Here is a 72,089-nt window from a genome sequence, read left to right as displayed (position 1 = left end):
ATGAAACAATGCCTTGGTTACTGATTGTCAGCTTCTTTAGTTCTTCTTGAACACCTGCATCATCATCTTCACCACAACTTTTGGAAATGTCACCATTAGATTCATCGAAAGTGATATGTATAGCTTCCTCTATAATCAGAGTCCTACGATTATAGACTCTAAAGTCTCTCTTATTTTCACAGTATCCCAAACAGATCCCCTCATCAGATTTTTTATCAAACTTACCAAGATGCTCCTTGATGTTTAGAATGAAGCATTTGCAACCAAAGACTTTAAAATAACCAACAACAGGTTTTTTATCAAACAACAGTTCATATAAAGTTTTGTTCAAGATTGGTTTTAAAAGGACTCTGTTCATGGTATAGCAGGCAGTGTTTATAGCTTCAGTCCAAAAATACTTTGGTAAATTGCATCCATTAAGTATGGTTCTAGCAGCCTCTTGAAGGGTTCTATTTTTCCTTTCAACCACTCCATTTTGCTGGGGAACTCTAGCAATAGAAAACTCATGTGTGATCCCATTGTTGTCACAAAATTCTGGAAAGCCACAAAAATGAAATTCTGTTCCGTTGTCACTTCGGATTTTTATGATTTTCAAACCAATCAGATTTTGAACCTTAGCAAACAGAGAAACAAAGTTTTTGAAAGCATCATCTTTATGTGCAAGAAATATCACCCAAGTGTATCTAGAAAAGTCATCAACAACAACAAAACAGAATCTTTTGCCACCAAGGCTTGTGGTTTGAGTAGGACCAAAAAGATCAAGATGTCAGAGTTCTAAGGACTTTGAAGTAGAAACACATATCTTGGGTTTAAAAGATACCTTGACTTGTTTTTCAAATTGGCAAGCATCACAAATACTGTCTTTACAAAAGTTGAGTTTTGGAAGCCCTCTAACCAGATCCTTTTTGGAAATTTCTTTTAGAAAATTCATATTGAAATGACAAGGCCTTATGTGCCGCAACCAGGGATCTTTATCTACTACCTTGAGACAACTGAGTCTGGAAGAATCAACTTTCTCAAGAGTAACTACATAAATGTCATTAACTCTTTTTCTTTTGAAAATAATGTTGAACTTTGAGTCAAGAACAAGGCATTCATGTTTTTTGAATAACACAAACAAATTCCTATCACATAATTGACTGACACTTAGCAAGTTATAACTCAGGTTGTCAACTAAAAGGACATTGTGAACAAAAGTTTGACCATTCTTACCCACATCACTAATTCCAACAGTTTTGCCTTTATTATCATCTCTAAATGTAACCTTTCCACTTGCTTTTGGCTTGAGTTTGATGAACTGTGATGCATCACCGGTCATATGTCTTGAGCATCCACTATCTATGAACCACTTTGATTCTTTAATAATATTTACCAAGTTCACCTACACAAAAATTCACAAGATAATATTTGGTACCCATTATTCTTTGGGTTCGTGAGAGTTAGCATTATGTCTAACTATCCACATGCATCTCATACCATTTCTCATGTTTTTCTTAACATAACAGTTGCAATTCATGTGACCGAATTGACAACAAAAGCTGAACATAGTTGATGGATCATTCAAATGAACAGATTTAATAAAACTGACTTGACATCTCCTATGAATGGTAAAATCATTTGCATGATAATTTAACTTGTTCTGATGAGTACTAAAATGAGATTTTTTATCATTCCTTTGAAGGTAATTCTGTTTCTGATGTTGAAGCCACTGGCCAAGATCATTCATTCTATTTTTCAAACTATTTTGTTCATTTTTGAGTATGTCACAGAAATTTGTTTTTCTTTCGAGTTTAGCATGCAAATCTAATTCAATCCTTTTCAGATTATCATTTTCATTTTTCAGGTGTTTGTTTTGTCGATAAAGATTTGCTTTGTCTTGAATTAGAAAGCTGATCTTCTGTTTTAGTTCTTTGTTTCTGACATAAGATTCTATCAAACTGTTGTGCATTTTTTCTAAAAATGAATTAACATCATCATCAGATTCACTGTCACTATCAGTTAGAGAGTTACACGTAGTTACCTCTTCATCACCAATGGCCATGAAGGCCACTTCGGCAGATTCCTCTTCTTCTTCGACTTCACCTTCTGAATTGCAGTCATTCCAGGAGATCTGAAAATTGTTGAACCTTGGTTTTTGTTCAACTTTGCTCTCCTTCTTCCTTTTTGTTGGACACTCATTTGCATAATGTCCAAGTTGGCGGCATTCAAAACACTTATCAGTTTATTTTTTGTTAAACTCTAGTTTCCCTTTATTTCTCAAGTTGTTGGACTGATTGTGGAAGGGATTGCTCAAGCCACCTTTTTTGAATCTCCTCTTATTGAGTATTCTTTTGAAGGCTCTTGTGATGAGTGCAATGTCACTATCACACCTTCTATGTCTTCTCCATCCAGGGAGGCAGTATCCTCTTCATCTTGTGAAGCTTTCAAAGCAATACTCCTCCTCATCTTTGTGTCTTCTTCTCCCTGCACCTTGAATTTTAGTTTTAGCTCATAAGAGGTTAGAGAGTTGATAAGAGATTCAATAGATAGGATATTCAGATCTTTAGCTTCCTCTATGGCGGTCACCTTGCTCTCCCAATCCTTTGATAGGGCATTCAGAATTTTTCTATTTTTCTCACCTAGAGAGTAGTTTTTCTCAAGCACTTCTAGATCCTTGATAAGATCATTGAATCTGCAGTACATCTTGTCAATATTTTCATGAGATTCCATCATAAAGGATTCATACTTTGTGACCAGGATGGACTTCTTTTGCTCTCTCACATTCTCGCTTCCTTCATGAATTTCTCTAAATTTATCCCAAATTTCCTTCGCAGATCTGCAGCCATTGACTCTAATGGACTCATTTGAATCTAGAGCACTATATAATACATTCATAGCCTTGACATTTAGAGTAAGATGTGTTCTATCTTCAGCAGTCAACTCACTTCTTGTTTTCGGTCTCGGCCTATGGGTATCATCATCAATATAGAGGCATCAAATGGACCCTCATTAACAATAAACCATAACTCAATATCGATAGATTGTAAGAAAATGATCATCCTCTCCTTCCAACTCACATAATTTGACCCATTGAACATTGGAGGTCTGGTGACAGATTGTCCCTCAAAGAACACGGCATTGTTGGTTGTCATATTTACTCCCAAGTCGATTGAGTTTAATCTCTATGAGACCAAACTCTGATACCAATTGTAAGGATCGAAAACAACCTAAGAGGGGGGGTGAATTAGGTTCTATAAAAACTAGCTGAGATATGAGACACTATTTCTGAAGCCTGCTACCCTTTTTTCTCAAGGTCCTCACAAAGAAATAGTTAAAGGACTAACACAAGCGAGTTGTAAGTAGAAGAAATAAGCAATGTATATTGCGAAACAGTAAGTAAAGGGATAGAGAGGCAAACCAAGTTTCAAACTTGACTTAAGTTTGAATATCACTTTATATACCAAGCTACTTCAAGTTGATCAATTTACAACCAATCTCTTATGTACAAATGAAGGATCACTTCCTCCTTGCCTCAAGTCTTACTTGATCAGGCAAGGAAGTTTTACAATCACTCGGATAACCCTCACAAGGCTACACTATTGAAGAAACTGAATCACACTTGAAAAGCTAAAAGAAGATTACACAACTAAGAGTACAAATCTTCTTTTTGGAGTATTCTTGTACTTGAATCACTCAAGATTTGATGTAAACTTAAAGTGTAAAAAACTTGTTTTGAAGTAGTTGACTATTTTTCATTTATAGGGGACAAAAAAAATTTTCAATAAATGCTGTCAACGGATAGAGGGCAGCTGAAGAGTCAACTAGCCGTTGGTGGTGTCGGACGTCCGGTATTCTGATTTTCTGCGTCCGAACAAGGCAATGAGTTCAGGACATTTTCTTGAGATTCTTAGGACGTCCGGTCCTTCCACAATATACGTCCGAAGATAAGATGTAAACTTTGTTGATCCTTCTTTATTTCTTTCGAACGTCCGATACTCCCAGTACATTGCATCCGAAATACCGCAACGTTTATCGGATGTCCGGTACTTGGGTATTGAGTGTCCGATCGAGGTCATTGATCATAGAAGACTTGGCTTATTGTCTTCGGACGTCCGAGTGTGAGTTCTTCATACGTCCGAAGTTACTCAATGATTGTCGGCCATCCGATATGGTCCTTTTATGCGTCCGATAGCTATTTCAGTAGTTTGCCAATCTTTTGATCCTGTTTTGGCTTCAAATCTTTGACCTTGTTTTTGTTCTAATATCCTGAAACAATCTCTTCAAAGAATATTAGTAACATCCAGTTGTTTTGTAATCATCAAAAGTTATGGACTGAGATCTACAATTCTAACCCGAAAAATGTTATTATTTTGCAGGGATGGAAAACGGAAATGGAGCCCCGGCAACTAACGGGAATGGCCATGCGAATGGTCATGTAGTACCTCCTAAGCCTATCTACTACCGAGTGCTAGGTGAGGGAGTTCGAGTACGCTATTCCCCATCTGACAGATATCCCCGATATTCGTGTAGGTTGACATTTGCCTACCCGAACCACCTCGTGCTTGTTTTGGAGAACGAGTGTCGTCAGTTAGTGGATCTTAACCAGGATTTACAGGCAAAGGTGGACGTGCTTAGACAGATGGTTAGCATTCAGGGAGAGAGGATTGTGGAGCTCGAGGAGGTCCTAGAGGGCGAGATAGCTACAGCTGCAGTTGTTCGTGAGGAGCTCCAGAGTACTAGGGCTCGACTCACTAGGTTGGGAGAGGAGGTCCGTGGTCGGGCTTCCGACATCTTGACTGTTGCTATTAGATTGGTGGAGGAGGCGATGGATGTAGTCCAGAGTCCTGATCAGGAGGAGAAGGACCCAGAGAAGGATCCTGAGGAGGAGATTCCCCCTGGTAGTCCTACTGTGGACTAGGTCTTTAGTGATTGACCTTTTGACTCTTTTGACCCTTTTGACTGGTACAGTTAGGATTAACTGGGGTGACGCTAAGTGTTGAGACCATTGTATTTTGCATGACTGTATGGCCAACTTTTGAGGCACTTGCTTTTACTTTAGCCTTCTGTGACTAAAAGTACTCTTGTGGCACCTGTGTGCGATATTTTTGTGATTTCCCCCATGACTTGCTAATTGTATGAACTTGAAATGTTAATGAATGTAAATTATTATTATTTTAATATTTTCCTGTTTGGTTCTTGTTTTCGACATTTTTTCCCGCGTAATTGATTAATTCCTGGCACTAGGCACATCTAGCATAATGGAAGGACGAAGGAGTGGTCAAGGCCGTGGGCGTAGGACTAGGCAGGCCCAACCTCATGAGGATGACCAGGGATCGGTAACTGGACCGACCTAAGGACAGGAAAATGTAGAGAAAAATCAAGTGGCTACTGCCATTAATAGGATGACTGATATCCTAGAACGTTTAACTGATAGACAAGGTCCTGGACCACTTAATCAACCTGGGGGACAGGATAGAGGAGAGGCTAGAGCCTTAGAAAGATTCTTAAAGTTCAACCAACCTAAGTTTCTTGGTGAATCCAATCCTGAAATAGCGGAGAATTGGTTAGAGAGGATGACTAACATATTCGCCGCTCTAGACTACATTGATGATAGGTGAGTGAATTTTGTTGCTTTCCAATTCGAGAGAGTAGCCCGTGTTTGGTGGGATGTGATAAAAGGAAAATGGGAGAGAGCTCAAACCCCTTGGACCTGGGAGAACTTCACGAGAGAATTTAATGAAAAGTTCCTTCCACCCTTGATCCAAAAAAAGAGAGAGGATGAATTTATTACGTTGAAACAAGGAACCCTTACTGTAGCGGAGTATGAAGGAAAATTCACTAAACTTTCTAAATATGCCCCTGAGCTGGTGGTTAATGAACATATGAGAATAAGATGATTTGTACAGGGGTTGAATGTGAAAATTCAGGAGGGCCTAGCCGCTGCCCAAATTTCTACATTTACTGAGACTTTAAAGAAGGCACAGAGGGTTGAGAGTACAAGACTACAAGTGAGGGACTTTCACAATAGAAAAAGAAATTTTTCTAGCCATACTTCTGGGCAGGCTAGTAAGAATACGCAACCTTCCAAAATGGGAAGAGGAGCGGGAGGAACAAGGACTGTTGGGGTCTCGAGGGGAGCTTTAGTTAGAGGAGGTCGTAGTGGACCGACCCAAGCTAGGGGAGCGCCATCTACTGGTTCGGCGGTGACTCCTCAAGTTACTTGTGGGTACTGTGGTAAATTCAACCACTCCGAGAATGATTGCTGGAGAAAGTCGGGGAAGTGTTTGTTTTGTGGTAGTGCCAAACATCAGGTCGCGAATTGTCCGAAAGCGCCAAAAGTGGGAGGTAATACCCAGAGGCCAGAAAAGTCAATCTCCAAGCAGACCAGTGCTGGGGGAAGTCGACCGAAAGTGCCAGCTAGGATCTATGCATTGGACTACCAACAGGTACCTGAGGCGACTGAAGTAGTTGAAGGTACAATTCCAATCTTTCACCGTTTAGTTAGAGTTTTAATTGATCCGGGTGCAACACATTCTTTTGTAAATCCTAACTTCATGAGTGGAATAGATTTGAAACCAATTAAGTTACCATATGATTTGGAAGTTAAAACATCTACTGGGGATCAAAATTTAATTGCTAACTTGGTGTATAGAAATTGTGAAATCTGTGTTGGGGAACGAAAATTGTTGACCGATTTGATAGGCTTAGCAATTAAGGGGTATGATGTGATTTTAGGGATGGATTGGCTAGCCCGTTATAATGCCCAGTTGAATTGTAGGACAAAGATTGTAGAATTGGACATTCCAGGGCAGGCAACCCTAAAATTGGATGTAAGGGGTAAATTGGCTTCGTCTGCACTTATATCAGGGATTCGGGCTAGAAAATTATTAAGTAAAGGAGCTCAAGACTACTTGGCCTTTCTAATCAACACTCCTAGTGATAAGGTGAATTTGGAAGACATGCCTGTAGTAAAAGACTTTCCAGATGTATTTCTTGAAGAGTTAGAGAATTTCTCCCGGAACGGGATATAGTTTTTAAGATTGATGTGACTCCAGAAGTAGCACCTATCTCTAAGACACCATATTGGATGGCACCAACTGAATTGAAAGAGTTGAAAATGCAACTGCAAGACTTGTTAGAACGGGATTTTATACGGGAAAGTGATTCTCCGTAGGGAGCCCCGGTTTTGTTTGTTAAGAAAAATGACGGGAGTTTGAGATTGTGTATAGAGTATAGAGACTTGAATGATGTTACGATCAAGAATAAGTACCCATTGCCCCACATTGATGAGTTATTTGACCAATTGCAAGGACCAGTAGTATTCTCGAAGTTGGATTTGAGACAGGGTTATTATCAATTGAGGATTTTGGAGAAGGATATACCCAAGACTGCCTTTAACTCGAGATACGGATACTTTGAATTTGTCGTGATGCCATTTGGGTTAACGAATGCACCTGCTGCTTTCATGGATTTAATGCATAGGATTTTTAAGCCTTATCTAGATCAATTTGTGGTGGTCTTCATTGATGACATTTTAGTGTATTCTAAGAATGTGAAAGACCGCGAGAAGCATTTGAGAATTGTCTTACAGATTTTGAGGGAACACCAATTATTTGCTAAGTTCAGTAAATGTGAATTCTGGTTGAGTGAAGTGATTTTCTTGGGACACATAATTTCTAAGGATGGGATTAAAGTGGATCCAGCTAAAGTTGAAGCTATTTCGAAATGGAAACGACCGGAAAATCCTATGAGGTTCGGAGTTTTATTGGATTAGCAGGGTATTACCGGAGATTTATCCAAAATTTTTCTAGAATTGCTGGACCCATGACTGAGTTGACCAAGAAAAGTGAAAAGTTTATTTGGAGTTCTAAGTGCGAAGAGAGTTTCCAGGAATTGAAAAGACGCTTGACCAGAGCCCCCGTATTAGCTCTACCCAATGGAAAGGATAGTTTTGTGGTTTACACCAATGTCTCTAAGGAAGGATTGGGATGTGTTTTGATGCAAAATGACAAAGTGATAGCGTATGTCTCTAGGAAATTGAAACCACATGAAGGGAATTATCCGACTCATGACTTGGAGTTGGCAGCAGTGGTATTTGCTTTAAAGAAATAGAGACACCATCTATATGGAGTGACATTTGAGGTTTTTACTGATCATAAAAGCCTTAAATATTTATTCTCACAAAAGGAGCTAAATTTGAGACAACGTAGATGGATGAAATTTCTGGAGGACTATGATTGTACGATTAAGTACCATTCCGGGAAGGCCAATGTAGTGGCCGATGCTTTGAGCCGTCAAGTACAAATGGCTGGATTGATGATTAAGGAACTACATTTGTTGGAAGAGGTCAGTTATTGGAATCCTCAACTGGAATCGAGGAAGGTCATTTTGGGAAATATTGTAGTGAATTCCACTTTGTTGGAACGTATCAAGAGATCTCAAGAAAAGAACACTGAAGTGCGAAAATGGTTGAAAAAAGTTAAAAAGGGGAGATAAGTCAGATTTTAACTTGGGATCAAATGGTGTATTGAGATTTCGGAATCGGATAGTAGTGCCAAAGGATGAAGGACTTAAGAAGGAAATTTTAGAAGAGACACACCGATCAAAGTTTACGGTACACTCTGGAGGGAATAAGATGTACCAAGACTTGAAGAATCTCTATTGGTGGGAAAGTATGAAGAAGGAAATTGCTCATTTTGTCCAGACCTGTTTGGTTTGTCAACAGGTTAAGGCCGAACATCAGAAACCGTCGGGACTCTTACAACCGTTGGAGATACCTTAATGAAAATGGGAGAACATCACTATGGACTTTGTATTGGGATTACCAAGGACACAGAGAGGCCATGATGCTATTTGGGTAATAGTGGATAGATTGACCAAATCGGCTCACTTTCTGCCGATTAATATGAAATATCATTTAGAGAAGTTAGCTAAGATGTACATGGATGAAATCATCAGATTACATGGAATTCCCGTGAGTATTGTGTCTAACAGAGACCCAAGATTTGTTTCGAGATTCTGGCAAAAGATGCAAGAGGTGTTAGGGACAAAACTGAACTTTAGTACTACTTATCATCCTCAGACCGACGGACAATCTAAGAGGACAATTCAGACTCTTGAGGACATGTTGAGGACCTGTGTTCTAGATTTTGGAGAAAGTTGGAGTAAATATTTAATCTTGGTGGAATTTGCTTATAACAATAGTTTCCATTCTTCTATACAAATGGCTCCGTATGAAGCCCTTTATGGTCGGAAGTGTAGGTCTCCAATTTGTTGGGATGAAGTAGGTGAAAGAAAGATCTTAGACCCGACTACAGTATTTTGGATTGAGGAAACTAATGAAAAGGTAAAGTTGGTACGCCAGAGGATCCAAACCGCCCAGAGCCGTCAAAAGAGTTATGCCGATAATCGGAGAAAGGATCTAGAATTTACTGTTTGAGATCTAGTGTTTCTCAAGATTACGCCTTTGAAAGTGAGTTTGATGTCTGGAAGGGGAAAGAAACTACAACCGAGGTTTGTAGGGCCTTATAAGATTATCCAGCGTGTGGGGAATGTGGCATACAAGTTGGAGTTGCCACCGAGTTTATCTCGAATCCATAATGTATTCCATGTGTCCATGCTTAAGAAGTATCATCCAGATCCCTCTCACATTTTGCAACCGGAGAGTATTAAAATTGATGAAACCTTGACCTATGAGGAGAAACTAGTGAAACTTCTGGATAGGAAAGTGAAGGAGTTGAGAAATAAACAGATACCGTTAGTGAAAGTTCTTTGGAGGAACCATGGGTTAGAGGAAGCGACTTGGGAAGTCGAAGAAGCAATCCGAGAAAAGTTTCCAGACCTGTTCACCAATCAAGGTAAATTTCGAGGACGAAATTTTCTTAAGGGGGAGAGGATGTGAGGACTCGCAAATTTATTGTTTTAAATTCCATTTCGAGCTTATTTGAATATTTAATTGCCCATTTACTCCGATTAATATTTTCTAGTCTCTTAAGACCCAATTACATGGATCTATGGTTTAATTATATTTTTATAGTGACTTGTTTCAAAATTTAATTTTTGAAAACTCGTTAAGTGAGAATAGTGAATACGCGATTGGGGATTTTAGCTGATTTGGAAATACCATAAGTTTGGGAAAATTAGAGACTTCCACATAAGTTTTGAAATAAGTATTTTTATATTTAAGTACTCAAGTGATAGTTATTAGTACTATCGTTATAAGAATTTCTTGAAGGTTTCGCTTTATCGCGCTTAAATTGAAAATACGCGTTTTCACACACGCAATTTAATTAAGGGACTTTAGACCCTTATTTTGAGACAATTAAGAGTGGATAATATTTATATGAAAATAAGTGTATTAGAGGTTTAGTGCACTAGTGAAATAAACTCGAGAGAAATCGAGTACAAAACGCGCGCGTATACGCGCGAGGAAGAGTTGACTTTGGACAATTGTGGACCACATATTTAAAGCTTCTCAAGGAAGCTTCATTTGATCACACACACTCTCTCTCTTCTCCCTCATTTGGCTGGCCACCCCAAGAGCAAAGAACCAAACTTGCTTCATCAATTTCTACTCCATTTCTTGCACCAAATCTAAACCATTTCACACCAAAATTGAACACCACTTAGCTTAATACTTGGAGAGTTCATCTAGCTAAGAAAAGGAGCTGCATTCCATGGATTTCTTGGACCAAGAAAGGACCGAAAATTCTGCTTTGGAACATCAAAACAAGTAAGTGATGATCAAGCCTTGGAAACTTGATTTATGGAAGTTCTAGTGCACATCTAAGCTCTTGCATGCACGTGAGTAGCTTGTTTATGTTGGAAAAATGGTTGTGTAGGCTCTATGAACTCCCACATTTGATGGATGGACTGATTTGGTGAATGATGATATTATTAATGTTAGTTTGCTACTTAAATTAGTGAAATAATGTTGGGTTGTTGATAGAAACTTAAGGATGGTGCAATGACCAAAAGTGACCATTTTGCCCCTGCTATGTTCATGCACTTTGATGCAAAATTTTGAGGTTCTAATGGCTTGTTTATGATGTATACATGTTATATTGAGTGTGTGAAAAGTTTCATTGAAAAATAACATGATTTGGTAACCCAAATGTGTTGATTTCGAAAGCTTAGAAAACTGGAAAATGGTTCCCGTAACTGCCAAGGCAGTCATCTTGTTTCGGCCATAACTTCTTGCTCCGATGTCGAAATCGAGTGCCATTTATGGCACTGGAAACTAGACATTCCCATATTACCATTGATATAAAATGCACAACCTGGTTCCACTAGAGTGAGCCATACCATTCGTTTGAAAATCGCTATCCTGTTTCGTTGTTCACTTGAAGACAGAACAGGAACTACAACTTGATGCTCAAATGTGAGCTAGTTGTGGACAGATTTTGAAAATGGTTTCTTCTGAGAAATTGTAGATTAATGAATTTTTTTTCCAAGGCCACCAACCACGCTCAATTCCAAGTTGAATTGAGTGAGTTGTGGCCAATGTTTGAAACTGACTTGGTGAACTAAAACCCTCTTTTGGCTAGTAAATGCTTAGATCATTTTTGGGACTTGTTATTTTGAAATTCTTTGTGTTAATCACCTACCAAACACATTTTGGATGTTTATTAGACATTATATACACCAATGAACCATGTTTGGGAAAATATCCTTGGCCAAATGCTTGAAAACGGAAAAACGGAAGTCCAAGGCAGATTTGCCTTGGAACTTCTTACAACTTCATTGATTTTTTTAGCTGACTTCCCGTGATTATTTTCCTATGAAATTTGGTAGAGGAATGGCCCTTATATGGTTGTGTAATACTGCCAAATTTGGTGCCATTCCAAATCCGTTTAGATACTTAACCAAAGCTCCAAAACCTGAGATTCAAATCTGGAAAAACGGCAAAACAGGTTCAAAATTCCAGCAACTTTGAGCTATCATATCTTGGTGCTCAAAACTCCGATTGTTGACCCGCTTGTTGTGTTTTAAACCTTGTATGCAACTCTAATGGAGTTCCAAATTTCAGAGGCTGGTTTACATTGTGTGAATTTTACCGAATTTACAAACTTTGCTGAAGACCAACCTCGAAAACTGCCTTGGTGTCCAAAACAGTGACTTTGGGCCAAATTTTGAATACCTTCCATATGGAATCATGGAAAAATATCTTCTAAGAACTTTTAGTACTTTCTAAGAGGTTTCCAATGGTACCAAGTTTTCCAATTTTGGACTTGTAAAGAGTGAGATACGATTTTTCAAAAATCCCGTATCAAAACTGAAAATTTCCAAACCTTAAGGAAATGGAGTTTTTCAAATTCTCCTTATTCCTTCGATGTTACTTGAACATATTATACTTGATTTCCAAGATGAAAACTCAATTGCTTTTGTGCTTTAAAACCCCATCTTTGAACATCGATTTACGAGTGATTAGGGTTCGTTTTAATGAGATTTTCTTAGATTGTGCACTAAGTGCAATCTTCTCAATAATTGGGGGTTTATGAGTGATAAATCCTTATTAATTGCTCAGGCACACAAGAGGAACTTCAAGAGGATCCCACGGTGGACACTTGAACTTCGAGTATCATTTTTTTTTGTTTACTTGGTGAGTGTCAAGTGGGTGTTATTTGAACTCCTATGAACTCGATACATGTTTACTTGTTATTGATACTTGAGATTTTGAAGTTTGAGACGAGCGTGTACTTTATCGCACTTGTTCTCGCTTGAAATGAACAACTTGTACTTGAATACTTGTGTATCTCGATTGCTTGAATATACCACATGCTTGAATGACTTGAAATAGTATGCTATGGCTGCATACGTCGTTGGAGTGAATCTCCACGACACTCAAATATACATGGGGGATGCCCAAAACCCCATTGATCATCCTTGGACTCGAGCCGACTTGGGTTTGGTCGGGCTCCTTGGTAAACCATAGGTAAAACATGAAAGCTTGATCTGGTGAGAGATCTCGCTTGGCATACTCGAGTAGTATCGCCTTAAACAAATAACAGGCGGGCCCGATACAGGGGTATATAAGGTGAAAGGGGACATGTTAAGTGGAAATTCTACGGACTAGACCTACCCGATTGACGGAGTGTCAATTCGCGGAGGTTCTTGATCGTGCAAGTGGAATATAGCTCCTGAGAGCTCTAATATCCTTGAATTGTTTCTGTTTCCTTTTCCAGTGAATTATTAATTATTGAAATATTATTGCTCGACTTGTAAATTGGGTTTGTTACTTGAACAATGTGCTTGCATGTGTGTTCTTGGCCTCACGAGCGTTTTGCTGACCCTGTAGATTTGTTTTCCTTAACAGGATTGGGCTTAGAATGAGACTAGGAGGAAATTCCCTTTTGTACTTTTGTAATAGGGTTCCAATGATATTGACTAGACATTATGACTATTGTGTATTTTGGGCTGTACAATGGAAACCCGATGTAAGGATTGGGTGATTGTTAAATATTGTTAAACTTGTACGCTTCCGCACTGATTATATTTATTTTATCAGGTTGTGATGTCTAGTTTTGCATTAAGCTCGAACAGAAATTGCTTGAGTCCTGGCGAGAGTTGGGCGGACGTCCCGCGGATACGCTTTGGTTCGCCTTGGGGAGAAGTGGGGGCGTCACAGTTCCTCTCCCAAACTTGGGAGGTATACTCTTATCCCCTTGCCCCAAGCTACTTCCACGGATACTTTGTTTCTTCGGTTGAAAGGTTCTAACTTGTAGCCTCGCACAACTCGCAGGGCTTTCTCCATAACATCACTAAAAGTATTGATTTGGGCTACCGCTAGATCCTTTTGAATCTCAACATTTAATCCCTGAACAAATCGCTGTATCCTCCTTTGCTCAGTCACAATTAGTTCGGGAGTTAACTTAGACAATCTAGTAAATTGGCTTTCATATTCAGCTACAGTTTGAGCTCCTTGGCGAAATCTAATGAATTCATCCTCCTTTTTCTCCTGAATTAGAGGCGGAAAGTACTTTGCATTAAATTCCCTCATGAAGTTTACCCAAGACCTCGGGGTTTGTTCTCTTTACCACTTTAATCTTATCACATTCCACCAAGAACGGGTTGCTCCCTCCAACTGGAAGACAGCAAAGGTAACCTGTCTCTCCTCAGTATAATGCAAAGCAGCAAAAATATCAATCATCTTCTCTAACCACCTCTCGGTCACATTAGGGTCTGGTCCTTCAAGGAACTTTGATGGGGAGAACTTTTGGAATCGTTCGAGAGCTCTATCCTCACCCTCTACATGATTACCAGGTTAAGTAATAGGGTTTTGCCTTGACGTTCCACGACATGGGCCAAAAGATCAGTCATGCGCTAGATAGCAGCGGCTACCTGAGCATTAGGATCGACGCCCGGTTCAAGATTTGGTTCAGGCACTGGTTCACGAGTACCCTATTCATTCAAAGGTTGTCTAGATTTGCGCCCACGACCGCGTCCACTACGTTTACCCTCCTTTTGTTTTACCAATTTAGGGTCGAAGTACGGATACAATATTAAAGATAGATATATGAACAAGTTACAAGAAGTATACACAAATCAAAAGTCAAATATATATAACACAATTTTATCATACAAATCACACAGTAGCCGTCAGATACAAACAAAAGGCATCCCATGAAAGTAGCGGGGTCATATCCAAATACAATGTACAAAACTATGTGCAAAAGTACAAAACAGCTAACTAAGAACTTTCCTAACTACCCTTCACACGGGATCAAAACATGGCTCATAGGAGCTCTAACCTAGTTCCCAACGGAGCTAACAGACTCTCTATCATGGTTAGAACTAGATGCGTCTCCCTCTCCGGGGGCTCCGTCTCCCTGAACCTCCACTTGTGCGTTAGTGCCAATCACTCCCTGGATTAGCGCCTGATACTGGTCTATGATACCTCTGGACCGATCTCTAACCTCCCTGATTACCCTAGTTAGGCGGTCATTAACTACCTGTAGCTGCTCTCTATGTGCATTAGTCCTTTCTAGCTGCTTTCTTGCATCGTCTAGTCCGACTAACAGTACTCCAACGCCGGATTGGTCCTCCAGGCCTCTCCTCCTAATCGATGACGCGAAAGCGCCTCCGAGACGGCTCACCTCCACTCCCACTAGCTCCGTCCATAACCTACAAGGATAACCACAGTTTATAATTTAGACAGGATTAATCATACTAAAGGACACCCTAACACATCACCCAAAGTTCCTAAAAATCAAATTTTTAGTTCGCCCAAGTCATTTCTAACATAGGCTCTGATACCAACTGGGATAGCTCCACCTTCTCTTAGGGCTTCTTCCTCCAAAATCACTCCATCAAAACCTTTAATCCTCCTTAGTGAGCAACTTTTATGGAGAGTTTGCATAAACTATGGTTGGAACTCAAGATTCAAGCAAGATAGTAAGGTGCAAGATGAAGTTTTCTCTCTTTTTCCTCCTCTCCAATTTCGGCCAAGCTAGGAAGAAAAATGAAGACATCTTGATCAAATTTGGTTGTTAGTAAAGGTAAGAAAGGTTAGTCAAAGTCCAACTTTCAATAGTGTCGCGACAAATGGCATCTTAGGGTTTAATCTCATCCTCTTGTCTTCCAATGGTTAATCTTTCTAACTAACATCTAATTATCCCTTAATACCTTATAAACTAACATCTCTTTATGCAAAATTAACCTAGTCGTAAAAAATTTATCGCACTAGTGGGTCCCACGTCCATAATGCACTTCAAAATTAACATGAACTAACTTATACTAGGAAAATGATTCAAAAACTATACTCACTTATAAAAATATCTAGAAAATTAAGGTAACAAAATAAAGTAGAGAAAATGTATGCAAGGAATTAAAATAAATCATATAAAATATCAAAATTTTTCGGGTCCTCACAGTGACCCCGCGGAATAAGGAAGATCCTGGCAGGTAACAAATTAGGAAGTTGACTCGGCTTGGGAGACTGTCAAATATCAATCTCGACTTTTCGGCTTTGAGTAGTGAGTTTAGGCACGCCCACGTGTAACCATTAGATATTTTTCACTAGAAAATCTCCATTTAAGCACTTTTCATTCCTGTTTCTGAAATAAGTACAAAATATCAAATATAAGTAGAATCCGGTAATTAAAACAATATTTGGCTAAAATCAATGGAGAATAATTATAAATTTAGCAACAAATTATGACCTATCGATTTTTTTCACACCTAAACCATACTTATCCTCAAGCATGAGAACATAAATCAAGCAATCACATTCAAACAGTGGCTATTATTCGAATTTTCTATTGCCAAGATACAATTAAAACATATGTCAAGTATTAGTGGCAATTTTCAAGAAATATCTCTTCAGTTAGCTTTCAAGATCAAGGACTCTTTCAATTTATGACTAACTAATCTAACAGTATAAAATATTCAACCAGCATCCATAAGCAAATGGTTTGACTATTAAGCAAAATCTTAATATTAAAATTCATGGATTAGCGGGCAAACAATTCACTCAAACACTTCCACATTTTTCATTATTAACACTTTTTTTTTCTAAAATATCCCCACACTTGATTGATTTTTTTTTCAGGAGGAATGCTTAGTCTTTAGCCATTTAACCCTTTTGATGCGAACTCCGACATTGACCAAATGAAGGACCCCGATTACTCAGCCATCATCGCTTAAAAATCACATACTCATAATTATCGTCGCTTTTTGACGCGAAAATCGACACTTGTGGTGAAAACTTCCGATTACTAAGCAACGATACTAGTGGAGTATAGCCGAATACTATTCATAAATAAGCACCAAATTAAAATTAAAAATTACACAAACTGTGAGGACCCGTAAAATTCTTTATATTTTTCTTAAAAATGCCCTTTTATTTGGACATTATTACTTTATAATGGCCCTACTACCCAATCACCCCACAATAAGTGTAAATGAATATAGAAGTAAGGGTTTCCGTTGTCCGTTTTCAAGTTAAAGCGAATTAGGGTTTTCACGTTTTTTTGTAGTGTGATTATTTGGTACGGAGTGAGGATCAAATTTGGTAGGTAAGAGTGACTTTTGGATGAGGAAATATTATATGATTAGAAGTGATAATAATAAGTTAGTTATTATAAGTTAAAAACCCTAGTATACGCGATTTAAGAAAAATCGGCTCAAACCGACGGATATCGATCACTACCGATTGAACACACCACTTGACTACCACTTCCCTACCACCACATATCCTTGATATTGTTGCAAAATATCTCCCTCATCCTCAGCCCTTATAGCCGAAATATTTGACCCAAAATGCAAGGAAAAGAAAACAAAATTTTAGTTGGTTTTGGTGGTGACAAGTGTTGGCCACCTATGGTTCCTTGACCAAGCCAATGTCTTACCTTCTTATCTTTCATTTGAGTTCATTCTTCGCCATTTTTTTTCTGTTTTGGCCGAGAGCAAGGAGAGGCAAAAGAGTGAAGAGAGTTTTCAATTTTCAATCTTGAATCCAACCTTTTGAGTGCAAACAAGAAAAACTAAATCGATTAATCACTAGTTTGGAAGCTTGGGAAGTTTGAGGAACCAAAAAATTTCAAGGAGAAGTGGAGGATCCTTTTTACAAGCTCTTGTCTTGAGGTATAATGGCTGATCAACCTTTCTTTCTCCATTAATCATGATTAAGTTGGGTATTAATGTTAGAATTGTGCTTGTGATGCTTGTTTCAAATGGTTTTGATGACTGGTGTGATGAATTTTGAGTTAGGGTTTTGATTGATTCACTTATATTTCTTGTGGGTTAGGTGTTATACGATTTATATATATGGTATATAATCTTGTAAAGGAGAAAGTAGTGGTAGTTTTAAGGTAAAAATGTGAATTATAGCTTGAATATAACAAAATTCCAGATTTCTGGAAATTGTAGCTTCAGTTCTGACCGGTTCCAGTGCATTATGTTAGAGGCCGAATTAGGATTAGAATAAAACATAAAAGTTATAGAGAATGATTTTTTATAGTTTCCTACAAAATTTCAGCTCAATCGGAGCAATGTAACCTGTGAAAAGATAAAAATACCCCTGACTCTCATAGGTTTAGTCTAATGGACAATTTTGATATTTGACAACACTAACAGTATCTGTTCACCCTGATGTGTACTGAATTAGCATTTAGTCAAAACATGAAAGTTGTAGTACTATGTCTTAGCTTTCTAACGCCCTTGGAATCACCTTGTTTGGACTTTGGTAGCCTGAGTTATTGTTGTTTAAACATAGTGCGGTTAACTGACCTGTTTGTGCGCTTCTGGTTTAGTAATTCACAATTTTGACCTAGATACACTACGAACTGGACTAGGTGATCTTCATCAAAGTTGTAGCTCTCTGGCTTAGCTTCAAAACAGTATAAATTGTACCCCAATCCGATAAGCATAGTTTCGATTGTGTCGTTATGGAAAACAACGTCAAATCTGTTTTTTGCTAAACTTCATTTCCGCACATGTCGTTAGCTTGATTTTGTACTTACATGACCTTGAGCCTATTGAACGGCTATTGAAATGAGATTATTTTGTGTGTAACTTTGGGATTGATTGAGGAAAAGAATGAAGCCATAAATGGCTAGAAAATAGGTAAATTCAAAGGGCGTGCTGCCCAAATTACGCTAGAGGATTAGGTAGATACTTGCGATTTGCGTAAGGCTTGAGAGTGATTATCACTTGACCCATCTAGGATATTCGCGTTTTCGTTATCAAGTTATATAAGTTAGCACTTGGCCGAACGTGTATCCTTGGGAAATGAAATCATGACTACTAGGAATACGTTTTCCTCGTACTTTCGACTCAAATGATATTTCCAAATATAAATGTTACAAACTTTCATAGTTTGAAAAGCGAGCAAGTGTTTCACAAATATTCTCCAAACGAATGTCAATTACTTGATTCTTATTGAACGAAACGTTTACGTTTCGAACCTTAGGCATTTTTCAAAGTTCTTAAACAAGAGTTTTATCGCAGATTTGGACCCCAAACCCGGAGTATAACCCAGACGTGATCACTAGGGACACTTCATTTTGGTGAGTGCTTCCAAATACCTGATTGAACTGGATACTTGTTTTCAATACTTGACCAATGTGATTTAATGATATGTCATTTGTTTGTTCGGACAAGAGTGTACTTTATCGCACTTGCCCTAATATGAGATACACTTGTTTATTGTTGCAATGGATGTGATATATTTGTGTATATGGTGCGCACTTCCTGGAATTCCAGAAACCCTGTGGCGAGTTACTCGAGTCGAGCCGGCAAGGGCTTGGTCGATTGGGTAACGAACCCTGGGTCTTTTATTTTGTCGAGTGGAGTGATATCTCCTCGACTAATCGGTATACTCGAGTATTACCACCAGTGTTTATTGAGGATTTTGGGCCCAGTAGGGGGTTTGAATGGTGGACGGAGAGTAGTGTAAGTAGTGCGCTACTGGATTGGTTTCTTTACTTGAAAGTTGACGGAGTGTCAACTATTACGTGATCAAGCTCCTGATGATGCAATGGGAATTTGGCTCCTGAGAGCCATCTGTATCCTTATACTTTGATGGTTATTCGAAGTGTTATTGTTCTTTTGGAAAACAAACTCATTTTGACATTTGCTATTTGACGTGTTATTGCTCACTTTCATAAACTTGGTATGCTCGCTATTTCACTATCATGCTATTTTTATTTTATTTGATGACCAAATTGCTATTTGGAACCTCACTGGGCTTTTAACTCATTGCACGCCATTTGTTTTCCGTACAGGGCGTACGAGCGAGGCTTGTGACTTGCACAGACTAGCGTAGTCTAATTATTTTGAATTTTGTAATTGTACTCACGCTAGTACCCGACTAGGGTTGATTGTACTCGAAATGTAAACACTTTGAATTTTTTTTTTGGTGTGTAGAAACTTTGTGTCTAGATTTGAGAATCAATGTATATATTACGTTGAAGTGGATGTGTTATTCATTTTCTATGCATATACGTTATTTGGCTTGAGCTATGAGTGAGTGAGTAAGTCCTGGCGAGAGTTGGGCAGGCGGTCCACCGAACCCTTTGGTTCGCCTTAGGGGAAGGTGGGGCCGTCCCACAAACCCACTTTATTTCTTAAATATGGAGAACTAAGATTAATAGTTGAACCAATTTGCATAAAAAATGCTAGATAAATATTTACAATATTTAGAGAAGTTAACCAAAAAGTACAAAAGTCACAAAATCTCAAATATTCACCAAAAAGATACCCTTAAATTTAACCATGTCATACTTAACACCTTAGAGTGTAAAGTCTTAGTAATAGAAAATTTTGAAACATCTAACCATCGTTTATTAGGAACAATCACAAATATGCATAAAGATAGGTAAAAATTGGATAAAATTCGACAAAGTCAAACAAAAAATTACAACAAAAATGCCTATTCTTGCACTTTTCTAATATATTATCAATACACCACTTCCCTCACACCTAAAATCTTACATTGTCTCCAATGTAAGAGATAAAGAATAGAATACGAAACAAAAGGGACAACAAAACTTCCCTGAGCACATAATGGAGGGTCTCTAGCAACTATGGCATAGGTGAGAATGGTGGTGTGAAGCCAATATGGTGGACCTCCACTACCCCCAAATCAAAATCAGAGATGCCAACAGATAGTGGGAATGGAGATGGGCATGGGTGGTGGTTAGCGGCGGCAGCATGGTGTGGTAGTGACGGTGACGAGCAGAAACGGCGTAAGCGGCGGTGATTGACAGTCGCGTACATCGTTGATTTTTTTTTTGAACCGCTGCATTATACGTGGGCACGTCTAACTGTCCTCGAGTCTTCTAACCAACTCTCAGAAATTAAGTTCATTAAGCATGATCACATGAAGTGGTAATGCCTAACTAATGCTGAGTCTTCTGCCGAAACAATGAAAATTTCATGCCTTAGGTGTGACCACCTGGCGTGGACACGTCTAACGATTGAAGAGTCTTCTGCCCGCAGATGAAAATTGCCTTCCTTAGACAGGCCTAATTGGTGTGGGCACACCTAACTGGTAGGAAACCTGGTAATTATCAATAACAAAAATTTAAGCCATCAAATATGAAAAGTCTAAGAGAAACATATTGAAACACGTAATAAATGATAAAAAAATTAACAAACAACTAAAAAAAATGAATTGGGTTGCCTTCCAATAAGCATCTTTCTTTAATATCTTTGGCTAAACATTGCCATGTTTCTTCACGGAGGATAAAATCGTGTAACTCGTTTTAGTGCTTCATCTTCTATGTAGTCCTGATATCCCTCGTAAATAGAGTAATCATTGAGCTCATAAGGTACGGTTTCCATGGACTAGTAGATGGCGCCAAACAAATCAATAATAATCTGAATTCTTCACTCACTCCTCCATCACGCGCACTTATTGGTTCAAGATATTTTGCTATCGCCACTCTTAACTTATTCCTGTCATGAAATTCAAAATTTTCTAATATAATAAAGTCAATCTTGCTAACAGAAATTAAAGAATAAGAGTCATGAGAATATTGATTAAGGAATGGAGGAGATGTCATCTCATTTGGAGATTGTTCACTGGATTCATTTACTTGAATAATCTGATATTGGGGTCCCATTTCTTGCACTTCAATTCCCTTTTTAACTGCATCTTTAGATCTTTTTCTTGAGACTCTTGCAGTTCCATGACACTTGTCAAGATAATTATACTCTCATCTTCTTTAAAATCGATGTTGGTCTGTGAGGGCAATTCTTCATAAATTGGAGAAATCAATTTGCTCATTGTAGATGCCAATTCACGCCTTCCATCTTCCATCCTTTTAATCATCCTTTGTGTGTGCTATTGAAAATAATATGTGTTAGTAGCTAGTAATTCAATTATTTTTTCAAGAAACATACTTGACATGGATGATGGTTGTTGAGATTCTTACTGTTGAAAATTTATTGGCCTTTGTTCATAATTAAGATTGAAATTATCCCACCATCCTTGATCATACCCATTTGAATAAGGGTCATACCACATTTGATATTGAGGTGAAAAATCTCCAAAAATATGGATTGGAGCACTTAGGCTATCTTGAAATATGGGGTATATGTCAGTTGAATGATCCGAGGTAAAATAATTTTCACAATTTGTAACAGCCAATTGATCATTAGAAAAAGCATGAGTCTCATAACCCCTTCTAGAAATAAAATCTAGTCTATCACCAAAATACGGAATGTTAGCAGCTATAAACTATATAAAAAATAATAAAAAATAAAAAAAATGAAAATAAGATGAACTCAAAAAGAAATAAATTAATCAGACACCAGCCCCCGACAACAGTGTCAAAAATTGACAGGTCTCGAGACTGTGTAATAATAAATATACTCAAGAAAAATATAAATTTTGTATATAGTGATGAGCAGGGTCAAATCCACAGGGACTGGGGATAATTCGTTTCTTCTAGAGTCCGAAATAGGGAAATTTTTGGAGAATATAAAATAACTAATTAATTAACTAATGAAACAACTAATAAAAATAAACAGGAATTAATCAATAACCAATATGACTCTAATCAGATGTGTAACTTTTCAGACACGGTCCATTCAACTGATCATCGATGCAAAGATAATTCAATTACTCATTAATAGATTAGTTATAGTTGTCATATACGCGATAAACAACCAATCTTTCCTTACTTTTTCTATAATCAAGGTACGACTATTAATTAATTCTCTAACCAAAAAATAACCCTAAGTACAACCATAGGATTTAATTTCTCAATTGCAATAAGAATTAGAAAAGCCCAATCCTAACCAACAAACACGCTACGAGGGTTCGTTTAAGTTAGATCATATGTTTCCCTAACATGAAACTAATCACGCTAGTCGCCACTGGTATTAATCAATTGAACAATTACGGATTCAATCAATTAATCTGCCAGTAAATTATTAGGTTAATTCAAATATTAGCCCCTTGACATTCAAATAACATAACAATCATAAGAAGTTAAATTAGAAAACGTACAAATACCAATGAATAAAAGAAATAAGTAAAATAATTCGATCTCACAGATGTTTGGAACCAAGTCCTCCAATTGACCTTCGACTAGAAAACGGAGATTTAGCTACACATCCTCAAGGGAAATTCACGAAATTCCCTTGAAGCCATTCGTACGAGTATTCCACCGAAAGGAAGAAAAAATGCAGAGATCAGTCAAGCGGCTGTCTCCTCTTTTCTTGTTCCCTAGCCAAGGTAGAAATCACGTGGGATTCCGACCTTTTCTTCCTCTTTTTACTTCTTAATTGATTGATTTTCTAATACCAATCAAATTCCTAAAGGAAAGTCCTATTACAAATCAATTTCTTCAAACTTTCCTTTTTCTTGAGAGCGACCCCGCGGAATAAGGAAGGTCCTGGCAGCTAACAAATGAGGAAGTTGACTCAGCTTGGGAGACTGCCAAATATCAATACCAACTTTCCGACTTTGAGCAGTGAATTTAGGTGCGCTCACGTGCAACTGTTAGATGTTTTTCACTAGAAAATCTCCATTTAAGCACTTTTCATTCCCATTCCTGAAATAAGCACAAAATACCAAATATAAGTAGAATTCGATAATTAAAACAATATTTGGCTAAAATCAAGGGAAGAATTATTATAAGTTTAGTAACAAATTATGACCTATCATAGACCTATTTGTTCACCATGAGAATAGGAAAAATTAGTCTATTTTAGGCCATTTCATCATGAGAATGAGATTTGGTAATATTAAAAATGAATCTCTAGTTAAACAAGAGTTGTAACAAGAGGTAAATCTATTTATTTGCATCTTTTATGTCATAAGTGGAATTTATATCTCTAGACTCTAAGTGTTTAGTAAATTTTCTCCATTTTTACCTTGCAAATATCTAGTTATGACTAGTTAGGTAGTAGTAATTATAACTTCTTCTGCTCAAATTGATCATTAGTCTAAATAATAGAGTAAGTAAAGATCTAACACTTGCAAAGTCACTCTCTGTGGGATCGACCCAATATTTGCCCTAAAACTACTAATCTGACCTGTATACTTGCAGTCAAAACGGGTATATTTCAGAATTAAATTTGTACTTATAACAAAAATTCATCAAGTTTTTGGTGTCGTTGCCGGAGAGCGGCGATATTAGGACATCAATACCTATATTAATTTATCATTATTTGTATTTATTAGTTAAGTTAGAATTTTCATTAGTTTTTGTGATGTAATTACTACATAATCTCTTTTATTTTTGCTTGTAGTGTATGCACCGGATTTTGCGGGTAGTCGCACTTTTTGATCCGAAAATTGAAGGACACTATTTAGATAAAGAAGGCATACACCACAACAACGAGAAAAAGAGATTCATCAAATAGAGGGAATCGTGATAGAGCTACATTTCGAAGAAGAAATGATGGAAAATGAAGCAAATAGGGCTCTAAGGGATTTTGTGTGAGCACTCGCAAATTTCTTATATTTTTCTCAAAAATACCCTTTTATTTGGAAATTATTATTTATTAAAGCCCTACCACCCAATCTTTCCACAATAAGTGCAAATAAACCTAGAAAGTAGGGTTTTACTTTTGGTTTCAAGATCGGAGCAAAATTAGGATTTTCGCGATTTTTCGCCGGATGAATTTTCGATACAGAGTAAGGATTAAATTTGGAGATTAAAAGTGACTTTTAAGTGAGAAATAATATGTGATTAGTAGCAATGATATAAGGTTAGTGATTGGGAAGTAAAAACCCTAATACGTGAGTTTTTAAGAAAAACGGCGCGAACCGGCGGGTCCCGCGCACTACCGATTGAACGCACCACTTGACCACCATTTTTCTTACCAAACAAGCTTATTGACTTTTGAGCAAAATATCTTCTTACTTGGCAGCTGCTTTGACCGAAAATTGAGGCTTAAAATAGCAAGGGAAAGAAAGAGAAAATTGAAAGGTGGTGGTGGCGACAAGTGTCGCCACCCTAGAGTTTCTTGACCAAGACAAGGACTTTCTGTTTAACCCCAAAATTCAGCACTTTCCTCTTCATTTCTGCACCCTTTGGCCGAGAGAGAGGAAGGAAGAACACCAAGGGAAGATTTCTTCATTTCTTCTTGAATCCAACCACAAAGTGAGAAATCAAAGGAAGTAAACCGATTAAACTCAACTTTGAGTGTTTAGTTAGTGAAGTATTGGTGAGATTTTGGAAAGGGAAAGCTAGGGATACACTTGGTTGACACTAATCAAGGTAAGGAAGATGATCTCTCTAATTCTTACTTTCAATCTTGTTTAAATTAAGCTTAGTAACTCAATTTGTGGTGGAATCATGGATGCTATCATGCTTTGGAGGTTTTTCCCTTTTGATATTATGAACTAGGGTTTGAGGACTTGCTGCCAATTTGATGTATGATGCATATATGTTGTAATTAAGGTTATATAAGGGGTTTTGGTAGTGTTAGAAGTAAGAAATTGAGGAAGGTTGCATTGAAAACTGAAAATTTCAGATTTCTGGAAAATTTTTCTTCCTTTCTGTCCGGTTTTGTAGCCCTATGTTAGAGGCTGATTTGGCCTTAGGTCAAAACATGATAGTTGTTTAGAATGGTATTGTATAGGTGCCTACAAAATTTCAGCTCAATCGGAGCAACGTAGGTCATGAAAAGAACAAAATACCCTTACTGTTTTAAGTTTTTCCCCAGCAGTCCGTTTGGTCAGTTTATCCAGTTTATCACGTTTTATCACTAGGATCCGTACTGATTTAGCTTTTTTCCAAAACATGAAAGTTGTATTATTCTGACTTAGCTTTTAAACGCTTCTAAGAACACCTGAATCGGACCTTTGTAGCCTGAGATATGACCATTCCAGTTCAGTGTGGTTAAATAGCCGACAAGGTGGATTTTGGTTCTGTAATTTGAGGATTTGACTAAGTTGCATTAGAAACTAGACTATGTGATCTTCATGAACATTGTAGCCCTGTGTCTTAGCTTCGAAACAACATAACGTGCGCCTCAATCCGATAAGTGTAGCCTCGGATGTGTTATTTCCGCAACCACACGTCGAATCTGTCTTTTGCTAGATTGTATTTCAGCACTTGTTATTACTTTGATTCTTATTCTTATGATATTATGAGCCTATGGAATGGCTTTTGACTTGAATTTCTGATATGTGTGACTTTGGGATTTGGCTGAGGAAAAATAATGAAGCCTAAATGGCTGGAAAATTAGGTAAACACAAAGGGCATGCTGCCCGAATTTATATTCGAGGACTAGAAAACTATATTTGCAACTTGAGTAAAGGTTAAGTGATTATCACTTGAACTAGTGAGAACCTTTGCTACTTTGTTTATCGAGGGTTATACGTTAGGACTTGGCCGAACTTGTACCCTTGAGGAAAAAACATAATGGCCAATGTAAACTTGTATTTCCTTGTACTTTCAACTCAAGTGTTATTTCCAAGTATCTATGCTATTAAAACCTTACGATTTGAAAAGCGAGCAAGTGTTTCACGAGTGTCTTTCAAATGAATTTCAATTGGTCGATTCTTAATGAACGGAACGTTTAAGTTTCGAATCCTACTCGTGTTTCAAAGTTCTTAAACTGAATTTTTATCGCAGATCTGGACTCCAAGCCTGGAGTATAATTGAACGTGAATACTTGAAGCACTATATTTTGGTGAGTGCTTCCAAATATCCGATTGTACTTGATACATGTGTTCCTTACTTGACTTGTATGATTACATGAAAATGAATGATAGGGCAAGAGTGTACTTTACCGCACTTGCCCTAATATGACTTGTTCTTACTAGTAATTATACTTGACTTGCTCTACATGTACTTGAGATATGTCTTGCCTGGAATTCCAGAAACCCTGTGGCTAGTTAATCGAGTCGAGCCGGCAAGGGCCTGGTCGATTAGATAACAAACCCTGGGTCATTAGTAAGGTCGAGTGGAGTGTTATCTCCTCGGCAATCCAGTATACTCGAGTATTACCACCCGTGTTTCGTGTGGCGTGCGGGCCCGGAAAAGGGGGTTGATCGGTGGATGGGGATTGGCATGTAGTGGAGTTTTATTTTGGACTTGTTATTACTTGAAAGTTGACGGAGTGTCAACTACCCATTGATCAAGCTGGAATGGAGCCGACATATGATTACCGTATCCTTATATATGACTGCAAACCTGATATTACTTGGCTAGTTGAAGTACTATTTCTCTGATTTGACTTGTTTGCTCGCTATTTCACTATTACTATGTTATTCCTTGCTTTGTTGGCCAATTTGATATTTGAAACTTCACTGAGCTTTGGCTCACCCTATTAGTTTGTTTTCCTTACAGGGGTACGAGCGAAGCGTGAGAAGTGTAAAGGCTAGCGTTGACTAGTTACTTTAGACTTTGTTTTTGAATTTTGACTTGTACTCGCACTATTCCTCGAATAGATTGTTTTGTACTTGGACTGTATACGTTTTGAACTAGTTTAAGTATATCGAGACTTTGTACCCAGATTCCTATCCATATATATTATAAGCTTGAATTGGGAATGTTATTTATGGTTCATGGTGGATGTGTATGTTCGTGATTCGCGTGAGTTAGTGAGTGAGTCCTGGCGAGAGCTGGGCAGGCGGTCCGCCAAACCCTTTGGTACGCCTTAGGGAGAGGTGGGGTCGTCACAGGTGGTATCAGAGCCTAGGTTATGAATTGATCTAGGTAGAATGAGTGCTTGATACGATAGGCTAGGGTTTTATGCTTGAGCTTAGCCTTTAGCCTTGTTTTCTACGTGTTGCGTACTTACTTTTGCAATGTTATTTGCAAACTTAGGTGATGGCAGACGCTGACGCTTCTGGGGGTGCGGGGCCGTCTCAGCCCATACCTACTGATATACCTTCTGACGCTCCTGCTGGCGAGCCCTATCTGGAGGGGCCCGTCTCTCGCGTGATTACATACCAGGATATTCCCGGTGGGCCGGTGCAGCGGTGGTCCCCAGCGCGCAAGATCCGACGCTGCGATTGCTGGAAGACCTACTCCTATCCTGACCGAGTGGTGCTCGCAGTGGATGACGAGCGGAGACGATTGGGTAGCACCAATCGTAGGTGCTATACAGAGATAGAGCGTCTTCGAGCTACACTCCGAGACCAGGGAGCCCGGATCCGAGAGTTGGAGGCCTCGGTTCTGGAGGAGCAGCAGCGGACCGATGCTTTTCGCGAACAGGCCCAGGCGATTTCTGGACGTCTTGTGCGAGAAGTTGGAGATATACGAGATCGAACTGGCCATATTCTGACCGAGTGCGAGGCGTTAGTGGACGATGTGCTCCAGGACTTGGCCGGAGAGGGCCAAGTGCCTGTAGCTCCTGGCGTTCCCGGTGCTCCTGAGGAGGATCCTGAGGAGGAGCTGAGTGCATCCTCGGAGTCAGTTGGGTCGGCGTCTAGCCAAACCACTTGTTAGGATCAGGGTTTGAGGAGTTTTTGTGGGATAGTAGGAACATAGTGGGACGACATGTCTCCTTTTGTTTTTGATTTAGACGTGTCTTGGTAGATGTAAAAACCTTTTGTTCTATGTTCCTTGGCTGTGATAGCCTCTGACTATGTGACTTGTTGGCCTGTATATACGACTTGTTTGTTATGTAAATAAAGTGCTTGTTTCTTACGTGTTTGTTTGCCTCTAATTATCTTGTGGCAACGCGATATATGAGTCGTACCTTACCCTGTTTATATGTTTCTAGTTGGTTAACTCTCAACATGGAAGATAAGAGAAGTCGGACCAAGAAAGCTAATCGAGAACGCGGTTCTAGGCGAGGCCGTGAGGGTGAACAAGTACAGGAACCGGTGCCAGAACCGAGAGAGGAGAGGGAGGCAGCGGTTGAGCAGCAACCTGAACCCCAGACTGCCGGAGGGGATCAGGTGGCCACTGCCATCCAACAGATGACTAATATTTTAGCCCGGTTGGTGGAACAACAGGGTCAAGGCCCTGTAAAACAACCTAGGGACCCCGATTTGGGGCAGGATAGAGCCTTGGAGAGATTCCAGAAGTTCTCTCCACCCAAATTCTTAGGAGGGCCAGACCCGGATGGGGCTGAGAAATGGCTGGAGGCCATGATAAATATTTTTACTGCCCTGAACTATACAGAGGAGAGGCAGGTTCAATTTGCTGTATTCCAGTTCGAGGGGCCAGCTAGGGCCTGGTGGAATGTAGTGAGGGCCAAATGGGAGAGAGGGGGAACTGCATGGACTTGGCTAAACTTTGTACGAGATTTTAACGAGAAATATCTTCCTCCTATTGTCCAGGAAAAGTGAGAGGACGATTTCATTAAACTCCGTCAGGGAATGATGAGTGTAACTGAGTATGAGACCCAGTTTACGAAATTGTCAAAATTTGCCCCTGAACTGATTGCTACGGAACCAAGGAAAGTACGGAGGTTTGTGCAAGGGCTAAATGTGGAATTACAAGAAGCCTTAGCGGTAGCTCAGATTAATACATTTACGGAGGTCCTGGAGAAGGCCCAAAGGATAGAAACTGCTAGGGCACACGTGAGGAATTTCCACGCCAAACGAAAAGGGGGATCTAGTAGAGCCCAAGGGTCTGTGCGGAGTGATCAAAACGCACCACCTGCCAAGTCTAGTCGTGGGGCTGGAGGTGGACGGTTTTCGAGTGCGTCTAGGGGAGGTGCTCCGAGAGGAGGTACTCAGAGAGGAGGCGCCCAGAGGGGAGGCCAAAGTGGTAGAGGACAAGGTAGAGGAATTCCGCAGGGAGGTCAGACCTCTACTCCCCGAGTAACATGCGGATACTGTGGAAAACCGAACCATACTGAGGATGAATGTTGGAGAAAGGCTCGGAAGTGCCTAAGGTGTGGAAGTACGGAGCACCAAATAGTCAACTGCCCGTTGATCAGTGATACCCAGTCGACTGCCAGGTCAAACCCAAAGCCGACCAATGCTGGAGGGGCTAGGTCGAGGGTTCCGGCTAGAGTATATTCACTGGACCAACAATCCGTGCCTGAACCAACGGAGGTGGTAGATGGTACGATCCCTGTTTTTCACCGGTTAGCCAAAATTTTGATAGACCCCGGTGCTACTCACTCTTTTGTTAATCCTGCATTTATGCTTGGAATTGATTTGAAAGTTGAAAAGTTACCTTATGAATTAGAGGTAAGAACACCTACGGGTAATCAAATCTTGCTGGCGAATGAGGTGTATAGGAATTGTGATATTTGGGTTGGTGAACGAAAATTGGTAGTGGACCTTATTGGTCTAGCCATTAAGGGGTACGATGTTATCCTAGGTATGGATTGGCTAGCTCATTATCATGATCGGGTAGATTGTAGGATGAAAGTGGTCGAATTTTGTATATCGGGGGAGGCAACTCTAAAGCTTGATGTGAGGGGTATGATAGCCTCTTCTGCACTTATTTCGGGTATAAGGGCTAGGAAATTGCTTAGTTGTGAGGCTCGTGGTTACCTAGCTTTTCTAATTAATACTCCGGGAGAAAAGACTAAGTTGGAAGACATGCCAGTAATCAGTGAATTTCCGGACGTATTTCCGGAGGAGTTGGAGTCTCTGCCGCCCGAAAGGGAGATTGAATTTAAGATTGACTTAGTACCCGGAACCACTCCTATTTCGAAAACTCCTTATCGTATGGCACCTGCTGAGCTTAAGGAGTTGAAGGTACAATTGCAGGACTTGCTAGAACGAGGGTTTATTCATGAGAGCGAGTCTCCGTGTGGAGCTCCAGTGCTATTTGTTAAGAAGAAGGACAGGAGTTTAAGGTTGTGCATTGACTATCGAGGATTGAATGCAGTAACCATTAAGAATAAATATCCTTTGCCCCACATCGATGAGTTGTTTGATCAGTTACAAGGGGCTGTTGTGTTTTCTAAGTTGGATCTGCGACAAGGGTACTATCAGTTGAGAATTAGAAAGGACGATGTGCCAAAAACGGCATTCAACACTCGATATGGGCATTTTGAGTTCGCAGTGATGCCTTTTGGTTTAACCAATGCCCCAGCGGCATTCATGGATCTGATGCATCGAGTGTTCAAACCTTACTTGGATAGGTTTGTAGTGGTGTTCATTGATGATATCTTAGTGTATTCGAGGTCAAGGGAGGAGCATGAACAACATTTGCGGATAGTACTACAAACCCTAAGAGAGCACCAACTGTTCGCTAAGTTCAGTAAGTGTGAATTTTGGTTGGAAAGTGTGGCGTTTAGGTCACATAATTTCAAAAGATGGCCTTGCTGTAGACCCGGCGAAAGTGGAAGCTATGGCTAAATGGAAGCGGCCAGAAAATCCTACAGAGGTGCGAAGTTTTCTAGGCTTAGCAGGGTACTACCGCAGATTTATAAAAAATTTCTCGAGAATTGCAGGACCCTTGACTAACTTGACTAAGAAACAGGGAAAGTATATTTGGGATGTTAAGTGTGAAAGTAGTTTCCAAGAGCTTAAGAAACAATTAACTATGGCTCCAGTTTTAGCTTTGCCCAGTGGGAGTGATAGTTATACGGTTTATACCGATACTTCAAAAGAAGGGCTAGGGTGTGTGTTGATGCAGAATAGGAATGTGATTGCCTATGCGTCTCGGAAATTAAAACCTCATGAACAGAATTATCCGACCCATGATTTGGAGCTTGCAGCTGTAGTATTCGCTTTGAAGAAATGGCGGCATTATCTTTATGGTGTAACTTTTGAGGTTTATACGGATCATAAGAGCCTTAAGTATCTGTTTTCTCAGAAGGAGTTAAATCTAAGACAACGTCAGTGGGTAGAGTTCTTAGAGGATTATGACTGTACAATTAACTACCATCCTGGAAAGGCCAACGTGGTAGCAGATGCTTTAAGCCGGAAAACTCAACTAGCAAGTTCCTTAGTGAGAGAGTGGAGCTTGTTGAAGGATGTCTGTGAGTGGAAACCTCGTTTGGAACCGAAGAGGGTGATTTTTGGAAATATTGAGGTGAAGTCGGCACTGATGGAGCGAATCAAAGAGGGCCAAGTAAAGGACCCAATAGTACAAAAGTGGGTAGAAAAGGTGGAAAAAGGGGAGTTACCTAATTTCAATCTAAGCCCTGATGGAATCTTAAAGTTTCGAAATCGTGTCGTGGTACCTAGGGATGAGGAATTGGAGAGGGAGATTTTGGAGGAATCATATTGCTCTAGGTATACGGTGCACCCAGGGAATAATAAGATGTACCGAGATCTTAGAAGTCTATATTGGTGGGAAAATATGAAGGCGGAGATTGCCCAGTTTGTGCAAAAATGTCTTACATGCCAACAAGTAAAAGCTGAGCATCAAAAGCCATCAGGTTTGTTACAGCCTTTAGAGATCCCTGAATGGAAATGGGAGCACATAACGATGGATTTTGTGTCAAGATTGCCACGAACACAAAAGGGGCATGATGCAATTTGGGTGATAGTGGACAGATTAACTAAGACTGCACATTTTCTGCCAGTGAACATGAAATATCCTTTGGAGAAACTTGTTAAACTCTATATGGATGAGGTAGTAAGACTACACGGGGTACCAGTGAGTATTGTATCGGATAGAGACCCCAGGTTTGTATCCCGATTTTGGCAGAAAGTACAAGAGGCTCTAGGGACTAAGTTGAGCTATAGTACAACATATCATCCGCAAACTGATGGACAATCTGAGAGAACTATCCAAACTCTTGAGGATATGCTGAGAGCCTGTATTGTGGATTTTAGAGGAAGTTGGAGCCAATATTTAACCTTGGTTGAGTTCGCGTATAACAGTAGTTATCATTCCTCTATTCAAATGGCTCTATATGAAGCATTGTATGGACGAAGATGTCGATCTCCAATCCATTGGGAGGAAGTAGGAGAGAGAAAAATTATAGATCCGACCACAATACCATGGGTTGAGGAAGCGTATGAGAAAGTAAAAATGATCCGCCAGAGGCTTCAAACAGCCCAAAGCCGTCAGAAAAGCTATGCCGATCATAGGAGGAAGGACTTGGAGTTTGAAATAGGGGATAAGGTGTTTCTTCGGATTACACCATTAAAAGGAAAGATCAGAGCAGGAAAAGGGAAAAAGTTGCAACCACGATATATAGGATCTTTCAATGTACTTCAGCGAATAGAAAAGGTGGCTTATCGACTTGAGCTACCAGCTAGTTTGTCTAGGATCCATGACGTTTTCCATGTTTCTTTGCTTAAGAAATACCATCCGGATCCAACTCACATTTTGCCACCTGAAAATGTTGAACTTGACGAGTCCTTAACTTATGAAGAACAACCTATTCAAATACTGGATCGAAAGGTGAAGGACCTGAGAACCAAGCAGATTCCTTTAGTAAAGGTTCTATGGAAGCATCATGAAGTGGAAGAAGCAACTTGGGAGCTAGAAAAGGACATGCAAGAGAAATATCCCGACCTGTTCACGACAAAAGGTATGAATTTCGAGGTCGAAATTCTTTTAAGGGGGAGAGAGTGTGAGGACTCACAAATTTCTTATATTTTTCTCAAAAATACCCTTTTATTTGGAAATTATTATGTATTAAAGCCCTACCACCCAATCTTTCCACAATAAGTGCAAATAAACCTAGAAAGTAGGGTTTTACTTTTGGTTTCAAGATCGGAGCAAAATTAGAGTTTTCGCGATTTTTCCCCGGATGAATTTTCGGTACAGAGTAAGGATTAAATTTGGAGATTAAAAGTGACTTTTAAGTGAGAAATAATATGTGATTAGTAGCAATGATATAAGGTTAGTGATTGGGAAGTAAAAACCCTAATACGTGAGTTTTTAAGAAAAACGGCGCGAACCGGCGGGTCCCGCGCACTACCGATTGAACGCACCACTTGACCACCATTTTTCTTACCAAACAAGCTTATTGACTTTTGACCAAAATATCTTCTTACTTTCTATTTAACTCCAAAATTCAGCACTTTCCTCTTCATTTCTGCACCCTTTGGCTGAGAGAGTGGAATGAAGAACACCAAGGGAAGATTTCTTCATTTCTTCTTGAATCCAACCACAAAGTGAGAAATCAAAGGAAGTAAACCGATTAAACTCAACTTTGAGTGTTTAGTTAGTGAAGTATTGGTGAGATTTTGGAAAGGGAAAGCTAGGGATACACTTGGTGGACACTAATCAAGGTAAGGAAGATGATCTCTCTAATTCTTACTTTCAATCTTGTTTAAATTAAGCTTAGTAACTCAATTTGTGGTGGAATCATGGATGCTATCATGTTTTGGAGGTTTTCCCCTTTTGATATTATGAACTAGGGTTTGAGGACTTGCTGCCAATTTGATGTATGATGCATATATGTTGTAATTAAGGTTATATAAGGGGTTTTGGTAGTGTTAGAAGTAAGAAATTGAGGAAGGTTTCATTGAAAACTGAAAATTCCAGATTTCTGGAAAATTTTTCTTCCTTTCTGTCCGGTTTTGTAGCCCTATGTTAGAGGCTAATTTGGCCTTAGGTCAAAACATGAAAGTTGTAGAGAATGGTATTGTATAGGTGCCTTCAAAATTTTAGCTCAATCAGAGCAACGTAGGTCGTGAAAAGACCAAAAAACCCTTACTGTTTTAAGTTTTTCCCCAGCAGTCCGTTTGGTCAGTTTATCCAGTTTATCACGTTTTTTCACTAGGATCCGTACTGATTTAGCTTTTTTACAAAACATTAAAGTTGTTGTATTCTGACTTAGATTTCAAACGCCTCTAAGAACACCTGAATCGGACCTTTGTAGCCTGAGATATGACCATTCCAGTGCAGTATGGTTAAATAGCCGACAAGGTGGATTTTGGTTCTGTAATTTGAGGATTTGACTATGTTGCATTAGAAACTGGACTAAGTCATCTTCATGAACATTGTAGCCCTGTGCCCTAGCTTCGAAATGGCATAACTTGTGCCTCAATCCGATAAGCGTAGCCTCGGATGTGTTATTTCCGCAACCACACGTCGAATCTGTCTTTTGCTAGATTGTATTTCAGCACTTGTTATTACTTTGATTCTTATTCTTATGATATTATGAGCCTATGGAACGGCTTTTGACTTGAATTTCTGATATGTGTGACTTTGGAATTTGGCTGAGGAAAAATAATGAAGCCTAAATGGTTGGAAAATTAGGTAAACACAAAGGGCATGCTGCCCGAATTTATATTCCAGGACTAGAAAACTATATTTACAACTTGAGTAAAGGTTAAGTGATTATCACTTGAACTAGCGAGAACCTTTGCTACTTTGTTTATCGAGGGTTATACGTTAGGACTTGGCCGAACTTGTACCCTTGAGCAAAAAACATAATGGCCAATGTAAACTTGTATTTCCTTGTACTTTCAACTCAAGTGTTATTTCCAAGTATCTATGCTATAAAAACCTTACGATTTGAAAAGCGAGCAAGTGTTTCACGAGTGTCTTTCAAATGAATTTCAATTGATCGATTCTTAATGAACGGAACGTTTAAGTTTCGAATCCTACTCGTGTTTCAAAGTTCTTAAACTGAATTTTTATCGCAGATCTGGACTCCAAGCCTGGAGTATAATTGAACGTGAATACTTGAATCACTATATTTTGGTGAGTGCTTCCAAATACCCGATTGTACTTGATACATGTGTTCCTTACTTGACTTGTATGATTACATGAAAATGAATGATAGGGCAAGAGTGTACTTTACCGCACTTGCCCTAATATGACTTGTTCTTGCTAGTAATTATACTTGACTTGCTCTACATGTACTTGATATATGTCTTGCCTGGAATTCCAGAAACCCTGTGGCTAGTTAATCGAGTCGAGCCGGCAAGGGCCTGGTCGATTAGATAACAAACCCTGGGTCATTAGTAAGGTCGAGTGGAGTGTTATCTCCTCGGCAATCCAGTATACTCGAGTATTACCACCCGTGTTTCGTGTGGCGTGCGGGCCCGGAAAAGGGGGTTGATCGGTGGATGGGGATTGGCGTGTAGTGGAGTTTTATTTTGGACTTGTTATTACTTGAAAGTTGACGGAGTGTCAACTACCCATTGATCAAGCTGGAATGGAGCCGAGATATGATTACCGTATCCTTATATATGACTGCTGTCGCGCCCCACTTTTTGATTCGTATTGAATTGTGTGGTGTGTGAAGTGTGGTGTGAACGTGTGCAAAATGAAAAGTAAAAGGCCATGGGACTTTGGAAAGCGACGATTTGGCCAAATGAAATTTAAAAAGGGTTTTTTAAATATGAAAACGGAGTCGCCACTTGGTATAGATTTGGGGTGTACCAAGTCACCCAAAAAGTGTTTTTTAAAGACAAAGTAGTAAAACCCTTTTTAAAACGACTCCTAGTCCACGTAAGTCAAAGAAAAAGGTTCGGGGGTCACGTTTGACAAAGGGGAAGGCAAGGATAGAATCCAAGGCACCCCTTTGACCTAGCCAAGGCTAGTTGCGCGACTTAACCTTACCTTTCCTAATTTTCTACCCAATATATGTTCGCACGTTGGATATGACTATATGAATGCAAAACGGGAAGAAAAATGCAATCCTAAATTCTACGATGTCTCTCGTGAGGCTTTTGGTCCCAAACCACATGAATTGTGGCGGCCAACAAAGGAAAACCCCATAGAGGTCGATTAATGCAAATGAGACCCAAGTGTGCAAGTGTGAAAGTGTATGAAAGAAATTAAAAATCCAAGTGTTTGTGTGCAAGTGTATGAAAAGGTGCACGTGTGCAATTGTATGAAAATTCCAAGTGTTTGTGTGTAAGTGTATGAAATATAGTGATAAGTGCATATAGGTGTAATTAAATGCAATTTTGTGAAGTAGAAATCAAAATGAACAATAAGGAAAGGAAAATGTGAATTGAAAAGAATGAGTGAGTGATAAATGAGAATGAATGAACCTAAGGGAATGCATCAGGTCGGGTATGGGAATGACTCCTAACTTGTCGACTTCAATTTTCCCTTTGATTAGAAGGTAAAACTAGCGTGCTAAGGCTATCGAGTAGCCACACTCGCTCGTTTCCCTTATCAGAAGGGGACACTCAAGCAAAATGAACCCTATAACTATCATGACATGCAAAAATCCTAAAATGAAGGGAAAGGGGGTTCGAGGAGCATGCCAAGTGATAAAACTAAGAAAAATGCATGATATGTGGTGAACAAGCAAATGATGTGCTAACGAGGGGAAATCCCTAAGGGTCTAGCGTTGGACTAGCCCATTCTATGAATTCCGACTAGCGTTGGACTAGCGGAAACGTACATTCATCCATTCCATTCATTCATGGCTATGAAAGCAAGTAGACATGCCAAAATACTCGTAAACACATAGCACATAGCATTTAGCATGCTCGACTAGATGCAAGAGCCTAATAAAGCAATTAAACATGTAGCAACAAAAACAAGCAAGGGGAAGGGGAAGTGGACCAGATGCTCTCCGAGCCCTATCTATTACAAGCCAAGAGGTGTACACATACCCCATAAAAGCATAAAGGGGAAGGGAAAATGGACCAAATGCTCTTCGAGCCCTATCTATTACAAGCCAAGAGGTGTACACATACCCCATAAAAGCATAAAGGGGAAGGGAAAATGGACCAAATGCTCTTCGAGCACTATCTATTACAAGCCAAGAGGTGTACGCATACCCCATAAAACTTAAATAAAAGTAAAAGCAAGTAAATGCACGCAAGGAGGTAAGGAAAGCGGAGTAGGCATGCATATTCACATAACACGTAGGAGCACGTAGGGTCAAATGAAATGCAAATGAAGGATAGAGTGTACCTCCCTTGAAGTGACGCCCTAACGTAGTGAAATTACTAACTTACCCTCCAAAATAATAAAAAGGTCAAGGTACCACTTAAATTATCAAATAATCACATGAAACAAAAAAATAAATATGAAAAATGAAAGTTAAACACTAAAATGAGTCAATTAAAGTATTTACATAGACAAACCAACCATGTACAAAGCAATTAATGCAAGAGGGACTTAATTAGAGGGACTGAAAATTTCTGAAAGAGAGTAAAATAAAGTACCAAAATTGATGACTTAAGATGAGACCCATAAAAATCAAATGCAAAAAATGTGATTAGAACACAAATCCAAGCTAAAAAAAATCTATTAAAACTTATTGAATCTCAAAATGTATCCTAAAACTCGCTAAACGTCTTACCCAAAATCATGTCAAAGCAAACAAAAGCAATTAAGATTCTAGAACGGCAAGGTTAATCAAATAATTCAAGTAATTGAGCCATGGTAGAACTAAGGTAGTCATGGAAGTTACGTTGCCGTTGTTTTAGGACCTAATTGCAAGCACATGAAGTCATTCAAGTCCAAATGAAACGCTCAAGAGTCTCAAAGATTTCCAAACGATAGAATGCCAAACAACTGTTCAAATTGTAATAAACTTAGGACTCAATCGCGAACCAAGGACCCAAATGCAACCACTAATCTAATCAAACAAAGTCAATTGAGACATTTTAGGAATTTTGAAAGTCCAAGAGCCAAGGAAAGTCAAGCAAAAGTTAAAATTCAGCTATTTCATGATCCAATTGCCAGAATTTAGAGTATTGGTGGGCTTTTGTAGCATTACTGCAAAATCACAGGGATCCAATTGAAGAAATTATTCTATTTGTCGGGTCATAGTGGAACAGGGGGAGACTTGGGGATCAAAGTGCAATTTTTAGAATTTACTTCATGCATGCATACGAGACAAATCTCTGCAATACGAATTTCTATTGAAGCTTTCTACAACGTTGCTCATGCTCTTAAATTTCAGCAAACTTTACCCAACAAATTCACACAAACATCTCACTAGAACTCAAACTCCAACTTCTACCAAGCTTATCATGTATGCAAGAGCCATAAATGAAGAAAATTTTCATGCACACTTCATACAAATGAAATGGGAAAACATACAAGTGAATTTTCTGCAAAAGATTCAGCAATTCTTTAGATTTTCTATACCATTCTAGCCGAGCCTTTCTTTGAATTTATTATGCAAACATTATCCCCCAAATGCCAGGATTTGAACTATCACTCCTTGACTAGACATACGACTTTATTGCAAGATAGAAACCAGAATTGAAGTTTGACCAACAAGAGCAGAATTAAACGGCAGAACAGCAACAAAAAGAAAGAAAGAAGGCCGCAAGTTTCTTCACTATACAAACACCAGATTTTTTATTCAAAAGTGTGGCTTAGACTAAGTATCTTTGATCCCACAACACAACTTTTGACCAAGCTACCAACTATACCACCAACATGATCCAAACAAACAAGAAATTTAAAGCAATATCATAAGCAAATCTAAGAGAACAAAAAAAACAACATGCGTGCAGCTTTTGTTCATTGAATCTTGCATCGGCCAAACAGAAACTTTGTCCATGACTTGCTTTCAAAAACAAACGCAAAAACCAAAACAGATTTTTAAACACCAATGGACTTGAGCACATCATCTCTAACCAAATCTCCCAAGTAAAAAAAAACATTTCTCAAATACATTAAGCAATTCAAACACTCAAAAGGTCTCAAGTGTGCCGAACATAAGGCATGCTGCTTTTTAGTTTCCTAACTCAATTTTTCCAGTTTTTGACACACGATTTTGATTGAATACTCCCAACTCCAGGCTCCCATCTTTACACTAAGCAATTAATTAACCAACCAAGCCAATCAAGATCAACAAAAATTAGATGGAAAACCACGCCCAAAAAAATCTAGGACATATGTGCGCAAGACTGGTTCAATGGTTAATTTCAGCAAACACTTGGTCCTAATTTAAAACTTTCAAAACTCCCCCCAAGCACGCACGTATATTGCATCTTCAACTCCAACCAAACATATAACTCACATACATTAAACCAAAGAGGAAAATCAAATCATTTCAGAAGGCTTAGCTACCCAGAAATTATCAATCAAAGATGAAAATCTGTTTGCCGTTCAATCCGTGAGACAAATTTCAGATTCAAAGTACTTCAGAAATAATTCATGTTCATGCCAAAATTTGACTCAAACAAACCAGAAAGACAAAGTCAATGAGCCAGGGTTTTAAATGAGGTAGGTTCCGGCCAACCTTCATATGAAATTAGTTTTTTTAAAAAAACGTTCCTGTTTTGCCAAGAAGTTTCCATAGATTGCCGCACGATTCTTCATCATTTTTCATGTAATCTTCAAACCCAAATCACCAATCTTTATCATTATTGAACCACCTCTCAACAATCAACATCATGAGTTTTAGGCTTCTAAACAAAAAAACAAATATGCAACACTTCCACATGTAAACTCTATTCCAGAAATTCCCACTCTTCGGTCCCTTTACCGTTAGAACAAAATGAAGAACTAGCCCAAGACAAAACAAGCATGATCGATAACTACCCAAACAAAACTGATTCTTACGAAAACAAACCCCAAAACAAACCTAGAATATCAATATAAACTCATCATATCAAAACAATGTCCAAACCTGCAACTCTCTACCGTGAAACTAGCGGACCAAAAATGAAAATTTATGAAGTCTAATGGAAAAGGAAAAACATACAAACTACTGAGCTTGTTGGGAGATATGAAGCCAGAAAAGGATTACCTTTGTAGCCTATGAAGTTGAGATGTAGGAATCCAAATTTTGGGAGCTCAGAGTCTTCTGTCGTTCGCTGGAAAAATGCAGGCTGGAAGGTCGAATTTTTTTGCTGCTCTTCACCTCCTTGCCCGTCGATTTCTCTCTTCAGGTTTTCCGAAACCTCTCTATCCCCCTCGACTCTCCCCTCTTGCTTTCAGTTTTTCTCTCGCTGTCCCCACTCTCAATCTCTCAGCTCTCAGTTTTTTGCTTTTCCGTTAGCTCTCTTCTCCGAAAAAACCTTCCCCTTGCTCACCGAAAACTCCCCAGCCGCCACCTTTCTCTTGCTGTTTTTGTTCTATCGCCCTTCACTCCTCCCTTTTGCGGCTGCCTTCCTTTGTCCTTTTATATCATCTCCCAATCCCCTAAAACCCTTCCTTGAATGGCGAGGATGAAGGCTAGCCTCTGCCTTCATCCTGCCCCTTCATGGCACGCATGAAAGTGCCCTTTGCAAGCTGCCAAAAATGCAGCTTGCAAACCGCGATCCCTTTTTTTTTTTTTTTTTTTTTTTAACTTAACAAATACAGAAATGATAAAATATAAAAAATAATTATAATAACAAATTGACAAAAACCGAGTAATAATAATAATAACAATAATGAAAATAATTTAAAAAACTAAACAACTAAAAACAACAAAAATAACCATTTTTCCATCTTTTTTTGTTTCATTTTTCTTTTTCATAGTTTTTTTTCATTTTTCACCTTTTCTCTTTTTTCTAAATGAATCAAACAACAATAAAAGATAAATTAAGTAGAAATGGCTAAAATAAAGCTAAATAAAACAAAATTGCTATTTTTCTTTTCTTTTTCCCTTTTTTCCTTTTTTATGATTTTTCCTTTTTCTTCTTTTTTTTTTTTCAAGAAATTCTATGCTAAAAACTTACAAATAAAAATAAAACTATAAACTAAAAACTAAAAATCGAATAAAACTAACACGACAAATAAAAAACTAAAAATAAACAGTAAATGAAATTACACCAAAAATTTGGTGTCTACAACTGCAAACCTGATATTACTTGGCTAGTTGAAGTACTATTTCTCTGATTTGACTTGTTTGCTCGCTATTTCACTATTACTATGTTATTCCTTGCTTTGTTGGCCAATTTGATATTTGGAACTTCACTGAGTTTTGGCTCACCCTATTAGTTTGTTTTCCTTACATGGGTACGAGCGAAGCGTGAGAAGTGTAAAGGCTAGCGTAGACTAGTTACTTTAGACTTTGTTTTTGAATTTTGACTTGTACTCGCGCTATTCCTCGAATAGATTGTTTTGTACTTGGACTGTATACGTTTTGAACTAGTTTAAGTATATCGAGACTTTGTACCCAGATTCCTATCCATGTATATTATAAGCTTGAATTGGGAATGTTATTTATGGTTCATGGTGGATGTGTATGTTCGTGATTCGCATGAGTTAGTGAGTGAGTCCTGGCAAGAGCTGGGCAGGCGATCCGCCAAACCCTTTGGTACGCCTTAGGGAGAGGTGGGGTCGTCACATTTTGCTCTACCGGGAACTCAAGAATCTCAAATGAGTATAGCACGGTCGATGGTAAATGCTAATAATTTTGAGATTAAACCATCATTACTCCAAATGGTGCAACAATCTCAATTTGGAGGTAATGCCGTAGAGGATTCTGATGCACATTTAACTACATTTTTGGAGATATGTGATACTATTAAAATGAATAGAGTTAGTGAAGATGCAATTAGGCTAATATTCTTCCCATTTTCATTAAGAGATAAGGCTAAAATTTGGTTACATTCTCATGCTCCTAATACTTTCACCACTTGGGATGATTTGTCTCAAGCATTTTTAAACAAATACTTTCCACTGAGAAAAACGGCTAAATTTAGAATATATATTACTAGTTTTAGTCAATTGGATGGTGAATCGTTATATGAAACATGGGAATGGCTAAGCTTAGAAGGTTTAAAGATTTGCTTCGGAAATATTCACACCATAGACTTTTCGATTGGCTTATTGTACAAATCTTCCATAATAGTTTATCCTTGTCTACTAAAACTATTATTGATGCAGTCGCAGGTGGAGCTTTGATGGTTAAATCACCTCAAGAAGCTCAAAGTTTGATCGAAAAAATAGCGGCCAATAATTATCAATGGGCTAATGAAAGTGTCACAGCCCCACCTCCCCCTAAGGCGAACCAGAGGGTTCGGCGGGCCGCCTGCCCAGCTCTCACCGGGACTCAGTCGTTCACTACAATCCTCCAACAAATACAAGATAAAATCTCAAATATAAATCAAATATTCCAACATTTACATATCAAAAGCGAAGCGTCCACTCTTCCACTGCGCCACTCTGATCCTTGATACCAACTATTGTACAGGAGGAAGTCCAAAACTAGCCTATTACACATCCAATCAATTCTAAACATTCAATACAATCCCAATATGAATGATTACACAAAAGGAAATCCAAATTCAGTCCATACATGAGATAATCCATGAATAAACACTACAAGCCCTTCCTTCGCCTTGAGCCCTGTGGAGGGGAATAAAACATTTTGGGGTGAGCTAGAAGCTCAGCGAGTAACCAGTAAAATCAGTAATCAAATCTGTTTAACAATAGTTCATTTCAATGATGTCATTTCAATATGGAGTATCAATAATTCAAGAAACATTTACAATGGAAAGCGATAGTAACATTCATGAAAAGGATACGTTCGTTCTCCTGTCATTTCATTGCATTTGGTTTCATTCGTGCATTCATTCACCCCGTCCCTGGCTTTTGGCCAGGCTCCACCAACCTACAAGGTAATACTCGAGTATACCGAAACGTTCACCCAAGTTCCTAGTCGCCCGACCGAGTCCGCTTCTGGCTCGAGACGACCGGTTACAAGGGGCAATGGCCAGTTCAGCCCAAAAGGCTTACATTCATGCGCAAGTAGCATTTAATCATTAATCATTGAAAATTTCATATTTATTTAGGTCGAGTGCGATAAAGTACACACTCGCCTAGAAAACTCGTTTTAACAATCATTGAAAGCAAAATCAATAATAACAAGACACTCATATGCAAGCACGCATGATATGCAAGAAAACAGTTCAAAAGTAACTTTGGAAACAATTCAAAAGTAAATAATGCAGGAAACGATTCATAAATAACTTTAGAAATAGTTTGAGGTCACTCACCTCCACGGCTTAGAAACCATCCATCATGTATCATTGCCTTGCTCAAATCCAAGTCCTAGATCGCAAACTCAATGCAAACAAATCCTTTCAAAGTTCGGACAGCACTTCCCCTGAATTTGCTTACTTTTCCAGCCATCATGGCTTCATTATATCCTCAGCCAGTCCCAAAGGTACACACACAACAAAAAGTTCATCCAATAGCCATTCAGCAAGCTCCAAGTAGTACTAGTACAAGTCAAGCTAGGGAAAAGTCCGGAAATGAAAGTTTAGCTCAAACCAGAAAAATAGTTTTGACGTCATTTTGCGGTAATGGTATCAAAGGCGCTACGATTGTCGGATGGAGGTCCAAGACCCACCGTTTCGAAGCTAAGAACCAGGGCTACAATAATGTAGAAGGCCACTCAGTCCAAATCCTAGCACAACTAGGTCAAATATACCAAATAACAAACCAGAACCGTAATTGCAGGTTTACAAATTACACTATGCTGTAATCAGTACAACTCAGTCTATACAGGTCCAAATGCAGAAATTCCAAAGGCATATGATAGCTAGGCCATCAAGCTACATTTCATCAGAAGACCTCAACACCCAAATCCAAAACAATTCCAGTCAGAACAACCCATTTCAGACGCAGTTCTAACATCCTGAAACCCAGAACAGCAACAGTAAATTCGGCTTATCTCATTCTACACTACTCCAATTGCCCTGAAATTTTACAGGCACCTCTAAAACATCAATATCTACAACTTTCATGTTTTAATCCAAGGCCAATTCGGCCTCTATCTAGGACCTAAAAATTCGGACAGAATGTTCATCACAAAACCCTCACTTTTCAATTTTTGGTCCAAAACAGAAATTGGTTGCAATTAATCACTTTTTCCACCTCATAGAGTCCTTAAACATCATTTCCAATCATCATACATGACCCCATAATCATATCCATATGAAAACAGAAAAATCCCCAATAATTATAAAACTCACCAATTCAACCAAAATCAAGATTTAATCCATAAATTTGCATCTTATACAACCACCAATCATGAATTACACATCATTAGAGGGAGGAGAGGGGTCCTTCTCAACTCACCTTAGTAACCAAAGAGATGGAGCAACCTTGCACTTAAATCTTCCAAATCACTTCACCAAGAACCTTAATCCTACCAAGAGAAGAGTTTTTATGGAGTAAAACTAAAATTAAACGGTTAAAAGTGAAGATTAAGCAAGCTTGGAGCAAAGAAATTGGAGAGCTTTTCTTCCCTTATTGCTTGAAGGTGGCCGGCCATATGAAGCTTAGAAATGAAGATATTTTGGTCAATTTTTGAAGTTATTATGGTAAATGGTAAAAGGTTGAATAGTAAGTCAAAGTCCAAGACTTAATCTTATGGTGACACTTGTCACCTTTTGGTTTAAAACTTATCTTTTTTTGTCTCTCCAATACAAATATCTTAACACCTTGTAAAATAATATCACTTAATACAAAATTCCAACAAGTTGTAAAAAAAATATAATGCATTTACCACACTAGCGGGTCCCACGTCCAAAATACTCTTTTAATTTCTCAAAAACTAACCGATACTAGAAAAATCATTTTAAAACTATCTTTGCTCATAAACTTTATCTGAGGAATTTTTCTAATAAAGAAAATGTAGAAAAGGCCGGCGATTAAATAAAATAAACCCTAGAAAATTAGAAAATTTTCCGGGTTCTCAAACTCATTTTTTTTCGGGGCGTCACAGAAAGAGGTAATCCAAGGCGTTAGGCAGGTATGAGCGAAACAAATGCTATCAATATGCTTAGTGCTCAAATGAATAATATGATGCACATGTTACGTCGTCAAGCTAGATGTGGCCCAACTTTTTCTTCCAATGCACATGTTGCTTGTTCTTCCATATGTGGAGGAGAACTTGATACTAATGAGTGTGTTGCTATTGAGCAGGTTCAATTTGTTAATAATTACAATAGGAATGCTCAAAATAATCCATACTCAAATACATACAATCCGCGGTGGAGGAATCATTCCAATTTTGGGTGGAAAGAGTAAGGCAATCCTCAAAGGCCAAATAATCCGTGGGGATTCCAACCAAGGCTACAATAGACAAATATCAAACCGAATTGCGGTGGAGAAATTGGCAAAGGGTACTTCGGGGAGATTCGAATGAATAGAGGAGTGATTGGACCAATTGATCTGAATGTATAGAAATGTGGATGTCCAGATTGGTCAAATCGCCAATTCTATTAATAATCAAAATTAAAGGGAGTTGCTTAGTAAAACGGAAGTGAACCCTAGGGAATTCGTCAAGGCCATTACTTTGCGTAGTGGCAAACAACTAGAGAATCCTCTGGTGGTAGAAAATGAAAGGAACAAGAAAAGTGAGAGATGAGGAGATAAGCAAATGAAGCAAGAGGTAAGTGTGGAGAAAGGTAGTAAAGGAAAATTGGAAGAAGAATAACCTATATCTTCCACTACCATTCTGATACCTTCGGCAGTTCCATTTTCTTAACGACTCAAGCCAAATAAGCTTGACAAAGATTTTGAAAAGTTTGTCAAAATTTTCAAATAATTGCATATCGATATTCCTTTCATTGATATTATTTTGCAGATTCCTTCATATGCCAAGTTCCTTAAGGAGATCATGACACGAAAGAGAAGATTGGAGGATCGCAAAACGATAGTATTAATGGAGGAGTATAGTGCCATTATACAAAACAAGTTGCCACTAAAATTAAAGGATCCGAGGAGCTTTTCTATACCCTGTACCATTGGTAATATTAAATTTTATAAGGCATTGTGCGACCTTGGTGCAAGTGTATCATTAATTCTTTTAATGGTAGCTAGACAATTAGGCTTGCATGAGTTAAAACGCACTAATATTCGTTTGCAGTTAACAGATCTGTCAATTGCATACCCATTAGGAGTTTTGGAAAATGTACTAATTAAATTTCAAAAGTTCATCATTCCTATGGATTTTGTGGTATTAGATATGGAGGAAGATATGTCTATACCAATTATTTTAGGTAGACTATTTTCAGCAACTACAGGTACTATTATTGATGTTAAAAATGGCAAACTCAAAATTCGAGTAGGTGAAGAAGAGGTAGTATTTAACTTGAATGAAATGGAAAAGTACCCTTTTTTTACTGATCATACTTGTTCAATTGGCACAATTGAAATGCTAACCCAAGAGTTGAATTGAGTCAACCTTGATGTCGATCCTCTTGAGCTTTGTTTAATGAATATAAGGATACATGAGGAAAATGAGGAAGAAATTGAAGCATTGGCCCAATATTTATATGCACAACCTCCCTATAGGAAAGGGCATGCATTCGAGAAACTTGGACAAGGAAAGAGATTTCCAACACCTTGAGAGATAGAAACTCCAAGACTTGAATTCAAGCCACTTTCTAGTCATTTGAAGTATGAGTTTTTTGGTGAAAATGAAACTCTGTCAGTCATTGTTAAGAGTTTTAAGAAAGCACAAGAAGGCTATTAGATGGACCATTTCCAACATTCAAGGAATTAGCCCTTCTATATGCATGAATCGTATTTTTTTGGAGGAGAATTGCAAACCAGTGGTCGAACTACAAAGAAGGCTTAATCCAAATATGAAAGAGGTAGTAAGATTAGAAATTATCGAGTGGTTGGATGTAAGTATAATCTTTCTTATCTTGGATAGTGTATAGATAAGTCTAATTCATGTTGTCCCAAAGAAAGGTGGAACTGCTATAATGAAGGAAAAAATGATGAATTTATTCCCTCTAAACTTATGGTAGGATGGAGAGTGTGTATAGATTATAGGAAGCTAAATACAGTCACAAGAAAAGATCACTTTTCCCTACCCTTTTTTGATCAATTATTGGAACGTATTGCTGGTTATGAATTTTATTGCTTTCTTGATGAATTTTCAGGTTATAACCAAATAGCAATAGTGTGACGGCCCCACCTCCCCCTGGGCATACCCTAGGGTTTAGCGGACCGCCTGCCCAACTCTCGCCAGAACTCACTCACTCGTATCACGTGCATACAACCGTCGACAATAAATAACTTCTCAATTCAATCTTATAATTTACATTGACGCACAATCAAGATACAAAACCTCAATATACCCAAACTGGTTCAAAGTGTATACAATCCAGGTACAAATCATCCTAATCAAGTGATAGCGCGAGTACAAGTCAAAAGTCAAAAACAACTAGGCTACGCTAGTCTTTACACATCTCACGCCTCGCTCGTACCCCTGTAAGGAAAACAAATGGAGTGGAATGAGCTAAAAGCCCAGTGAGGTTCCAAATAGCAAATTGACCATTATTTATAAGTACAAGTTTTTGATATAGCAAAGTAACGAGCATGAAGAGTCCATAAACGTGAGCAATAACACGTCAAGTAGCAATCTCAAAATGAGCGAGTGTAAAAGTTTTTCAAAATAAACAATAATGCAATAAGCAATAATCATTCCAAAGCATAAGGATACGGATGGCTCTCAGGAGCCAACTTCCATTCATCATCAGGAGCTTGATCACGTAGTAGTTGACACTCCGTCAACTTTCAAGTAAAGGAACCAATCCAGTAGAGCACCACTTAACTACTCTCCGTCCACCATTCAAACCCCCTACTGGGCCCAAAATCCTCAAGAAACATGGGTGGTAATACTCGAGTATACCGATTAGTCGAGGAGATATCACTCCACTCGACAAAACAAGAGACCCAAGGTTCGTTACCCAATCGACCAAGCCCTTGCCGGCTCGACTCGAGTAACTTGCCGTAGGGTTTTTGGAATTCCAGGAAGTGCGCACAACATGAACAAGTATATCAATTCAATTTCAACAATAAACAAGTATATATCAAATAAGGGCAAGTGCGATAAAGTACACTCTTGCCCGATCAAGCCAATCATATATCATTTAATCATTTAATCATATTGATCAAGTATTGGAAACAAGTGTCCAGTTCAATCAGGTATTTGGAAGCACTCACCAAAATGAAGTGCCCCTAGTAATCACGTCTGGGTTATACTCCGGGTTCGGAGTCCAAATCTGCGATAAAACTTTGTTTCAGAACTTTAAAAATCAACTAAGGTTTGAAACGTAGACGTTTCGTTCAATAAGAATCAAGACATGGAAATTCACTTGGAGAATATTCGTGAAACACTCGCTCGCTTTTCAAACTATATAACTTTGTAACATTTATACTTGGAAATGCCATTTGAGTCGAAAGTACAAGGAAAACGTATTCCTAGTAGCCATAGTTGTATTTCTCAAGGGTACAAGTTCGGTTAGATTCTAACGTATAACCCTCGATAACCAAAGTAGCAAAAGTCCTAGATGGTTCAAGTGATATTCACTTATCAACTTCACCCAAGTCGCGAGGGTATTTCTCTAGTCCTCGAGCGAAAATTTGGGCAGCATGCCCTTTGTGTTTACCTAATTTTCCAGCCATTTTGGCTTCATTATTTTTCTCATTCAAACCCAAAGGTACACACACAACAATTTAACTTCAATAGCCGTCCAATAGGCTCAAGACAAGACAAGGACAAAAATTCAAGTTAACAACAAGTGCGGAAATGAGCTTTAGTAAAAGACAGATTTGATAGGGTTTTGCGGAATGGACACATCCGAGGCTACGCTTATCAGATTAGTGTGAAATTTATACCGTTCCGAAGCTAAGATGAATTTCTACAACTTTCATGAAGATCACTTGGTCAAATTTCCAGTGTAACCTAATCAAATTCCCAATTCACATAACCTAATTCTAACTAATCGGCTATTTAACTATACTGCCTTCAAATGGCCATATCTCAGTCTACCAAGGTCCGTTTAAGGCGTTCTTGGAGGCGTTAAAAATCTAAGACAGAGTACTAAAACTTTCATGTTTTGGAAAATGGCTAAATCCGAACGGATTATAGTGAATAAACACAGCCAAATAGACTGAACTGTCTACGCGGAACACTGGAATGTAATCTAGGGCAGCGAGGGTATTTTGGTTTTTTCACAGGCTACGTTGCTCCGATTGAACTGAAATTTTGTAGGAAATTATAAAATACCATTCTCTACAACTTTAATGTTTTATGCCAAGCCTAATTCGGCCTCTAACTTCACGAACTGGAACCGGACAGAACAGGGTGAAATTTTTCCAGAAATCTGGAATTTTTTGTTTCAATGATAACTTTCTTCATTTCTTGCTTCACTTGCTACCAAAACCCCCTATACAATCTTAGATACAACATATATTAACCATACATCAAGTATAGGCAGCAATCCATCAAACCCTAATTCATGTAACCAAAAGGAAAAACACCCAAAACATGATAACAACCATCATTCACCACAAATTGAGATGCTAAGCTAATTGAACAAGATCAAGAGTAAGAAATGGGGAAATCATCATCCTCACCTTGCTTAAGTGTCTACCAAGAGCAACCCTAGCTTTCCCTTTCAAAATTTCACCAACACTTCACTAAACAAACACTCAAGGGTGACTTTAATCGGTTTAGTTTCCTTTCTTTCTCACTTGGCAGCTCAAATTCAAGATGAAGGAAGGTGTTTCTTTGCTCTCTCTTTCCCCTCTTGTGTCTCGGCCAACCAGCAGAAATATGGTGAAGAAAGGTGCAAAATGGAGGATAAGAAGGTTGGACAAATAACTTGGTCAAGGCCCTTAGCATGCCGACATGTGTCCTCCACCACCACCACACATTTTTTTGTTTCTTTTCCTTGTTATTTTGGTCCATAAATTTGATCAAAGCTAGCTGGAATTGAGGGGATATTTTTCTCAAGTATTAATGAGCTCATGTAGTAAGAAAGTGGTGGTCAAGTGGTGCGTTCAATCGGTAACGCGCGGTACCCGTCGGTTCGCGCCGTTTTTCTTTAAAACACACGTACTAGGGTTTTTACTTCCTATTCACTAACCTTATGTCATTGCTCCTAATCACATATTATTTCTCACCTAAAAGTCACTTTTAATCACCAAATTTGATCCTTGCTTCGTACCGAAAAATCATCCTACGAAAAATCGCGAAAACCCTAATTTGCTCCAATCTTGAAAACGAAAAGTGAAAACCCTTACTTTCATGTTCATTTGCACTTATTGTGGAATGATTGGGTAGTAGGGCTATTATAAAATAATAATTTTCAAATAAAAGGGGAATTTTTAAGAAAAATATAAAGAATTTCACGGGTCCTCACAAATAGGCCCTGAAGATTAAAAAAAGACCACATTTACTTCTCCGTATCGCACATTTGCTTTTACAAAGATGCCATTTGGCCTTTGCAATGCTCCTGCCATATTTCAACACTGCATGATGGCAATTTTTTCTGATTATATTGAGAAGATTATAGAGATTTTTATGGATAATTTTTCAATATATGGTTCATTGTTTGACTATTGTCTTTATAATTTGGATTTAATTTTGCAGAGATGTGAGGAGACAAATCTTGTGTTTAATTGAGAGAAATGCCAAGAAAGCTATCAGATGGACCATCTCCGACATTCAAGAAATTAGCTCTTCTATATGCATGTATCGTATTCTTTTGGATGAGAATTACAAACCAATAGTCAAACTGCAAAGAAGATTTAATCCAAACATGAAAGATGTGATAAGATTAGAAATTATTGAGTGGTTGGATGCAAGTGTAATCTTTCCTATCTCGAATAATGTATAGATAAGTCCAATTCGTGTTGTCCCAAAGAAAGGTGGAACTACTGTAATTAAGGGAAAAAATGATGACTACTGTAATTAAGGAAAAAAATGATGAACTTATTCCCTCTAGACTTATGGTAGGATGGAGAAAGTGTATAGATTATAGGAAGCTAAATGCAGTCACAAAAAAAGATCACTTTTCCCTACCGTTTTTTGATTAATTATTGGAATGTATTGCTAGTTATGAATTTTATTACTTTCTTGACGGATTTTCAAGTTATAACCAAATAGCAATAGCTCCTGAAGATCAAGAAAAGATCATCTTTATTTGTCCGTATGGCACATTTGCTTTCACAAGGATGCCATTTAGCCTTTGCAATGCCCCTGACATATTCCAACGTTGCATGATGGCAATTTTTTCTGATCATATTAAGAAGATTATGGAGATTTTTATGGATAATTTTTTAGTAAATGGTTCATTGTTTAACTATTGTCTTTATATTTTGGATTTAATTTAGTAGAGATGTGAGGAGACAAATCTTATGTTTAATTGGGAGAAATGCTATTTTATGGTTCGTGAAGGAATCGTACTTGGGCACAAGATTTCATCTCAAGGAATCGAAGTGGACAAGGCAAAAATAGAAGTGATTAAGCGAATGCCATCTCTAACTAATGTCAAGGGGATAAGAAGCTTTCTTGGACACGTAGGCTTTTATAGACATTGTATTAAGGATTTTTCCAAGATAGTTAAACCATTATGTGATTTATCATGCAAAGACACCCCATTTCATTTTGATGATAATTGTTTAATGGCTTTTGATAGGTTGAAAAAGAAGTTGACCTCAACACCGATTATAACTTCACTGGATTGATCTCTATCATTTGAACTTATGTGTGATGCAAGCGACTATGCAATTGAAGCGATATTAGGTCAAAGAAAAGAAGGAAGGTTGCATATGATTTATTATGCAAGTAAAGTGCTAAATGGAGCACAAATTAACTATGCAACCATGGAGAAAGAGCTTTTGACGCTGATATTTGCCTTAGATAAATTTAAATCCTACTTAGTAGGGTCTAAAGTTATCATTTATTTATACGAACCATTCAACTCTTAAATACTTGTTCCATAAAAAAATGCAAAAATCGCATCTCATTCGTTGGATTCTCTTATTGTAAGATTTGATTTAGAAATAAAAGACAAAAAGGGATCGGAAATGTGACGACCCCACCTCCTCCTAGGGCGTACCCCAGGGTTTAGTGGACCGCCTGCCCATCTCTCGTCAGGACTCACTCACGCGTAACTCGAGAAAGATACCCCGTCCATAGAGAAGAAATGAAACAACAATCTCAAACCTAACATATACATTGATGTTCAAATCCAGCTACAAGGTTTATACACACCCAAAACGTTAAACTATTTACCACCCAAGTAAAATCAACCCTAGTCGGGTGTTAGCGCGAGTACAATAGCAAAATAAAAAAAAACTAGACTACGCTAGTCTGTACAAGTCTCACGCCTCGCTCGTACCCCCTGTAAGGAAAACAAATAGAGTGGAATGAGCTAAAAGTCCAGTGAGGTTCCAAATAACAAGTTGACCATTATTTAAAAGTACAAGTATCAACGTAGTAAAAAAAAAACGAGCATAACAAGTTCATAAAAGTGAACAATACACTTCAAGTAGCAAATTTCAAAATGAACAAGTGAAAAATTCTTTTCTAAAAGAAACAATAACACTACGAATAACAATCCAGATGTAAGGATATTGATGGCTCTCAGGAGCCAAATTTCCATTGCTTCACTAGAGCTTGATCAAGTATTAGTTGACACTCCGTCAACTTTCAAAGAAAGTAACCAGTCTAGTAGTACTTCGCTTAACTCCAATCCATCTACCATTCAACCCCCTTACCGGGCCCGAACACCAACTAAACACTGGTAGTAATACTCGAGTATACCGATTAGTTGAGGAGATAACACTCCACTCGACATCACTAACTACCCATGGTTCGTTATCTAATCGACCAACCCCTTGCCGGCTCGACTCGATTAACTAGCCAGTGGGGTTTGGGTCCCCAAGATGTCGATGAGATAACATCTCCAAACGACTGAATCAAAATAAAAGTACGGAGACGGGAATGAGAGGCACCTCCCACTCAGATTGAGTGTGGTACATACTGCCGCTCCACACTTACAACTCAAGTACAAGTATATCAAGTTAATTGCAACAATAAACAAATATATACCATAGTAGGACAAGTGCGATAAAGTACACTCTTGCCCGATCAAACAAATCACATATCATGTATTTACATTGATCAAGTATTGACAACAAGTGTCCAGTTCAACTAGATATTTGGAAGCACTCACCAAAATATAGTGCTTTTCAAAAGTCACGTTCAGGTCCAACTCCTTGGTTGGAGTCCAAATCTGCGATAAAATATCATTGACGAATGTAAAACTCTCTAGAGTTCGAAACATAGGAGTTTCGCTTCAAGAAAATCAAGTAAATGCAACTCGTTTAAGTAGTATTCAAGATACTTATCAAATCCCGAAAACTTTATGCTCGCTCAATTAGTTTCGGTAAGAAAGCGGTTAAAACTTTAGAACTCCCATTGGAGTTGAAAGAATAAGGAAAACGTATTTCTATTGATTATTACTTTCATTTTCCAAGGGTACAAAGTCAGCCAAGTTCTAACTTATATATCTCGATAAAACAAGATGCAAATATCCTAGATGGTTCAAGTGGTATTCGTTCTCAAATTCTTACACAAATCGCGAGTATATCTACCTAGCTCTCGAGCGCAAATTTGGGCAGCACGCCCTTTGTATTTACCTATTTTCCAGTCATTTATGGCTTCATTCTTTTTCTGAATCAGCCCCAAAACACATACAATTAATCTCATCACAATAGCCGTTCAATAGGCTAAAAGTCATTCAATTACAAAACCAAGCCAGAAAAGTGAGCGGAAATAAGGTTTAAGGCAAAGAACAAAATGACAGGTTTGACGTCTTTTAGCGTATTGGTCACAACCGAAGCTACGCTTATCGAATTGGATTGAATTTTATACCTCTGCGAAGCTAAGACAAAGGACTACAACTTTCATGAAGACCACTCAATCCGGTTCACAATTTATCTAGGCCAAAAGTACAGATTACAGAACCAGAATGTCCTTGTCAGTATGGTTGTCTGTACTAAAGTCAAATGATGATAACTCAGGCTACAAAAGTCCGATCAAGGCATTTTCAGGGGCGTTAGAAAGTTAGAACATAGCAATACAACTTCCGCATTTTGGTCAAATGTTAATTCAGTACGGATCAGAGTGAAAAAAATGCGGTCAGATTGGTGAAATGTCAACATTGTCCACAGAGCTCTACCTATGGCAGTCAGGGGTATTTTTGTCTTTTCACATGCTACAGTGCTATGAGTGAGCTGAAATTTTACAGATAGTTATAGAACATCATTCTCTACAACTTTCATGTTTTGTGTGAAGCCTAATTTGGCCTCTATCATGGTCAAATAGAACCAGGCAGAACAGAGCAATGAAGAATCTCAATTCTGGAATTTAAGGTATTCAAGGTGTAACTTCACATTTCTAGCTTAAAACCACTACTACTACCTCCTATACAAGCCTACATACACCATATACCATCCAAACAATAAGAATTACAAGTGAACCATTCAAAACCCTAACTCAAAATTCATCACTACAATCATCAAAATCACTTAGATTAGCACCAAGCATGAATTCAAGTTACTACATAACTCAAACAAGAGTAAGGAAAAAGGAAAGGATGGTCAGCCATAATACCTCAATAAAAGGGCTTGCAAGAGTTATCCTTCACCTTTCCTTGTGAAATTTAGCTCCCTAAGCTTCCCAAGCTCTTAATTTGCAAGTTAATCGGTTTAGTTTTCTTGTTTTCTCACTCAATCAAGCAAAACCCAAGATGGATTGAAGCTCCCTTTCTCTTGTTTTTCCCTCTCTCTCTCACGGCTGATATGGTGGAAATGGAGAGCATTTTGAGTAGGTTTTGGTGATAAATATGGAGGAAATTAGTTGGTCAACAATTCATGAATGACCGCCACTTGTCGCGAGGTGATTAACTCTCAAATTGTTTTCTTTTCCTTTGTTTTTTTGGTCAAAATTTTCGGCCAACCTTAGCTGAGTATGGGGGGGGATATTTTACACAAATATCAATGATAGTTTATGGTAGGAAAGTGGTGGTCAAGTGGTGTGTTCCATCGGTAGTGAACGATACCCGTCGGTTCGAGCTGATTTTCCTTAAATCGCGTATATTAGGGTCTTAACTTATAATTTACTAACTTATTATTATCACTTCTAATCATACACTTAATATCATCTAAAACTCACTCTTAATCATCAAATTTGATACACACTCCGTACCGAATAGTCACACTACGAAAAGGCGTAAAAACCCTAATTTATCGTAACAATGGAAGAAAAAGAAAACCCTTGTTTCTATGATTATTTGTAGCTATTAGGGAAGTGAATGTGTATTACAATTATTGTAAAGTAATAAATTTCAAATTAAAGGGAATTTTAAGAAAAATATAAGGAATTTTACGAGTCGTCACAGGAAAACCTTATGGCGGATCACTTATCGCGATTAGAATACATCCCTAACAATGATCAAGTTTCAATTAAGGAGAATTTTTTGGACGAATTTGTTCTTGCACTTATCAACTCTCCCTGGTATGTGGAGTTTGCTAATTTTTTGGTAAGTAGATTAATTCCTAGTGGTTTCAATTTTCACCAAAGGAAGAAATTTTTGCATAATGCTAAAAGCTATTTCTAGGAGGAACCACTGCTCTATAAGCATTGTACTGATGGTATGGTATACATTTATTCATAAATAGTTCAGGGTATTTTCTTGCATGTCCTTCTCTACCTCCCAAGTCTCATCATTAGCCAAACTCTTAGCCAGACAATGGAAAACATGAATCGTACCTTAGTGGTCTAAGGCATACACTCTGGCTGGCTCTCTGGGTTGATCCCCTCCTACATTCGGTTGTTTAGGGCTTGATTTGCAAGTCGACTGAGCATCACTAATTAGGGGGCAATTGGCGATATGATGCTCAGTACTTCCACACCTTAAGCACTTTCGAGCTTTTCTTCAGTAATTATCCTCTGTATGGTTAGATTTCCCACAGTACCCACAAGTTACTCGAGGGGCTGAGGTCTGACCTCCCTGCGAGACACCTCTTGCTTGTCCCCTTCCACCTAGGGCTCCCCTTGCAGTAACTTCCTTAGGTGTCCTCGAAATTTGCTCACCACCATCTCCTCGACCCATCTTAGAGGGTGGCATACCTAGATCACATTGTTCCTGCCCTTGACTTCCACTAGGCGCACCTCTCCTTTTTGCATGAAAAACCCTTACTTGTGCCCTGGCAATTTCTATTCTCTGGGCTTTCTCCAGAACCTCCATAAAAGTATTAATTTGTGTCACCACCAAGGCCTCCTGTATTTGTGACGCCCCCACTTCTCCCAGGGGCGAACCCAAGGGTATCCGCGGGACGCCTGTCCAGCTCTCGCCAGGACAAGGTACAAATTCAATTCAAACTTAAAATCTAATACTAACAATAAAATCGAAATAAAAGTACAAAGTCATTTCCATACGTAAATATTCAATCTTACATCACAATTTCAAACTTACAATTACTTTTCCCAAAATATACAACTTTCAAAAGTTGTCTAAACAATTGCATTCAAAATTCTAATCAAATGAGCCATCAAGTAAGCTTCTTCATAATTCCTTCCATTTCAGCTCCTGTTAAGGAAAACAAATCTAACGGGGTGAGCGGATACTCGTGAGGCCAAGAAAACATGCAAGACACGTAGTTCAATAACAATAGCACTTACACAATAATGGAAACTATAACATTCGAGTAGTTCACAATTTATAATAAACACACTTGAGTAGGGTACAGGAGTAGGATGCAGGAGCTCTCAGGGGTTAATTTTTCAATTGATTTGCCCCAGGTTCAATTCAATACATTCTTGTGACGACACCCCGTCACCCGGGTAAGTAATTAAATTCGTAGCACTTCACTTATTCCATTTATGTTTCTGAGACGACTCGAGAGGTACCTCCCACCAAATTAGTGTGGTACTTGCTATCGTTCAGGGGTTTAGGGTACTAAGACGATTCGAGAGGTACCTCCCACCCGAATCGGTGTGGTACTTACTATTGTTCAGTTTATAGTTCTGAGATGATTCGAGAGGTACCTCCCACCCGAATCGGTGTGGTACTTACTATCATTCAGAAATCGATGAGACATCGCTCTAATCGACTAAGAATGCTTTGTGGTTCTGAGACGATTCGAGAGGTACCTACCACCCGAATCGGTGTGGTACTTACTATCGTTCAGAGGTCGATGAGACATTGCTCCAATCGACTTATGCAGCCATAGCATATTTTTCCAAGTCAAGTCATGTCAGGTCAAGCAATTCAAGTCAGGTCAAGCGATTCAATTTAGGTCAAACACGAGTCATTTATTTCAAATGAGAACGAGTATGGTAAGGTACACACTCGACTCCATTTCCAAAATTTCAAGTCATTGATATCAAGTAAGCACGTATCAAGTTCACAGGATTTCAACTATTCATGCACTAATAATAATCGAGCACGTAATATCCATATACAATTGTCAATCATATTCATTCATATATTAAATATCACGTAGTTACACGAGAAAGAGGACGAGGGCGATAAAGTACACCCTCGCCTTGGTAAGTTTACGTATCATGTATAACACTCGTATGACTAATATCTCAATCACATAAGCATTTAACATACACTTGACACTCACCAAGTAAACAAGAAGAAAAGTCGCTTGAAGTTCAAGTGTCCACCGTGGGATCCTCTTGAAGGTCCTCGCACGAGCCTGAGTAATTAATAATGATTCATCACTCATAAACCCCAATTATCGAAGAAGATTGCACTAGTGCACAACCTAAGGAAATCTCATGAAAATGAACCCCAATTATTCGTAAATCGAAGCTCAAAGATGGGGTTTTAAAACACAAGAGCAATCGAGTTTTCATCTTTGAAATTAGGTATAAAACGTTCAAGTAATTTCGAAGGAATAAGGAGAATTCGAAAAGCTCCATTTCCTTAAGATTCGGAAATTTCAGTTTTGATACGAGATCTTTGAAAAATCGTATCTCACTCTTTACAAGTCCAAAATTGGAAAACTTGATACCATTGGAATTCTGTTCCAAAGTACTAAAAGTTCCTAGAATACACTTTTCCATTATTCCAAACGGAAAGTATTCAAAAATTAGCTCAAAATTGCTGTTTTGGGCATTGAAGACGGGTTTAGGTTGGTTTTGGGCCAACTTTGAAAATTCGGCAAAATTCACACAGTACAAACCAGCCTCTAAAATTTGTAACTCAATTAGTGTTGTAAACAAGGTTTAAAACGCAACAAGTGGATCAAGAATCGGAGTTTTGAGCACCAAGATATGGTAGCTCACAGTTACTAGAATTTCCTTGTTAAACAAGGGTTTTCCCAACTCAACTCATGAATTTTGGAAGTTTAGTTGTGCAGCGAAACAGACTCGGAATGGTGCCAAATTTAGCAATACAATACTACCATATAGGGACTATTTCTCTGTAAAATTTCATAGAAAAATACATACATAAATATAGTTAACGTAACCACTAGAGCTCCAAGGAGTTCCAAGGCAAATCTGCCTTGGACTTCCGTTTTGCCGTTTTCAAGCATTTGGCCAAGGAAAATCCCTCAAACATGGTTCATTAGTGTAGACAAGGTCTAATATTCATCCAAGATGTGTTTGGTAGGTGGTTTACACCAAGAATTTCGAATAACAAGTCCCAAACCAAGATTAGTTAAGGATCAGTCCAAAATGAAGAATTCCATCACTGAGTCAGTTTCAAACTTTGGTCACAAATCACTCAATTCAATTTGGAATTGAGCATGGTTGGTGGAGTTGGAAAAAAAATTCATAAAGCTACAATTTTTTAGAAGAAGCCATTTTCAAAATCCGTTCATAACTAGCCCGCATTTGAGCATCAAGTTGTAGTTCATGTTCTGCCCTGTGGTGAACCAACGAAACAGGACAGCAATTTTAAAACGAATGGTTTGGTTCACTCAAGTAGAACTAGGATGTGAATTTTATACCAATAGAAAGCTGGGGATGTCTAGTTTCCAGTGCCACAAACGGTACTCGATTCCGACATCGGAGCAACAAGTTATGGCCAAAACAAGAAGACTGTCTGGGTAATCCGGGAACAAATTTCCAGTTTTCTAACCTTTCGAAATTTCAACATTTGAGTGACCAAATCAAGTTATTTTTCAGTGAAACTTTTTACACAACCAATATAACATGTAAACAACATAAAAAAGCCATTAAAACCTCAAAATTTTGTACAAAAGTGGTCGGACAAGGCAGGGGTAAAACGGTCACTTTTACTCCAAGCACCTCTTTTGATTTTCTACCAACAATACAACATTAATCCACTAATTTAAGCACTAAACCACCATTAATTTCATCATCAATCATCAAATCAGTCCATATATCTAAGGTGGGAGTTCATAGAGCCTACACAACAATTTTTCAACATATCCAAGCTACCCATATGCATGCATGCTCTTAAATGTGCATTACTACTCTCATAAAACAAGAATTTAAGAGTTGATCGTTACTTACTCGCTTTGATGTTCAAGACAGAAATTTCGGCTCTCCTTAGCTCAAGAAAACCCACGGATTGTAGCTCCTTTTCTTAGCTAGATGTAATCTCGAAGTGTTGAGCTATGTGTGGTCAAATTTTGGTAGGATTTGGTGACGTTTTGTTGAAGAAATGAAGATGAAAAATGGAAAAATTTGAGTTGTTTCTTTGCTTCCCTTGGCCGGCTGTTCTTGGAGTGAGGAGAGAGAGTGGTTTGATCAAAAGTAGCTTCCAAGAGAAGCTTTAATGTGTGGTCCACAATTGTCCAAAAGTCAACTCTTCTTCGCGCGTATACGCGCGCGTTTTGTGCTCGATTTCTCTCTAATTTGTTTCACTAGTGCACTAAACCTCCAATACACTTATATTCATATAAATGTTATTCACTCTTAATTATCCCAAAATAAGGGTCTAAAGTCCCTCAATTAAATCGCGCGTGTGAAAACGCGTATTTCCAATTTAAGCGCGATAACGCTTAACTTTCAAGAAATTCTTATAACGATTGTATTACTAACTAATATTTGAGCACTTAAACATAAAAATACCTAATTTGAGACTAATGTACAAGTCTCCAATTTTTCAAACTTATTGTATCCTCGAATCAATTATTTACTCCAATTGCGTATTCACTATTTTCACTTAACGGGTTTCGAGAAATTAACTTTTGAAACGAGTCACTTTAAAAATATAACTAAGCTATAGATCCCTCTAATTAGGTCTAAAAAGGTTAGAAAATAATAATCAGAGCATTTGGCCAAATAAATAATTAAATGAGCTAGAATTTGGAGTTTAAAATAGATAAATTTTGCGAATCTTTACAGTATTTCCACATTTAGTCCCTGTACAAACCTCCTTTGCTCTGTAGCTATTAATTCGGGAGCAAACTTGGATAGTTTAGTGAACTGAGTCTCATACTCAGATACACTTAGGGTTCCCTGACGGAATTTAATAAAATCATCCTCCCTCTTCTCCTGAACTATCGGTGAAAGATACTTCTCATTAAACTCCCTTACAAAGTTCAACCATGTCCATGCAGTCCCCTCTCTCTCCCATTTAGTCGAATTTCGTTTCACCAGACTCTAGCTGGTCCCTCAAACTAAAATACAGCGAAATTCACCTGCCTATCCTCCGTATAGTTTAAAGCAGCGAAAACATTAATCATTGTCTCTAACCACCTCTCAGTTACCTCAGGATCCAGTCCTCCAAGAAACTTAGGAGGAGAAAACTTTTGGAATCTCTCTAAAGCCCTATCTTGCCCCATTTCGAATCCCTGAGTTGATTAACAGGGGCTTGATCCTGCTGCTCTACCAGTCGAGCAAGTATATTGGTCATTTGCTGAATTGCCGTTGATACCTGGTCCTCCCTTTCAGCTCAGGGTCCAGGTTGTGGCTCAACCGTTTCACCCCTCTCCTCTCTCAGTTCCCGTACTGGTTCTTGTGCCTGTCTAGCCCCACAGCCATAGCTAGAACCGCGTCCTCGGGTAGTTCCACGTTCTTGACTTCGCCTACCCTCCATACCTCTTTTGGAAATAGCCTATATAAGTATAAACAAAATAAAGTCGCTATAAAGTTCGATAAAAGCATTTTTAAATCATAAAATAATAGAACACATTGAAAATAACATACTTTCTTTATATACATATCATAGCAATTCACATATCCTATGGCACATTAACCCTAGGTATTGCTCAAGTACCACACTTAATCAAAAATTAAAAAAGTACAACCAAGTACGTACACTTGAATACTAAGGGTCTCAACTTTCACTAATATCTTCAATATCTCCCAAGTCCAAACTATTCACATTATCCCGCGCCTTGGATTTTACCATCTAAACTTATCCTAATATTACTCGGGATATCAACTTATCATAAAGGGATCACTCTTTGGTATTCGGGTACAAGAATCCAAAAATATAATAATTCACTACTCGAGCTGGCCAGTCTCAAGAGAAAATCAACCACTTTTGAGATTCCTACCCAACATACATATCTAATATCTCAAACAATGGACATTTGCTCCACACTTAACAAGCCAATCCCCACTGTCCGAGAACCCTCTCCCGACACGAGCTCGATAAGAGCTCTGATACAATCTGTGATGACCCCACCTCGCCCTAGGACGTACCCCAGGGTTTAGCAGACCGCCTACCGAACTCTCGCCAGGACTCACTCACTCATTTCAAATAAAGGATACAGAAGACTCTCAGGAGCCAAATTCCCGTTGGTTCACCAGAGCTTGATCAAGTAGTAGTTGACACTCCGTCAACTTTCAAGTAAAGTAACCAATCCAGCAATGCTTCACTTAACACCAACCCGTCCACCATTCAACCCCCTTACCGGGCCCGAACACTAACTAAACACTGGTGGAAATACTCGAGCATATCGATTAGTCGAGGAGGTATCACTCCACTCGGCAAAACAAGAGACCCATGGTTCGTTATCTAATCGACCAAGCCCTTGCCGGCTAGACTCGATTAACTAGCCAGTGGGGTTTGGGTTCCCAAGTAGTCAACATAGTCGATGACCAATCGACTTAGTTAAGAGAAAAAGTATGGAGACGGGAATGAGAGGCACCTCTCACTCGGATAGAGTGTGGTACATACTGCCGGTCAGCACTTACAACTCAAGCACAAGTGCAAATACAAGTACAGGTCAATGCAATTCAAGTTACTTGTACATGCATGAATGAGATATCAAGTGTTTAGTTGAGTTAGGTCAAGTGCGATAAAGGACACACTTGTCCGACCAAACTAAGCAAATCTTATTCGATCATGTTGGTAAAGGATTTAAAGCAAGTATCAAGTTCAATCATGTATTTGGAAGTACTCACTAAAGGTCTACTGCTTTTCAAAATCATGTTCAGGTCCAACTCCTTGGCTGGAGTCCAAATCTGCGATAAAATATCATTTAAGAATGTAAAACTCTCTAGAGTTCGAAACATAGGAGTTTCGCTTCAAGAAAATCAAATAAATGAAACTCATTTAAGTAGTATTCATTTTGCTTATCACACCCTAGAAAACTCATGCTCGCTCTTTCAGTTTCGGTAAGGAAGCGGTTAAAACGTTTAAGTTCGTAAAGTGGCTAAAAGACGAGGAAAACATATTCCAAATGGTCACTACTTTTATTTTTCCAAGGGTACGAGTTTCGACCAAATTTTAGCTTATATACCTCTACGAAAGAAGACACGAATACCACAGACAATCCAAGTTCAATTCGACCTCAAATCTTCGCTCAAGTCGCGAGTACACACGCTTAACCCTCGAGTGAAAATTTGGGCGGCATACCCTTTGTATTTAGCTATTTCCAGCCATTTATGGCTTCATTATTTTTCTCAACTCAGCCCAAATTCACACACAAGCAATCTTAACACAATCTTAAACTGGGCATTTGGCAATCAGGGGTATTTTAGTTATTTCATAAGTTACAGTACTCCGATTAAGCTGAAATTTTACAGGTAGCTAGTTAACTCAATTCCCTACAACTTTCATGTTTTGAGTAAGACCTGATTTGGCCTCTCTCATGGACAAACTGCAGTGCAAAAACAGAGCAGATTTCACTATCAAAACTGGAAATTCACTTCTACTCTAAAATTTATATCCTAACTCACTACTATCAAGTACTATATCATCAAAACTATCAATTACCAGCTCAATACCATCAATTACTAGATAAACAACCATAAGCAAGGATGAAAAATGTAAACCCTAGCTAAACATTCCACTATATCATCCAAAACTAAATAATCAACCATAGTGAACCAAGGACATAGGCTTCTTTCCCAATTTTAGCAAGAATAAGTAAGAGAAAAGGAAGGGCAAGCATTATACCTTCCAAAAGTTGCTTGTAAGTGAAAACTAAACCCCTTTCTTCCCAAAATTTTACCACACAAAGCTATCCCAACACCAAAAGAGAAGTTTAATAGGTTTAGTTTTTGAAATTTCACTCAAACAAGATGGATTCAAGGTTGGAGTTGAAGTGGTTTTTCTCTCTTTTCCCTCTCTTGAAGCTCGGCCAACATGAAGAAGAAAGGAAGAAGAAATGAAGCCAAGAGAAAGATAAGAAGATAGGAAATTGGTTTGGTCAAAGTTGGATGGATTGCCGCCTAATGTCGTTTCAAGATTAAGTCTCAAATTTTTTCCTTCTTTTCCTCTTTTCTTGGACAACATTTTCGGCCACTTTAAGGCTAATGAAGGGCTGATATTTCTAACATATTAGCAAGGAGATTAAGGTAATAAAGTAGTGTTCAAATGGTGTATTCAATCGGTAGCATATGGTACATGTCAGTTCACACCGTTTTTCCTTAACTCGCCTGTACTAGTGTTTTAACTTATGATTCACTAACTTATTATTATCACTTCTAATCACACATTTTCTCTTATCTAAAACTTACTCTTAACCACCAAATTTAGTACACACACCTCCACAATTAATCACACTACCAAAATTCGTGAAAACCCTAATTTACCCTAATTATAAAACTAAGGGCAAAACTTTTAATTCTATTATTTCTTACAACAATTGAGAGAGTAAATGAGTAGTAAAGATATTACAAAGTAATTTAATCAAAATAAGAGGAAATTTTAAGAAAATATGAGCGTCTTTTCCAGTCGTCACAGACTTTTTTATTTTAACCATCTTAAGTAATATTCTGCTGAACTAAAGAGACTAATGATTTCTCTGTCGATTTTTTGAAGCCCCTGTTGTAAGATTAATTTAGGTTCAAGGGTAAATTAATGGTTCAAGGGTAATTTACAAATCTAGATTACCAGCCTACATAATCTGCAATGTGCTTTTCATTTAGATTACTGTGATGGCTCCACCTCCCCCTAGAGCATACCCAAGAGTTTGGCAGACTGTCTGCCCAACTCTCGCCAAGACTTAGTCACAATTCATGAAATTTACAAATGATAACCTCAAAATAAAAGCGATATTAAGTACAACCTTTAATATATATACTCATGGACCTCCAATGTCCATACAATCTATAATACAATCACGGAGTCAAACTTGCAAAAAAAACAAACCAAACAATCTGGCTAGACATCTATGAAGTGCTCGCATGACCGACTGACGAACTTAGATGAAATCTAGGCCTTCCTCAATTCAACCTCTCATGTTCTCATCCCTGTAAGGAAAATAAATTTGCATGGAATTAGCTAAAAATCCAGTGAGATTCCAAGAAAATAGGCAGGTAATATAACAGGTTAGACCATACACCGAATATCAAGAAACAAGTCAAAACTCAAATAAATCATGACCCAGCATATAGTTAAACAAATAGCCAGATAGATCATACAAAAGTGTACAGTAAAAAATACATTCATGGCAAAGGATATAGATTGCTCTCAGGAGCAAGTTCCACTGCAGTTTGATCAAGGTCTGTTGACTCTCCGTCAAGGCTGAATTTTAAGTCCATAGATTACCACTTTACACTAATTTCTGTTCACCAAACATACCCCTTACCGACCCCGAACCTCAAAGAAGTACCCAAAGGTCGTCGATCTCCTCAACCAAGCCCTTACCTGCTCGATTCGACCAACTAATCCGAGGTTGGACTTATAGTCCCAGATATTCAGGAATTCAGGATCTGGCTTATAGCCCCAAGTATTCAGTATTCAGGAGTGGAGTCGTTGGCTGTTATCTAACGCTCACACAGTAATAATTGGAGATGTTATTGACTTAACGCTCCTTCAGTAATATCAGTGTTCAAGTGATGAATTCCAGTCAAAAGTAAACAGGTTAGGAACTTGTCCTTTACCCAAGATTGCCCAGCTTACCCGACCACCCTGAGGCTGGTCTAAAGCAAGAGGTCCAATAAAGGCTCAGTTCAGCCGTTACCGACCTACATTCACGCATACACATGAGTAACCCTAGATTCCACTTACCCGACGTCTCGGATAAGGTCCAAGGCCTAATTCAACCATTACAAGAGAAATGTAGTTGATCTACAATTCAACCGCTACAAGAGAAATATAGCCGGTCTACTATTCAATCGTCACAAGAGAAATGCAGCTGGTCTATAGTTCAACCGCTGCAAGAGGAATGCAGCCGGTCTACAATCATGCACATAAATAAGCAGGTCCACACACAGGATCAATTGATTCAAGTTCATAGAGGTCGAGTGCGAATAAGGACACACTCGTCTAGCCATGATCAAGTCACAAGTAATGTCCAACAATTCACATTCTCAAGTATTCCAAGTATTTCAAGTCAATATACAGGTCACATGCACATCAAGTTACTTGTTCATGTATGAATATGATATCAAGTGTTTAGTCAAGTTAGGTCAATTGAGTGTACATAAGAGCACACTCGCCTAAACAGGTTCAAGTCACAAATAAGCTAAGCATATCATGTTTCAAGCATTTCAAGTATTTCAAGTCCAAACAGTTGAAAATCGGGTGGATGCGAAAACCTAATCAAACAAGAAAACTAGAGGAACACTACAGAAATCAGATATTTTGGCAGCAAATCTGGCCACAAATCCGGCCAATATCTGGCCGGATTCAAGGCCGGATTGACAAGGAGAACTTAAAAAATTTTTATGCTCACTGCCTCAAATCCGTTCCGGCCAGAAAGTGGCCGGATTTTGGCCACATTTCAATTATAACAAAACGGCCAGTATATATTTTAACAAAATATCAAAAGTTTAGTCAAGTTAGGTCAAGTGCAATAAAGTACATACTTGTCTATGAGACGATAAATCAAGTACTTAGCAATTTCTAGCAATAGTGAGCATGTAACATGCAGTTGGAACACTCACCAATCAATTGCAACCCTTCACTTCAACCTTGGTTTGTCCTCTTGAACTCTCTCGAGTCTTGTGGTCACATACTATATTAAAAAACTAGCAATACAAAACCAAAATACATGAAGAAATTAAGGTTTCAAAACTTCATTTTTTTTTCATTTAAACCTCAATTCCACCCATAAACCAAACTCAAAATAGTTTACCCACTCCAATCTTAAAGTTGGAAATAAAAGTAAGAACAATTCTAGGAAAACAGAATTTTTTCAGTTTTGCGCGATACTATTTGAAAAATCATATCTCAAGTTTCTTAAGTCCAAAATTTATAAAATTTATACTATCGGAAAATAGACTCAAAGGGTTACAATTTCCCAGAAGACATATTTGTAAGATTCTATCCACAAGTCAGTCAAATTCCAACCTCAATTTGCTGTTTCATCCAGTCGAAAGACAGAACAGGTGTGGAAATTCAGTCAATTTTGAAAAATCACAGATATTCATAGGAATTGGGAAAATTTCTAAAATTTTCACGGTACTCTAAATATAGTTTCAAATGCAATAAACGGAACTCAATTTTAACTTTTCTACACCAAGATATAACAAATTTTCAAAGACTGCTCAAGGTTTCTTGTGGAAAATTTTCAGCAGTACTTACTTTGTGTTTACCATTTTTTCCAGCCATTTTCAAGGCTTCAATCTCACCACAAAACAGTCTCAAATCAAGCATATATATACTAGGCCAACAACTCACTAAGTCAGGCATATCTATAGCATTTAACCCTCACCTACTTAAACTAGAAAATTAAACCCTAAGCTGAAATTCATAATCACAAGCTGGAATTTTCTATAAGTAAACCAAAATAACTTATAAAAGCTAGAAAATTCACATGGCAAATCTACCAAATCATAGCCAAACTCAAACCATCATACCAAGGCTGAAATGTTTCCCCAAAAGCTGAAATTTGCCAACCACAACTTAAACCATGAAATTTTCCAAGTAAACTACCAAAAGCAAGCCTTAAATCTACTCATATGCAAGTAATAAAAGAGAATAAATGGTTTCAAGCCATGATTACCTTTAATCTTATGAAGAAGTGCAACCCAAAGCTTTCTTTTTCCCCAAATTCCTCCACCCAAGGTCTTCTTCCTTCTTTAAAGTTACTTCCTATGGATTGGATTGTAAACTTATGGTGAAATCTCAAGATTCAAGTAAGAATTTCTAGGTTGGAAATGGAGTTTATTTCTCTCCTTTTCTCTCCAAGGAGGTTCGGCCATAGCTAGGAGAAAAATGGAAGAATTTTGGTCAAAATTTGGTTTTAGTAAAGGTTAAGAAAAGTTTTAGTCAAAGTCAAGAATCCAAAGATTGCGCGACACTTGTCTCCTTTAGGTTTGCTCTCATCTCTTTGTCTTCCAAAGGCTAAACTATCTAGCTAACCTCTAATTATCCCTTAGCACCTTATAAAATAATATCCCTTTATGCAAAACTCCATCTAGTCTTCAAAAATTTATCGCATTTACTGCATTAGCGGGTCCCACTTCCATAATGCATTTCAAACTTAACATGAACTAACTTATACAAGGAAAATGATTTAAAAACTTGACTTACTTATAAAAATATCTAGGAAATTAAGGTAATAAAGTAAAGTAAAGAAAATGTGTTCAAAGAAATAAGATAAAATAAAGATAATTTTCAAGTTCTCACAATTACTCTTGTTAATCACAGAATAGATAACCCAACTTTTTATAGATGAACAACATTCCGCATTGTATTAAAGAATCAGGAAATAGATGCTCTAGTTTCACCTTAGTAGAAAATACAGTAAACTTAGACCTCCATGATTCATAAAGTCCTATTGTCCAACTCCTTGGGCAGCCTTACATAATTTATCAGTGTTTGAGAGAATCAGAAAAGGATAGATTTTTACAAGACGTCAAATTTTGGGTTGTAGCATATAACGTAAAATAGAGACACGCAAGGTTTTCCCTAAGAAGCTAAGCAGAAGATTAAGTCTTGTCCCGTTTCCTAGAGCAAGAGAATAAATAAAATATGCTTTGGTTTATCACACATAACTTTTGGTAAGTTGGTACTTCAGTTGATTTTAGATTTTGAAAAAGATTTCCCTACTTCATTCAGCAAAAGAATGGCATCAGTTTAGGAAAAGTGGTCGTTTTTTGAAAGTAGCAACCTATTTGATGATATCTAATCAACAACAGCTCCACCATAAAAAGCAATTCCAAGCTATAAAAACCAAATCAATCACTTAGTCTTTTGCATAACCTCTATTAGGTGATTGTTTATATTTAACTTTTGGTGAAAACCATCACCTATTAAACCAAAAATCTTTATGGTAATTATTAAGAAATAAATTAACAGTAAAATTGCGGAAGCGTATCTAGATTCATATTGACAAATTGGTATTTGAATCCCTTGAAATTTTGGGGCAACCTTCCAGGTCAACACATATTTGCTATTCTCTTGAAAAAACCCTTTAATTTCTCTCTAGCATCTTTCTTGACGATGGGATATCAAGAAAGAGTTATTTTGTGGTACTAGAAATATGACAATAAGAATACATGTGACCTGGGAACTATAACCCTATTTATAGATAACTTTCCGTTATCTTTTGGATTCTTATTTTACCCCATCATAAAAATAGAAATTACCCTTAAATCTTTACACATTAAGACCCACATCTTATTATATACATTCAATTTCAAAACATAATTGATGACTTTAATTGGATTTAATTTTATTTGACAGTCTGCAACACGTAATTATTCACATATAAGTCTAGCATTGGATTAATGATCCAACAATCTCTCACTTAAACTACATATGTAACCTTATAATTATGTTTTGCAATTAACCATATGAGTTCAAATTTACTATCATAACCAAAATGTATCTACAACCAATTCGATTCATCAATTACACCAATATAGGATCAAAACTACCTTTGTTACAATTTCATAACTTGACCCATCAATGGTCACATATGTTGATACAACTAAATGACATGAATCATGATGTGGATGTGTAGCATGAAAATTTCATGTAACGTAATTATAATTTGTCTATTTTCAACTGGTCCACCTTAAATTTTCATGAGATCAAATCATACCAAAATCAGAGAATAAATAAATTCAAACTTTATTTATGTATAAAATATCCTTAAACCTTAATAACAAAAAATACAATATCATAAGAGTATTTAAAATGACAAACTCCCACTAAAATTGAACATCATTTAATAACATAACATCCATACGAGCAGTATGCTCATAAAACATTTTGGGTGGCAATCCCTTAATAAGCAAATCCACAACTATAGAATTTGTCCCGATATACTCTATCGGCAACTGTCCATTCTGTACTCTTTCGTTAATAGTCAGGAACTTAATATCTATATGTTTAAATTTTGTTGAAATCCTATTGTTATTGGAATACAGGACCGCTGACTTATTGTCACAAAATAATTTTAGTAGTCTTTCAATACCATCCATTATACGTAATCTTGTGACAAAATTTTGTAGCCAAATTTCATGATTGGACGCCTCATAGTAACCTATAAATTCTGCAGCCATAGTAGAAAAGACTATAAGAGATTGTTTAGTACTCTTCCAAGATATGCCACCTCCAACTAATAAGTAGATATAGCCTAATATTGATTTCATACTATCTTGGCATCCAACATAATATGAGTCAGTATACCCAATGATCTCAACCTTATTTGACCTCCAATACATGAGCATGTAGTCCTTTATTTTCTGTAAATACCGCAAGACCCGTTTGATTGCCTTCCAATGATCTAATTTAGAATTGCTTAAATATCTACTCAATATTTCAATAATATAAGCAATATTCGGACGAATACAAATCTGACCATACATTAGACTCCCTACTGCTAATGCATAAGGAATCTTTTACATTTTTTTTTCTTCAAAAATATTTTTAGAACATTGGTCGAGACTAAACTTGTTTCCTTTAACCACAAGGGTGTCACGTGATTTGTAATTTTGTATGCCATATCTTTTAAGAATCTTTTCAATATAACTCTTTTGTGATAGTCCCAAAATACCCCGAGAGCAATTCCGGTGTTTCTATATGTCTAATACAAAAGATGTATCACTAAGATCTTTCATCTCAAAATTTCTAATTAGAAATTTCTTGATTTCATGCAATAGTCCTATATCGTTGTTGACAAGTAAAATGTCATCAACATACAATATCAGAAAAATGTACTTGCTCCTACAGAACTTATGGATATACAATCATCTACTAAATTCATCTCAAAATCAAATGAGATGATCATTTGATGAAATTTGAAATATCATTGTCGAGATGTTTGTTTGAACCCATAGATAAATTTTTTAAATTTACAAATCATGGCCCTGTTTGGAAGGTGAGCTTTTTTGGAGTTTGTTTAAAATTTTACCGTAACTTACTGTAAAAGTTTTTTAAAAAAATTTTGAAATGTATAGATTTTTGAATATTTTGAAGTGTATAGTTTAAAAATTTTAAGAATTTTTTTGAGATTACTGTAGTTAAATTTTTAAAAAACTTGTGGCAGATAAACTTGGCAAAAAATTTGGGTTCCAAACAAGACCCATATTTTTTGGATCTCCCAATACAAACTTTTCTTGCTACACCATATTTTTTGGATCTTTCGATACAAAGTTTTCGCTCCTTCTGACAATGGGACAAGATCTCAGACATCATTATCTTTCATAAATTTAATCTCTTCATTTATGGTATCGATCCGTTTTTAAGAATTTGAACAATTCATGATTTGACAAAAATTGATTGGATTATTTTCTATTAATCCAATGTCATTTTCATATTCTTGGAAAAAAATAATGTAATCATTTGACACCGCACTTTTCTTTTCTCTAATGGCACTAATTTTTTAAGAGGAAGAGTTTATTTTTTTATAACAGTTTATTTTTGACATTGTTTTGATTTGTTATATCATGATCAAGATCCGAAATGAGATCTTGAATAAGATCAATGACACATGTGAAATTATTGATATATTTCTCTTCAAAAACAAGGTCTCTTATTGTATCTGCTCTCCCAAACTCGACATCCTCAAAGAATCAGGTATTTCCTATCTCGAAAAATATTTTAGTCGTGAGATCATAAAACTTGTAACCCCTGGATCTTTCAGAATATTCAATAAAATAACAACTAATCGTTCTTGAATCAAATTTCTTTTCATTTGGCTTATAAGGTCTTGCCTTAATTGGATACCCCCAAATATGTAAATGTTGTAAACTGGGCTTTTTCCATGTCTAAAATTCATAAAGGGTTTTGATAGTTGATTTAGTTGAAACTTTGTTAAGAGTATATGTTGCAGTCTTAAGTGCTTCTCCCCAGAGTGACTCTTGCAAGATAGAATGATATATTATACTCCTTACGATGT

The 72,089-nt window shown here is 37.9% G+C and overlaps 1 protein-coding gene across 1 annotated transcript; it reads left to right on the top strand.

The window, feature by feature from the left end:
* The first annotated feature begins 29,221 nt into the window (after positions 1 to 29,221).
* LOC140012655 (uncharacterized) lies at positions 29,222 to 50,993 on the top strand. Its single transcript, XM_072060931.1, has 6 exons — positions 29,222 to 29,912; positions 30,174 to 30,688; positions 31,287 to 31,677; positions 32,338 to 32,440; positions 32,591 to 33,294; positions 50,986 to 50,993. The coding sequence occupies exons 1-6, from the start codon at positions 29,222 to 29,224 to the stop codon at positions 50,991 to 50,993; spliced, it is 2,412 nt and encodes an 803-aa protein (XP_071917032.1).
* Positions 50,994 to 72,089: the final 21,096 nt, after the last annotated feature.

Source organism: Coffea arabica, chromosome 8e, assembly GCF_036785885.1.
Source record: "Coffea arabica cultivar ET-39 chromosome 8e, Coffea Arabica ET-39 HiFi, whole genome shotgun sequence".
NCBI lineage: Eukaryota > Viridiplantae > Streptophyta > Magnoliopsida > Gentianales > Rubiaceae > Coffea > Coffea arabica.
This window is presented reverse-complemented; position numbering and strand designations above follow the sequence as displayed.

Coding starts and splice junctions, on each gene's coding strand:
- LOC140012655 (XM_072060931.1), top strand. CDS start 29,222: ATGAGTGTAACTGAGTATGAGACCCAGTTTACGAAATTGTCAAAATTT. Junction 31,678..32,337: donor GTTCTTAGAGGATTATGACT/GTACAATTAACT, acceptor ATTTTCTGCCAG/TGAACATGAAATATCCTTTG. Junction 32,441..32,590: donor GTATCGGATAGAGACCCCAG/GTTTGTATCCCG, acceptor TGTGGATTTTAG/AGGAAGTTGGAGCCAATATT.